Source organism: Triticum aestivum, chromosome 2B (assembly GCF_018294505.1).
Source record: "Triticum aestivum cultivar Chinese Spring chromosome 2B, IWGSC CS RefSeq v2.1, whole genome shotgun sequence".
Taxonomy (NCBI): Eukaryota; Viridiplantae; Streptophyta; class Magnoliopsida; order Poales; family Poaceae; genus Triticum; species Triticum aestivum.
This window is the reverse complement of record NC_057798.1, coordinates 147,169,689-147,240,708: the sequence shown is the minus strand read 5'-3', so window position 1 is coordinate 147,240,708 and position 71,020 is coordinate 147,169,689. Positions and strand designations below refer to the sequence as shown.

At 50.9% G+C, this 71,020-nt stretch overlaps 3 protein-coding genes and 2 pseudogenes across 4 annotated transcripts; 3 read left to right on the top strand and 2 right to left on the bottom strand.

Moving 5' to 3' along the window:
- The first annotated feature begins 31,424 nt into the window (after positions 1–31,424).
- Positions 31,425–34,390, top strand: LOC123040868 (protein ALP1-like). The gene is made up of 4 exons (XM_044463601.1): positions 31,425–31,576; positions 32,922–33,428; positions 33,499–33,724; positions 33,809–34,390. The coding sequence occupies exons 2-4, from the start codon at positions 32,922–32,924 to the stop codon at positions 34,009–34,011; spliced, it is 936 nt and encodes a 311-aa protein (XP_044319536.1). The 5' UTR covers positions 31,425–31,576; the 3' UTR covers positions 34,012–34,390.
- A 5,576-nt stretch (positions 34,391–39,966) lies between these two features.
- On the top strand, positions 39,967–44,020 carry LOC123043980 (uncharacterized; annotated as a pseudogene).
- Positions 44,021–46,199: 2,179 nt separating this feature from the next.
- Positions 46,200–48,396, top strand: LOC123043978 (uncharacterized; annotated as a pseudogene).
- Positions 48,397–48,568: 172 nt separating this feature from the next.
- LOC123043979 (uncharacterized) lies at positions 48,569–50,102 on the bottom strand. The gene is made up of 3 exons (XM_044466598.1): positions 49,770–50,102; positions 48,913–49,657; positions 48,569–48,828 (listed from the first exon to the last, which is right to left on the bottom strand). Exons 1-2 carry the CDS (start codon positions 49,893–49,895, stop codon positions 48,914–48,916), a joined length of 870 nt encoding a protein of 289 aa, XP_044322533.1. The 5' UTR covers positions 49,896–50,102; the 3' UTR covers positions 48,569–48,828; position 48,913.
- Positions 50,103–50,662: 560 nt separating this feature from the next.
- Positions 50,663–54,427, bottom strand: LOC123043977 (uncharacterized). Of its 2 annotated transcripts, XR_006419737.1 has the most exons (2): positions 51,796–54,427; positions 50,663–50,816 (listed from the first exon to the last, which is right to left on the bottom strand). XR_006419737.1 is itself a non-coding variant. In XM_044466596.1 (1 exon), the coding sequence occupies exon 1, from the start codon at positions 54,318–54,320 to the stop codon at positions 51,924–51,926; it is 2,397 nt and encodes a 798-aa protein (XP_044322531.1). In that variant the 5' UTR covers positions 54,321–54,427; the 3' UTR covers positions 51,780–51,923. The 2 variants fall into 2 exon arrangements, 1 of the variants encoding a protein (XP_044322531.1); XM_044466596.1 differs by lacking the exon at positions 50,663–50,816 and having other exon boundaries at positions 51,780–54,427.
- Between the last annotated feature and the right edge of the window lie 16,593 nt (positions 54,428–71,020).

Here is a 71,020-nt window from a genome sequence, read left to right as displayed (position 1 = left end):
TACACACCGTATGTAAGGGAGACCGGACTCCTCCCTTTCATTCAGTTGGTCAGCCGGTCGACACCACCCCTCAATGCTGTAGCAATCACCGCGCTTGTTGGTTGTTGGAGGACGGAGACACGCAGTTTCCATCTTTGAACCGGGAGATGACCGTGACGCTCCAGGATATTGCTATGATCTCTGATCTTCCTATCGAGGGGAATCCTCTTTATATGAGCACCAATTCTGATGGGTGACGCGAGCAGATGCATGCCCTTATCGGTATGGTTCCTCCGGAGCCTTCGGAACCAGTAGCAGAAGACAAGAAGAAGGAAAGACTCGCAGCCGGTGCTCCATTCACCTAGTTTGCATGGCACTTTGCTAACTGCCCTGAGGATGAGGTCAAGACATATGTGCGTGTCTACATGTGGTACGTTATATCCAGGACTATGTTTGTTGATGGCACAGGCAAGAATGCTCCATGGATGTGGCTGAAGGCGTTAACCATCTTCGATAGCAAATGGAGTTGGGGTTTGGCGACACTGGCTTACTTATATAGACAGGTAGACAGTTGTTTCTTTTTCACTTCATTGCTACATTATTAATGCGATCTTCCTGTTAATTCAACCATGTTCTCTTTTATTTGCAGTTGGATGAAGCCTGTTGTAGGAAATCAAAGGACGGAGGTATTGGTGGTTGTATGCTCGCACTTTCTGTATGGAGCTGGGAGCGATTGCCGGTTGGACGACCGAAGACCGTGAAGTACGAGGATTGGGACGACAAAGACGACCCACTACGGTACCCCACTTGGGCTTACAAGTGGGATGTGTTAAATGAGATGACGGATGATCCCTCGGTCATGTACAAGTTATACACAAGCGAGATGGACACGATTACTGCTGAGCAGGTGAGTCAACATTGCATAAGTGATTCTCATGCTTCTTTCGTAACTCGAAGTCAACTTTGCATTCTATGCTATGTTGCAGGTGGAATGGGAGCCGTATGGAAAAGGGGATAGTTTCGGTAACCCTGGAGACTTCATGTTGAATCTGATGTGCCTTAGGGATTCGGTTGTATGCTTCCTCCCAACTACCATACAACATCTTAAATGCGGCTTGCTTCGCCTTCCATGCCTTGACATATTTCACCTTGTAATGAAAGATGGCTTTCACAAGGTCCATGACTTGTTGGATGCTCATTGTTGGAAGTGTGGATATTGATAAGGATCAACGTGATGACCCTATAGTTTTTGCCCGATCTTTCACCGCAAGACAATCAAATAGAAAAACTTCTAATCACGGGAGTAATCCACGTAACCTGAAGATGAGGAAACAAATCCAGCAAGCAACATGATGAAGATCACCACGCCTCAAACCAAAGCACGACAATCCTTGATGAACACAAGAATCTCCGCAGCAATCTTTATTAGATAAACGGCATCACCGTCCCTGGAGGGATGCTTCAGCAAGAAAACACAACTCGATAGTTTTAGACTAAAATTCTGAACTCCATAAACCTAATGCGCCCCAACTCCTTATATAGAGGGGTGAGGCGCCCAGCCTAATGGGCATCGACCTGACTTGGTTGGACAGGCCCAAAACCAAGCCACAATTATTAAAAATCTAATTATTAAAAATCTAATTATTAAAAATAACAATGACACGCGTAGCTTGGTGGAGTCCTGAAATTGGGCTTCACCTCCTTCGTCGTGCCCGTATCATCCCCCCCCCCTTCAAAGAGTGTTGTCCTCAACGCGTGAGGGTCTGCTGGAAAGGGGTGGCGTGATATCAACAAAAGCATCACGCATTTTTGCCATCTTCAAGTCTCGCCTGCCTACCACTCCACATCCTCCCTCTTGGTCTGCTCGACTTGGTTCAGGAGTGGGTGTCTTTCTTCTCCACACACGCCTGGGCATAGGTGCCACCACCTTCTTCTTGTCCACCTTTGCTAGAGCCCTTTGTTGCCGAATATGAACCTGCTTTGCACTACCCTGCAAAAGATAAGTAATGCCTGGGCCACACAACTGGCGAACATGTCCATCCTTGCCTTTGTTCATCCGCACTGCTGCTCCAACAAAACGCCTCATAGATGTGCTAACAAAACTGCGCTTGTCGCCCCGAAGCACCACATGCACTGGGACATGATCAACACAAATATCATCAGTCTGAACACCTGTGTCAACACAAACTGGAATTGTAACACATGTTGCAACATCCTTCCTCTCATCAGAAAGAGGTTGTACTTCAAATGGCTTGTCACTAACAAGAACAACAGGCTTGTCATCTACAGGTATAGCTGAAGCATCAACAATGTTGCTCTGTGCATCATGCTGCTCATGCTGCAGCTTAGCTAACCTTGGCGGCTTAGCCTTGCGCAACCTCTCCTTGTGTACCACCAGCTCCACATCAGACTTTATTTGATCATCCTTCATAGGCTGCAAAGTCTGATGTTTGCCATCATGCACAAAAGAGTATGTATTTGCTATCCCAGCATGTGTAACATTGCGATCATACTGCCATGGACGTCCAAGTAACAGCCCACACACCTCCAATGGCAACACATCACATTCTACCACATCAACATAGTCACCAACTGTAAATGGCACACGCACTTTATGAGTAACCTTGAGCATACCGCAGCTATTCAACCACTCAAGATGCCTAGGTTCAGGAATACGCCATGTGGACAACCCCAATGATGCCACCATTGCCTTGCTTATGCCATTAGTACAGCTACCACCATCAATCATCAACTTGCATGCTTTGCCTTTAATCATACACTGAGTCTGAAATAAACTCCACCGCTGACCCTTGTCATCTGTTTTGCAAGCTTCATCGTGTACTGACGGTGTCCTGGACTAGGGGGTACTCAACGCGTCGTCTCCCGATCAGTTGGATTGGGCCGAGGACCCCCATGGCCGTATACTCATGGGCCAGTCCGGACAGCTGCCGCATACAAGGAAGAATCAACAAGACTTGGCGATCAAGACAAGGACTCCTCCCCCACCGGCGTATTCGGCTAGGACTCTTGTTATCCTAGGCCTCTGGTGCATTATATAAACCGGGGCCAGGCTAGTCAATACACATATACAGCAACAATTATACCATAGGCTAGCTTTTAGGGTTTAGCCTCCTTGATCTCGTGGTAGATCCACTCTTGTAATACCCACATCATCAATATTAATCAAGCAGGACGTAGGGTTTTACCTCCATCGAGAGGGCCCGAACCTGGGTAAAACATCATGTCCCTTGTCTCCTGTTACCATTGATCCTAAGACGCACTGCTTGGGACCCCCTACCTGAGATCCGCCGGTTTTGACACCGACATTGGTGCTTTCATTGAGAGTTCCGCTGTGTGATTGGCGAAAGGATCAATGGCTCAAATGCAAGTCAACTGCGACGTCGGCTTCTTCGTCACCAGCTCGACTGGTCACCTTGGCTTGACCGAGGACTGCGGCCTACCTCCGATCGTCATGTTCGGATGAAGGCCTTTGTCAACACCAACTCCGATCTCTATCAAGATCATGGAGGAGTCATCCATGGAGCTCGGGGGCTCAACGTCAACATTGCCCTCAGGCGACCGAGCTGTTTTTCTGGACAACAAACTTGTATCCGCCGCCACCGCCTCCTCGAGTGTCGCTTAAACGATTACTTCGGTGGAATTATGCAGAATTAAGTCTACAACAACCCTGCAAAAATTTCGTCGAGTTCCGATGGAGGAATCTCTGGCAATCTCCGATATACCGGAGCCCTGTTGAATCTGGACGAGAATCCGGACGAGTTAAGGGCGTGGCATCCAGCATCTAGCTCGGATGTCCTTTGGAGGATCCAACCATTGATTTACTGCGGAATTCCCATATCTACCACCTGCCAAACATTCAGCTCGATCCGACCGTCCAAACTCCGAGAAACTTCCGATTAGTGCATCACTTTTTGGATCTGTTTTCTGCGCGAGAACGAATCCGACCCGAATTCATCTTCTTTATGAACGGGATCTCGGACATCCTTTTTGAAGGAAGTTTTCGTATGGGGTGTTGTGTTTTATTCTCAAACACATCCCAGTAGTATTAAAAGTATTTTTGCAATACGAACTTCACCGTCGCGCCGGTGTCAAACTAGCCCGACAACATCACTCCACGGTGGCCGACCTGTGTTAGACACGTCGTCGCTTTGTTGAGCCGAGCTCAATTTCTTCGGAACATCATCTCGGCCAGCTGAACAATAGTTCGGCATCGCGAAGGATAAATCGTCACCAACATTGCCGCCCCATGAATTACCGCGTCACGACCTACATCGGCAGGGCCGCACTATTGCTTCTTTAAGCTGGTGTCCATCACGCCGACCTACTTCGACATCTCGGCTGGACCGGGGGCTTCGCCATTTATTCATCAACCTACTCCGGACACTTCGACGTCACTAGCCGACCAGGCAATGGGTGCGCGGATCGAGTCCCAATTTTGAGAATCACCTTCCTTTGAATTGTTACAACAAATAAACCAGGTGCTATTAATCCTGGTATTTCTTTTTGCTTGTTTGGGTTAATTTTTCCCAAGGAATTATTACTCTGGTTTGTCCATCATATGTACACAGGTCTATCAAATGGTGGCCGCATTATCGACGGTCGCATGATGGTTCGGTCAGTTTCTGTACATAGTCCGGCAAACGCCGCATCCGGAACTCGGACCGACCTGTGAATCCAGGCTTTGCCATGCCTTTATTGCATTATGCCGATGACCTGCATCGACATCGACTTTGGCGCCAGGCCATATTTCTTTTATTACTCACTTTGCATAAATTATTTATTATGCAACGATTTTTTTACTATTATCTCTGGTTTGCACTATATTTTGTGCACAAGAAAATGACCCAGCCGGACTATATCCTTTGACGTCACCTCGGCTGGACGGGGGGCTTCGTCAACACTTCATTACCCCATGCCAGGGACTTCGGCATCACTCTGCCGTCCTGCATTGACCATGCTATGTTACCACTTCACAGGGCCGAGCTCTTGGCTCCGCCACCTCGGGACCGGCTTGGGGGATGGAACCTTGTCCCGCATCAAGCTCGGACCGCATCGTCAATACCGAACACATTAACCAGCTAGGTTGCCTTCATGCTTAAAGTTTTAAAATTTCTAACTTGTGTTCGGTTCGACCAAGCATTATACTTTCTCGGAAAAAAGTTGCTTGTAAAAATCTTCCTTGTCAAAACTTTGTTCCCACACACTTGACGCGCTACCCGCGCTCATTATACCTGGGGGCTTCTTTAACAGAAGCTTATTAATTCGGGATTTATGCCCAACACATGTGTCACACTTCCGCATGTACCTTTTATTCGCCATTATATGCATCGATATGACTTAAGTTTTGGCCAAGCTGGGTTGCCTGGCTCCTGTGCTTACCCCTACGTTCCCGATTGTTCGGCCAGGTGGTAAAGGGAGCACCTCTGCGATTGTTACTGCCGGGTCAGCCGGATGTGTACCTCAGACTGGGTGAAGCCGAAAGCTAGCGTTCTTAAGGGAATACTCGGTCGGTGAACTAAAAGATGATTTCTTACCTATTTATTTACCTGCCCCCAGATGTTTTTCTGCTCTTTTTGCAGTCCGGACATGCACTTTAGGGCATGCCTCCCAGGGAAAGGAACCCCTAACGGAACTATTCTCCCTGGAAGATGTTTCTTACTAACCATGTAATATAACATAACTAGTTGGGCACTTGTCTGATAAAGCACTAATGACCCCTACGCCTGGTCTCCACGCATGCCCCAGTTTTTATAACCGCGAGGGTATTCGGACACACTCCGGACTATTGGGTCCAGAGGTTGAAGCGAAAAGGTCCGCTACGACAAACGATCTACAATCCGGCTAAAAGGCATTATACATGTCACCTTACATTATATAGTCAACTTTTACCCAAGTCACTTGGGGGCTCTTATGTTTATTTGAGCCGTTTCATACTAAGTGTTTCTCATCCTAGCCGTTGCAAAGTTTTTATTATTATTTATCACTCTTTTTTTGACACAAGTGTGCGGTCACTAGCCGGGGAGCCTAATTTCTCTCTCAAAGCCGTTAGAGTTTAGTTTGCTAAACTTGCCTAGTAAGAAGTACTCCGCCTTCGGGATAGGAGGTTGAAGCCGTAGGCTGGCCCGCTTGAAGTTTTGAGATAGGATGTGACATGTTAAAGCTCGGCAGAAGCACCTTTTATTTCTAAAGTCCAATTTTTGGATTGGCACCGAACACTTGATCTAGTTCGGACATTAACCTTTTGAATAAGTTTTTTGGCTTTTCGAGCCCATGGCACTTTTAAACTATTTGTGTGTTTTCAGCACAAGTCTCGCAGTGCAACGCCGGATACCTTTAGAGATCCGGCAAAAACATTCTCGGATATTGCTATATATGCATCGGGTTCGAATTGTGTCTTCGGTCAATAGTTGGGTTGCCCGGCTCCTGCGCTTGCCTCCTATGTTCCGCTTTGTCCGGCTAGGTGTGCAAAGGGAGAACCACTACGATTGTGCTTCCAGCTCACATGGTTAAGCACCTCAGTGGAGAAAGCCGAAAACTGACTATCACAATAAGCGTAAACTAGTCGGCGATCCGATGACGGCCTTAAACGACGGACCATTCATAACAATGGCCGAAGTGTTTACGGCTTGACCTCGACTGTCGCCGAACACTACCGGGGGCTATTAACTGACCTCCCAAACTAAATCCTCGATATTTTGCTCTTACATTGGGGCTGAGGTTTCATGATCGTGCTTAGCATGACAACCCAAAGAAAGGAACCGATAGCAGGACTATTTTCTTTGGAAGACATTTCTTCTGTTAAATAGTAATATAACATGTCTCTCCGCATACCTTTGTTTATAAAACCGTATGGCCAGATTGCCTTGTTTGTTGTAAATCTTTGCCCTCCTAATGGCTTTATAAAGTAGGACAAGCACTCCTCGGCTATTGGCCGAGGAGGTGGAAGCCGATGGTCGGTCAATGAAGTTTTGTACAATGCGGATCCGAGCATTAATGATGTAAAGTACTTGGATACATAGAGTCATTACACATAATTTGTGATTTTACTATGGATATCGATCCTTAATTCGGCCTCCTGTGCCTGCATTAAGGCTCGGGGGCTACTGGGCTTCGGGCTTATTATTTACAAATATTAAAGGGGCACATCGATCCCCTGATCTGGTGTTGCCACCCGACCAGTGTCTCGGGGGCTACTGCATTGCCTGTTCTATGCAGAAAATTTTAAGTGCAATACAGTTTCCGAGGAGATTTTGATCCTCAGGTTGGTCGGCCGCACCCAACCTGAGTCTCGAGGACTGAGCACACCGCTTTTTGTGTCCCGAAGTATTCTGCCGAGCTAGGACTTGATCCTCAGACCGATTTTGCAAATCAACCTGAGTCTCAGCGGCTACGGGGATCAGCGGTCTTATGTCATCCTTCATGTGCATCTCGGGTTTTAGACCGATACCCACCTTGAGGTCTACTGGCACCAATCAAAAATATTGACAAAAATCGGCCCACATTCGGGGTGGTGCACCACCTCAGAAGCAGTCCGGCGTAAAGCTCGGGCGCTAGTGGCTGGCTCCATAGAGGGCACTTCCGGCATTAAGCTCGGCTAAACTCCTTCAGACTTCTTTCAACCAAGGTGATTTACGACACCTTGGATACAGTCCAGCATTGGAGCTCGGATACATAGTCCGGCGTTGGAGCTCGGATACCGTCTGGCGTTGGAGCTCGGATACATAGTCCGGTGTTAGAGCTGGGAACCAGTCCGGCATTGGTGGTCGGCTGCAAAAGATACCTCGAATGCAGTCCGGCGTTGGAGCTCGGACGCAAGAGGACGTCGCCACCCAGGAACAACTTCAAACCCGAGGCATGGCATAAAAATAACAAGGCATTGATAAAGGCCGTAAACTTAAAAGGGCTCCTCGGATACCCAACGCGTAAACTCGTCGAATGCATTTCGGCGATCCTCAAGATAGAAGATGAGAAGATTTGTTGAACCAGTTTTCAAGACCGGCAACCAAAGATGAAGAACAGTTCGGAAGAATCGAGGAGCGTCCCTAACTTGAAGACCGGTTCAGGGGGCTACTGACGGTGTCCTGGACTAGGGGGTACTCAACGCGTCGTCTCCCGATCAGTTGGATTGGGCCGAGGACCCCCATGGCCGTATACTCATGGGCCAGTCCGGACAGCTGCCGCATACAAGGAAGAATCAACAAGACTTGGCGATCAAGACAAGGACTCCTCCCCCACCGGCGTATTCGGCTAGGACTCTTGTTATCCTAGGCCTCTGGTGCATTATATAAACCGGGGCCAGGCTAGTCAATAGACATATACAACAACAATCATATCATAGGCTAGCTTCTAGGGTTTAGCCTCCTTGATCTCGTGGTAGATCCACTCTTGTAATACCCACATTATCAATATTAATCAAGCATGACGTAGGGTTTTACCTCCATCGAGAGGGCCCGAACCTGGGTAAAACATCGTGTCCCTTGTCTCATGTTACCATTGATCCTAAGACGCACTGCTTGGGACCCCCTACCCGAGATCCGCCGGTTTTGACACCGACATGTACCCTCTTGAGTTGCATATTCAGCCCACTCAATGGTTCAACATTGTCCACCAAAATTGTGTCAACATCAGCCTTGTCCTCTTTAGAACCAGTCTGTGTTGTTGCTACCTCGTTGACATCATCTATCTGAACCACTGATGTGTCCTTGGAAATTACCTTCGCGGAAGGCTGCACGGTATGCGCGGGAAAAACTCTAATGGATTTTTTTAAATTCCATCTGCATCTCTTTAAGGATCTTTTGTATATCAGCTATCTTAGTCCGAGCATGATCCTTAGACTTCTCATCCAGCCGAGAAAACCATGCGGGAGACATCTTCCAATTTGATATTTTTTTGTCTATGTTTTTTTTCTTTGAAGTTGCGAAAGGAAACTATCGATCTGATATTTAGAACGAGTCCGGTCCGGGAATATCTCCAAGTACATGGCGCTACAGCTCAACCGATTGGACTTTTGTTTTTCTTTGCCGACCCGTGCACAAACCCAGCTGCGCCGTTCCTTTTTCTTGTCACGCAAAAAGTTGCACCAAACTAGGATTGAAAAGTCGCGTATCACATGTACAACAATAGGACTATGCTCTTCTTTTTTTTGCCAGGCAAAGTTCCACCAAAAGCTGGATCCGAAGAAAACTCTAAATTGCAAATCCTCCTAGTTTCTTTCCTTTTGTTTTCAATATACTCCCTCCTCTATTCCGTATCGGCCAGCAATGGAATCACTCTGCTTCCTGAAAATTCGGAGTTAGATAATGTGCCCTATCTATCCGAGCGACCAAACTGAGATTAAGCGAAAACAACTCGCCGAGATTGCACGGAAAATTGAAGGCACCGACGCCTGATCAACTTGATGACTCAAAGACAAACTCCCCACCAAGACGCAGATCGAATCAGTATGCTCGCAAATTTGCGACCACTAATCTCGTCGCCTAACAACAGCTTGCAGCGTGATCAGTGTGATTTCCTTGCTCTCCACAGAATAGACTCATGGCAACAATCAATCTCAGCAGTATGAACTCGCGGTGATAAACCCAATAATCTGATACCACTTGATAAGGATCAACGTGATGATCCTATAGTTTTTGCCCGATCTTTCACCGCAAGACAATCAAATAGAAAAACTTCTAATCACGGGAGTAATCCACGTAACCTGAAGATGAGGAAACAAATCCAGCAAGCAACGTAATGAAGATCACCACGCCTCAAGCCAAAGCACGATAATCCTTGATGAACACAAGAATCTCCGCAGCAATCTTTATTAGATAAACGGCATCGTCGTCCCCGGAGGGATGCTTCACCAAGAAACAACTCGATAGTTTTACACTAAAATTCTGAACTCCATAAACCTAATGCGCCCCAGCTCCTTATATAGAGGGGTGAGGCGCCCAACCTAATGGGCATCGACCTGACTTGGTTGGACAGGCCCAAAACCAAGCCACAATTATTAAAAATCTAATTATTAAAAATAACAATGACATGCCTAGCTTGGTGGAGTCCTGAAATTGGGCTTCACCTCCTCCGTCGTGCCCGTATCAGATATTGAGTTGAAGAGCATGTAAGCAATGAACTCGGACGTGAGTTGTCTGTGGTCTTGGGACACAACCTTCCCATCCACCCTTTTGCCTCGGCACATGTGAGTTGGCACACAACTCACCATGTTGGGACCTCCTTTCAATGGTCTTGCACGCACAATCCACGAACATTTTTCATCTTCACATGCACATGCAACCGTGTAGCGCACATTGACGTCCGAGTTCACCACCTTGTGTGGACGATAATGCGTAACTGAGTAGTTGTCGAGACACATCTTCAATTCCAAGAAGGTTTCGAACTTAGACCCGCGAGCAATCCTGTTCTTGCCGTCTTCCAAATCACAGTGAGATCTTGGCCTAACCCCAAGAGATATACCTTGGCCACCATCTACCATGACTTCATCTGCGAGACTAACATCCTTGAACAATGTAGTCCGATGATCCCGTCCAAATACCTTCTCGAAAGCATCGGCCTCCTTCACTGTGAACCCCTCCTCATCAACTTGTTCATCGGGACCTTCGTCATCCGAATCCGATGCACAACCACGGGAATAAGGGATGGAATGGTCCATTATCTCTTGCAAATAATATTTGTCGAGATCACCCACATTGTTGTCATGGAGATCAACTTCATTGTCATCGTCCGCATACCCATCATTCTCCTCTTACAAAGCTTCATTTTGGTTGCTTGGAAATGGGCTCAATGTTGGCCTCACTTCTTGGGTCAAAAGAGTTCAACTATTTCATCTCGGTTCAAGGGTGGGGGGCTACTAGCAACCAAAAGGGAGGGGTTCCGGTTCAAGTCCAAATGCAAACTTGAATCAACCTTCTTCGTTGCAAATAAATCAAGAGCCTTGTCTAGTGATTCGGCCACCGTCTCCTTGTATGCAACCCAACATTGCTCTGAGTTGACATGCATTGTCTTCCAACGGATGTGCATTCCAAAACCAACATTGTGCCTTCCCTCCAACTCAACGATATCACTAGGGTCCATCCAATTCAAATCTTTCCCCACTTGTTCCAAGAGCTCCGCATAGCTAGGACTATCATCAAACACCATCTCAAGCTCGTCCGGGTCCGGTTCAATATTGCCTTTCAAGAAAGCATCTTTGTCCCCATGATGAACAAACACACATGTTCTTCCCATCCCTATAAGCATTCAAAAAACAAAATGTAACATTTCTTCCATGAGTACTAATTCAAGGATTAACATGGAATACAAACCCTAACATATATATGAAACAATAACCCTAACCCTTGCCCCAACATAACAACACCCATAACCTTAACCCTAACATACTAACAAGCCTAACCCTAGCACCAACATAAGAACACCCATAAGAATAACCCTAACATACTAACAAGCCTAATCATAGGAAATTGGCAAACAAACATCTCACATCTCCATAGAAATCTCTAGATCCGTAAGAAAACTAGGGACAATTGGATTTATGCCCCTAGTTGTGTCCCCCTCGTCTGTTTTACCCCTAGTTTGAGAAAGTCGCCGGTTCTGTCCACACCACTTTGGAATTCTTTTGTTTTTGCCCTTCCGTCACGGCTCCGCTTGGTCAGCGCCGTTTGACCACATACGATGCTCTGTTTTGGACATTTTTGCCCTTGTGTCCCCAGCCCAGATACCCCTTCGCCCTCCTCGAGCTCACGTGCAGAAACAAACAGAGAGTGGGAGAGCTCGTGAAGAACGGGATCGAAAGCCTCCGTGGGAGAGGCCCGAGCGAGAGGAGAAGATGCGGACGACAAGCTTCCCATCGTCAAACTCCTCGACGGCGGCTGGTTCTACTGCCGCAGAGGTAAGTGGAGCACTCCGTGGGGATTTGGGGATTTTCTAGGGTTTCAACCATTTGACCCCCTCATTCTAGGGTTTCTCTGATTTGGGGATTTTTTTTTGCTCTTCTTCTGATTTAGATCGATGGGATGGGGATTGTGGAGCTCGTCTCGGAGTACCATCACCCAGATGAATCATTTTCCGGCTTGGAGCCCAGATCTAAGCACCGTTGCCCTGGACATGGCCTAGTTCCTGCTCGTCGGGTGGCTTGGAGAGGGGCTAGCACGGGCCGACAATTTTTGGGTTGCCCTCTTAATGTAAGTAGTTGCTTGTCAATTTCATTGTCAATTTGGGAGGTTGTTGTTATTTTGAAATTTCTAATTTTGTTCATCTAATTAGTTGCCAGATGAGTGCAAGTGGGTGGTTTGGGTTAACCCTCCTCCTCCACTGCGTGTGGCCCTTGCATTTGAAGATCTACATGCAGAGATTGAACACAACTGGATCAAGTCTCACAAAATGCAGAGGGAAAATATGGAGCTGTCAAAGAAGAACCGTGCTTTGAACAAGAAACTGAAGGAGAGAGATGAGATGCTCAATGTTTGGGCAGTGTTGTTTAGTGGAATTGTTGTATGTGTTGTAGTTGTGGCTTTATCAGTGTTATCACAGAATGAAGCCACTAAGTGAAGCAAGTATGTTTATTGTTGTTGTAGTGCAGGATATGGATGAACTTTGTAATGTACCAATCTTCATGTAATGCTATTTGGTGTTCTAAATTTTTGCAGTTTGGTTCATATTGGCAGATGACCAAATTGTCGCCGTCGACGACAATTTGGTTCATATGACCAAATTGGCAAACAACTTCAAATTAAAGCATGACATAGCAAGCATCACATATGATCAAACAACTCAAACAACTTCAAATTAAAGCATGATATAGCCAGCATCCCAAACAGTAGTTCAACAAAAAGTGAAAATACTTGTTCAACATCATGACATCTCAAACAGTAGTTCAACAGCAAGTGAAAATACTAGTTCAACATACAGGCATCGCAAATAGTCACCAGCAAGTGCAAATGAAGAACTAAAACTTGAGTTTTTTGCTCCTGGTGTTCTCAGCTGGATTGGGGGCTAGCCTTGTTTTGCTCCTGGTGTTCTTTGCTGGGTTGGGGGCTAGCACACCAGGAACTTCAATTGTTGTTGTCTGCTTCTTAGCTGGAGAAGCTCCTCTATCTGATGCCTTCTTATAATTCTTTCTTGGGCTGTGAAAAGTGCAAGCATGTCACATTTCATATGATAGTGCATGAAAACAAACATATATACACAAACATACACAAAACATCACCTGATTATAGTAGCTTGTGTAGATGTTGGTGTTGGCTCTATAGGTTGCTCTTGTGGTGGATCTTCTGCATCTGTTCCATCATCTACTGCTGGCTCTATAGGTTGCACTGCTGGCTCTTCTGCATTCTCAGCTCCCCAATGTTCATCTTCACCAAAGGCTGCATCAACTGAATTTTTGCATTTGTTGGCATGGTGTCCTCGTCCTCCACACCTGCTGTCGGTGTCAAAACCGGCGAATCTCGGGTAGGGGGTCCCGAACTGTGCGTCTAGGCGGATGGTAACAGGAGACAAGGGACACGATATTTTACCCAGGTTCGGGCCCTCTTGATGGAGGTAAAACCCTACGTCCTGCTTGATTGATATTGATGATGTGGGTATTACAAGAGTAGATCTACCACGAGATCAAGGAGGCTAAACCCTAGAAGCTAGCCTATGGTATGATTGTTCTTCTGTCCTACGGACTAAAACCATCCGGTTTATATAGACACCGGAGAGGGCTAGGGTTACACAGAGTCGGTTACAATGGTAGGATATCTACATATCCGTATCGCCAAGCTTGCCTTCCACGCCAAAGAAAGTCCCATCCGGACACGGGACGAAGTCTTCAATCTTGTATCTTCATAGTCTTGGAGTCCGACCGATAATGATAGTTCGGCTATCCGGACACCCCCTAGTCCAGGACTCCCTCAGTAGCCCCTGAACCAGGCTTCAATGACGACGAGTCCGGCGTGCATATTGTCTTCGGCATTGCAAGGCGGGTTCCTCCTCCGAATAATTTATAGAAGATTGTGAACACCAGGATAGTGTCCGACTCTGCAAAATAAATTCCACATTCCACTGTAGAGAGAATAATATTTACACAAGTTCAATCTGCTGACGTATTTCGTGGCGTGATGTCACACCAGAACCAAGCCTTTACTTGAATCGTTTTTATTATACTACCTCAGCGCGTTTAGCGAAGCGGTTTCCTTGGCATGTCTTGTCGAAGCAGAGATCGTGTTCCCCTTATTCCAGGATTCCCATCAATACGGACGTGGGTAACCCAACCACGCCATTGATTGCGGCGCTTGGGAGAAAAGCGAGTTTTACCAGGCCGGTGGGGACGCATAGTTTCGTCCGCCCATATATAAGGGGATAAGGATCCACCTTTTTACCTGCGCCTTCTTCCTCCTTTGCTTATCCATCTCTGCGCACTCGAGCTCCAGCGCCCAAGTCCGCACATCTCACCTCAACCTTCTCCAACTATGTCCGGAGCGGGAGGCAAGTGGATGGCCTCCTCCGTACGGAGGGGCACATCAAGAAGCTGCGCAGCGCCGGATATCTGTCCAGCAACATCGCGCACCGGCTCCCCAATGAGGGGCAGCCCATCCCCACCCCCAGGCCCCATGAGAGGGTGGTATTGCTTCCCCATTTCCTCCGTGGACTGGGCTTCCCACTTCACCCCTTTGTCCGGGGGCTCATGTTCTACTACGGCCTGGATTTCCATGATCTGGCCCCGAATTTCATCCTCAACATCTCGGCGTTTATCGTCGTGTGTGAGGCCTTCCTCTGCATCCAGCCCCACTTCGGCTTGTGGCTCAAGACCTTCAATGTCAAGCCGAAGGTTGTGAAGGGCAGCCAAGCGGAGTGCGGAGGCGCCATGGTGGGCAAGATGCCCAATGTTACTTGGCTCGAGGGCGCCTTCATGGAAACCATCAAGGGGTGGCAATCGGGGTGGTTCTACATCACCGAGCCGCGTGACCCTAAATGGGCAGCGGCCCCCGAATTCAGATCTGGCATCCCCACACGGCTCACCTCTTGGAAAGAGAGTGGCCTGACCTGGGGCGATTCGGAGGAGCTGACCGGACTCCAAGCCTGCATCCAAAAGCTAGTGAACAAGAAGCTCAAGCTTGTCAACATAGTCCAGGTCATGCTCATCCGCCGGATTCTCCCGTGCCAACAACGGGCCTTCAAATTGTGGGAGTTTGATCCGGCCCAGCACCGAACCTTGAGCGGGCTCTTCGACACTAAGTACGAAGATGTATGGAAGGTGCTGTTTAAGGGCGCCGAGGCTCCCGCATCCGCTACCGAAGATCGCGGATTCAGCTCGCAGCGCCAGGCTAGCAAGGTAAGCGATTCTACCCTTTACGGGACAGTTGTTTTCCATAGTTTGACTCTATGTGGGATCTAAACTCCCTCTCCTTTGACAGGACTGGCTGAAGAAGGCCGAGCAGACTAACTGTCCGGCCCCTTTGCCAGAAGACCCAGCGGATGCCCGCTTAGCGGGGCTGCTGGTTCCGGCACCCCACGTGGTGCCGGAGAAGAAGGCCAAGAAGAAGGACACGGGCACTCGAAAGAGTTCCCGTTTTCAGGTGTCCGATGACTCCGAGGCGGACTCCTCCCACGAGGACGAGGAGGAGAAGAAAGATGCCTCTCCCCCAGTGGGGGGAGGGAAGAAAAGGAAGGCCTCCCCAACGAGGGAGGCCGAAGGGTCCAAGAAGGGAAGGACTCTTCCCCCGGACTGTTCCGCCAACGCCGGTGACGACGACGAGGATTGGCCTTCAAGGGTCAAGCCCCTGGCGAGATCGTAAGTATCCGGACTCCCGAACAACTTCATGATTTTTCTTTTCGCCACATGGTGTCTTTCTAATGCCGCATACAACCCTGCAGTCCGCCCAAGGACGATCTTCCCGCTTCGTCGAGCGGGTCCTTGGGCACGTCGGATGTGAATAGTACTTCACTTCCAACCGCCTCCTCCCCCCGTGACGCCGACGACGCCGAGGTAGGGTCCCAGAGAGGGACCCACCCGGAGGAGGAGGACCCAGAGGTGCCACAAGGCAACCTCTCAGACTTCGTACCGGACTCTGCACCGGAACCTGCAGTGGTTCCGGAGTCCGCCAGGCGGCCCCTTCGTAAGAAGGGCAAGACCGTGATGCCAGCGGCCTCTATCCAACCGGAGGCGCCGGATAACTTGCTGGAGGCGCTCAACGGCGCTTCCATCGAGGAAGAACACCGCACTGTCATGAGTGTAGTGATTCAGAAGGTCCAGCTCACCAAAAGCGGGCTGACCGAAGCCTGCAACAGCCTTCTAATAGGCTTTGAGGTAAGAAAATTAATATATGTAAAATAGTACCGCATAGAAAGTAGCCCCTGATGCTCGGTTCGGTGTTCGGAAAGAAAAGCCGGACTGAGGATCTAAAAAGATATACGCAGGAGTCTTAAAAAATATGTCAATATGGGATTGCAGGCTGCACTGCTGACCTCTGCCGCACTGACTGCGGAGGTTGATGCTTTGAAGCAAAACCTCGAGCGGTCCGAGAACGAGCTCGGCCGTGCCAAGAAGCAGCTCGAGGACCAAGAAGGTGAGTAACGCCTTATTAAAGTTGTACCTTACAGAAAAGGATTTGGTTGCAAGAGAAATGACAAGGATAACGTGGATACCTCAGGGGCCACGAACGAGGTGGCGACACTGAAGGAGGCGGTGTCCGCGGCCGAACGTAATGCGGCCATGGAGCATGCTGGGCGAGAGAAGCAGGAGGCGCGGGTGGCGGAGGTACAGCAAGAGCTCCAGGCTCTCATGGAAAAGCATGAGAGTTTGGAGCGCGACTCGAAGACTCGAGAGTCCGAGCTTGCATCGGATCTTGAGAGTGCCAAAGCTGCTAAGGCCGAAGCCCACAAGGCCCTTCAGGAAATCGAGGCATTGAAGAAAATAGCGGCGGGTAAGGCATTTTTCATGCAAAGCAAGCATGTGAATGTTAATTACCTGTTACTTACCCGAATTCGGAGCTCTCCAGGAGCGTTCGCAGATCTGCCCCGCAGCGTGTCTGATGCTGCCGCTTTCTACAGGGCCGAGGAGGGGAGCTCGACGGAGAAGGTCTTCTGGTCTCAGTATGCTGAGGCCGGACATCCGATGCCCCTTAGCGACCAGCTGAAGCAGCTGGTCGAGCTCCACAAGGTGGCCGAATAGGCCATGAAGGGCCTCATCGTTCGGCTGTGGCCCAAGGAGGCCATGCCTGGGAGCTACTTCGGCCTGGTGCGGCGGCTGGTGGATGCTTGTCCATGGGTTGAAGTCATCAAGCAATCCGCCTGTATTGAAGGTGCCCATCGGGCCCTTGCCCGTGCTAAGGTGCACTGGGGCAAGATGGATGCTGAGAAGCTTGTGATGGACGCGCCACCGCCGGGCAAGGAGAATCACACGCCCGAGATGTATTATAAGAGTGTCCTGAAGGGTGCCCGCACTATTGCGGGTGAGTGCTCCAAAGATGTAATATTTGAGTAGACTCGCACTTTGTTATCCTGTGCGCTGAAAACTTTGTTCATATGCGCTAAGCAACGCTTGTTGATTTAAAATATTACCTTCTGTGCGGTTGTTTATCAAATCTGAGAGATGGCAAGTCGTCGGCTTCAGCCCCCATGCCACGAGTGCTGGGGTGTTCGGGATAAATTTGAGCACTCTTGTTCCCATATTTGGGTCCATCTAGGGAGGCGCTCAACACAACGAACGAGGTAACCGGACTTATAATGCTTGAACACTCTCACTTAGCCATAGAATTCTATAATTTTAAATTTCGGCGAAGCCCCTAGTGTTGGGAAGGCCGAATTCGGGGCGCTTTCCACGCCTGGGCCGGACAAAGCTGGTTCCTCGCTCTAAGCGGTATAAGTCTTTAAGGACTCAAAAAAACCTCTTGAACAGCGACCGGCTCTCGCCTCATCATGATGGTCAGTTTTAGCTTTCTCCACTGAGGCGCTCGCCCAGCTCAACTAGGGCGCAATCACAGTGGTTCTCCCAGTGCTACCTTAGCCGATACAATGGAACGTAAGGTACCAAAACATGGGAGCCGGGCAAACCCAACTATTGACCCAAGACATGATTCGGAGCCGATGCATATAATGCTATAAGTTCGGGGTGCCGCACTTGTGAAAGTGTTCGGACTTATCACACCATAATGTGGGGAACTTAAGCCCCTGGTGTATTTAGCCGTACCAAAGTGTACGGATGCTACATGTCATAAATGAACATATATAAGAAAGGAATGCAATTATAAGCAAAAGGGTGATGCATTGTTTATTCAAGAAATACTGCCATGAATGCAGAACGATACAAATAGTGCGGTAAGCAAGGGATGGGACTATTAAACATGTCCCCCTCCAGGGGTAGGCTGCGGGATGGTGTATAAAACAGATTTAATGCTCGTAATGGAGACCACCTGGATATTCGTCGTAGCCTTTCTCCTTCCCTGGTTGTTGCATCGTGAGTTCGGCCGGTCTACTGCCGGACAGGGCCTCTGGTGAACGGAGTCCTGTGGGTAAGAAAGAAAAAGAGTAAAAAAAGAATGACGCACTTGGGAGCCCCTAGTGTGGTTAAGCCGCATTCTGGGCCTGTCGTGGTCGTGCCCCTCCCCCTATGCCCATGGTATCTCCAGAGCGTAATGATGTACGCGAAGGACCATTCTTGCAATCTTGCGAGGGCTGGGGTTGGGGCCGCATTGCTACGTGTGCTCGGGACGTGCCAGGTGGTCTTGTTGTAGGTGACTCCGGGCGCATTTAGCCGTGTCCGGTCGCTTAACGGCCGGACTCGAGAATTGCCTTAAGAGGCTGCATTGTACTTCTGTCGCGAAAGCCGCTGTATGTTCCTCCGTTCGGAGGGAGCATTCGGTGTTTCCGTTGACCGTGATGACTCCTCGAGGGCCTGGCATCTTGAGCTTGAGGTATGCGTAGTGCGGCACCGCGTTGAACTTTGCAAACGCGGTCCGTCCGAGCAGAGCATGATAGTCGCTGCGGAACGGAACTATGTCGAAGATTAACTCCTCGCTTCGGAAGTTATTCGGGGATCCGAAGACCACTTCCAGTGTAACTAAGCCCGTACAATTGGCCTCTACACCTGGTATGACTCCTTTGAAGGTCGTCTTTGTGGGTTTAATCCTTGAGGGGTCTATGCCCATCTTGCGCACTGTGTCCTGTTAAAGCAGGTTCAGGCTGCTGCCGCCGTCCATCAGAACTCTGGTGAGGTGAAATCCATCGACGATTGGGTCTAAAACCAATGCGGCGAATCCGCCGTGGCGGATGCTGGTGGGGTGGTCCCTTCGATCAAAAGTGATCGGCAGGATGACCATGGGTTGAACTTCGGGGCGACTGGCTCCATCGCGTATACGTCCCTGAGTGCACGCTTCCGCTCCCTCTTGGATATGTGGGTTGCGTATATCATGTTCACCGTCTGCACTTGTGGGGGGGACCCTTCTGTCCTCTATTGTTCGGCGGTTGGGTCTCTTCTTCGTCATCGCTATGCAGCCCCTTGCCATTGTTTTCGGCAATTAGCTTGCCTGCCTGCTTGAATACCCAATAGTCCCTGTTGGTGTGGTTGGCTGGATTTTCGGGGATGCCGTGTATCTGGCACGAGCGATCGAGTATTCGGTCCAAATTGGACGGACCCGGAGTAGTTCTTTTGAATGGCTTTTTCCGCTGACCGGGTTTGGAGCCTCTAAATCTGACATTGACTGTCGTATCCTCATTATTCTCGCCGTTAATGCGGCGTTTGTTCTTGTTGCGATGCGACCTGCCATTGCGGTCCTTGGTATCCGGACTGCCAGAATTTTTGCTGAGGTTGTTGTTGCGGGCTAGCCAGTTGTCCTCTCCCGCGCAGAAGCGGGTCATTAGTTATGTGAGGGCTGTCATGGATTTCGTCTTTTCCTGTCCCAGGTGCCGGGCAAGCCACTCATTGCGGATGTTATGTTTGAAGGCCGCGAGGGCCTCCGCATCCGGACAGTCGACGATTTGATTTTTCTTAGTTAAGAACCGTGTCCAGAATTGTCTGGCCGATTCGTCTGGCTGCTGAATTATGTGGCTTAGGTCGTCAGCGTCTGGTAGTCGCACATACGTGCCCTGGAAGTTATCAAGGAATGCGGCTTCCAGGTCCTCCCAACACCCAATTGATTCTGCTGGCAAGCTGTTAAGCCAATGCCGAGCTGGTCCTTTAAGCTTGAGTGGGAGGTATTTGATGGCGTGGAGATCGTCACCGCGGGCCATGTGGATATGAAGGAGATAGTCTTCGATCCAAACCGCGGGGTCTGTTGTGCCATCATAGGATTCAATATTCACGGGTTTAAACCCTTCGGGGATTTGATGATCCATTACTTCATCTGTGAAGCATAGTGGGTGTGCAGCGCCTCTGTATTGGGCTATATCACGACGGAGCTCCAACGAGCTTTGTCTACTGTGTTCGGCCCGGCCGGACTTGCTGTGTCCGGGGCGACGGTTGTCGTCACGTATCATGGGGCGCCCATGCGATCCGTAGATCGATCTTGATTGTCTTGCCTTATCCTCCAATACATTTCGCAAGTCCGGAGCGTTCCCCTGTGGCCTTGTGCTTTTCGAGCGATGCCGGGGTACGGTTCTAGTGGAGGGCCTAGAGGCCTCTCTGTCGCGGCCACGAGGTGGTCGGTCAGCCGTATTGTGCTCTGGTGATGCAGGTTTATATGCCTCCTCCTCTAATCGGGGGAGCAACTTGCGTTTGGGGTAGCTTTTGGAGGGGCGTTCGAGCTCATACTCTTCGGCCGCAAGGACTTCAGTCCATCTGTCGGCTAGCAGATCTTAATCAGCTCTAAGATGTTGCTACTTTTTCTTGAGGCTGTTTGCCGTGGCCATAAGCCTGTGTTTAAAACGCTCTTGTTCGACGGGATCCTCAGGCACGACAAATTCGTCGTCGTCGAGGCTTGCCTCGTCTCCGGAGGGAGGCATGTAATTATCATCCTCTACCTCTTCGTCTGCCGCTCTCTCATGAGGGCTGGCTTCTCCGTCCTCCTGCGCTGAATTTTGCTGGAGGGGGTTGTCTTCGGCACTGTCTGGGGTATTGTTATCTCCGGTGCCGGAATCTCCATTCTTGCTGTGGCGGGATTTAGAGCGGCACCGCTGACGCCGGCGCTTGGGCTGTTTCTTGGAGGGGTCTTCCTTCGCTGTTCCCTCGCCATTCCCATCCTTTGGGATATCCACCATGTATATGTCATATGACGAGGTGGCTTTCCAGTGCCCAGTAGGCGCTGGTTCTTGGTCGTCTCCGGCATCGTCGTCCATACCGTTGATGTCTTCGGAGTCGAAGTCTAGCATGTCGGTTAGATCATCGACAGTGGCTACTAAGTGGGTGGTGGGTGAGCTTTGAATTTCTTCGTCGTCCGCATCCCAACCGTCCTGACCGTAGTCCGGCCAGGGCTCTCCTGATAACGAGAGATACTTTAGCGAACTCAGGATGTCGCCGAAAGGTGAGTGCTGAAAGATGTCCGCAGCGGTGAACTCCATGATCGGCGCCCAATCGGATTCGATTGGAGGGGGCGCGGGAGGTTCGGAGTCCGGCAAGGAGTCCGGCACCTCGGAGTCATGAGCTTCACAAGAGACAAGGTCAGTATTCGGCTCTATCGCCGTAGAGGTTGCAGCCCCCGAGGTGGTGTCTAACCACCCGTCCTCGATCTGCACAGCCGGCTCCGAATCGAGGGTCGGAGCGGACTCATGTGCGGCCTCCAGGGCACTGTCCGGCAGCAGAGCTAGATCATGCCCATCGTGACAGTGCAGCGCGCTTGGCTGTGGCTCGAATCCATCGAAGAGCAAGTCTCCGCGGATGTCAGCCATGAAGTTCAGACTTCCAAATCTGACCTGACAGCCAGGGGCGTAGCTTTCGATCTGCTCCAGATGGCCAAACGAGTTGGCCGGCAGTGCAAAGCCGCCGAATACGAAGATCTGTCCGGGGAGAAAAGTCTCACCCTGGACCGCGTCGTTGTTGATGATCGAAGGAGCCATCGAGCCTATCGGTGATGACACAGAGGAACTCTCAATGAAAGCACCAATGTCGGTGTCAAAACCGACGGATCTCGGGTAGGGGGTCCCGAACTGTGCGTCTAGGCGGATGGTAACAGGAGATAAGGGACATGATGTTTTACCCAGGTTCGGGCCCTCTTGATGGAGGTAAAACCCTACGTCCTGCTTGATTGATATTGATGATGTGGGTATTACAAGAGTAGATCTACCACGAGATCAAGCAGGCTAAACCCTAGAAGCTAGCCTATAGTATGATTGTTCTTCTGTCCTACGGACTAAAACCATCCGGTTTATATAGACACCGGAGAGGGCTAGGGTTACACAGAGTCGGTTACAATGGTAGGAGATCTACATATCCATATCGCCAAGCTTGCCTTCCACGCCAAGGAAAGTCCCATCCGGACACGGGACGAAGTCTTCAATCTTGTATCTTCATAGTCTTGGAGTCCGGCCGATAATGATAGTTCGGCTATCCGGACACCCCCTAGTCCAGGACTCCCTCACCTGCCACATTTTTTCCTCCTAGGACCTAGTCCTTTTCCTTCACTACTGGACCTAATTCTAGTTTTCCTCGGCCTGCCAGGTGCTCTGTTTTGAACTGGAGCAGAAAGTTTAAATCCTGGATTCACAATTTCCCACTGTTGCTTCCCTTCCAAAGCTGGAAGGTTGTCAGCATAAGTAGCTATGAATTTCTAAACAAAATAAAACTTGTGCACATACTGATCTATTCCACTGGCTTCACCTCTAAGAGAAGTGACAAAGAACAGAGCATGGATACATGGCTTACCAGTTACTTGCCATTGTCTGCAACTACAAGCCACTTTTGTAAGTCAACAGGGTACCTCCATTCTCTTTTTTCTCTGTCAGTAGCAGTAACTTCAGCCTCTGTTGGGCTTCTGCTAATCAAACTCATCTCTAAACCTTTTGTTTTTGCCATTAAGGCCTTCATCACAGATGGAACAATGAGATGGCCTTCAAAATGATCAATGACAATCCTGTTCCTTATATCAAATTTTTGCATAATGTACTGCTTGATCTTGTCACACAAGTCAACTATGTGAAGCCCCTTGTATTTCTTGATCCACCCCAGCATATACATCATCAACATCTGTCTCCAATCCTTTGCATGCATCAGTATGTATGACTAAACCTTCTGGATGTCCTATTACTTTCTTCAGTTGTTGGAAGAACCAAGTCCAGCTCTCATTTGACTCTGCTTCTATGACACCATGGGCAACTGGAAATAATCAATTGTGTGCATCAAGGGCACAAGCAGAAACAAGCTGGCCCCTGTACCTACCAGTCAGTGTTGTTGCATCCATAGCAAGGTAAGGCCTGCACCCCTCCAAGAAACCTGTCTGACATGCCTTGAAGCACACAAACACTCTTCTGAAACACTCCTTGTGCAGTTTCTTTCCTCTCAATGAGTATTCCACAGTGTGCTTGTCAATTTCAACTACACTGCCTGGTGATGTTCTCTCAACTTCAGCCTTGAAAGAATAAATCAGATTGAAACTATCAGTGTACTTGCCAAACATCTTGTCTAGTGCCATCTCTTTACCAAAATAACACCTTCTATATGGCACCTCCACTCCATACTTCTTTGTCAACCAGTGTTGAATTTCCCTTGGACCTATCCCTGGATTTTTTTCTAATCCAAGCCATAGAAGCATCTGCTATCCATCTTCTCTTTGCAGCCCTCAATCTCTGAGATCTGTTAACACTTGGACAGTTGTGAGGGTAAGGATTGACCTTAATCTGTTAAAGAACAAACAATTAGTACATGAAACATAAATTTTGAACAATAATTATAGAAAGGAAAACAGAAAATGCATTAGTACCTGAAATAATGTGCTTCTCCTCATTAAAGAGGCATGCAGCCTCCACTTACATCTATCAGAGGCACATTTTACAGTAAACCTTCTTTGGTCACTTTTCAAAGTGATGTACTCTGTTTCAGTGGTAATTGAGAAAGTTGCAACTGTATTTCTGCAGTCAATTGCTGAAGGAAAAACTACACCTTCCCCAATAGAGGGATTATCTCTGTCATACATCATGACAGGTCTGTCCTCATCTTCAGCTTGAAAATCTCCATTGTCCAGGTCCTCATGCTTCTCATCTTCATCTGTATCAGAGAATTCAGCAGGAATGTACTCCTCATCTACATGATCTTCCTCATTGTTGTGCTGACCATAGCCTGGATAAAGTTTCTCATCTTCTTCATTAGACAAAAGTGCTGCATCAGGTTCTGCTTCCTCCACAACAGGATCAACTGGTATGCTAGGTTTAGCTTGGGTTTTACTGCAAGAATGCTCAGACTGAGCATTTGCACTTGGGGTTGTAGGTGGCCTGCAACTGCTACTTGTTCCCCTTGTGTTAGTCCTACGTTTTGCAGGTGCTTTAGAACCAGAGGGCCTTGAAGCAGTGGGGTTTGAATTATTTTCTGAACCGGAGGGGGGCCTACGCCTCTGAATAACAGTGATTTCCAGATTGCATGACACGGTTTGTGCATTATTTGCAAACATGGCACCTAACTCATTATCAGACTGAACAGGCACCCAAGCAACTTTCGACACATCCCAGTACCTTAGCTCAACAACATCATGTAATCCCCATGGATATTTGGCAAATATTGTTGCCCTAAACTGCTCAAATGTGCTGTTATTGTCCACCACTAATGGAAATGTGAAGCCAGTTTCTTTTCCTTCTGTACCAACAGCAGTTAAAGTGCATGTCTCCATTCTAACACTGATATTAAATGCTCTAGCCGGATCAATCCTATGCAAACAGGGCACGATATCAACATACAACAACAGATCTGGGATCTAGGGGAGGAAGAAACAGCGGATCTGGGATGGGGGGACTTACCCTAATGTTGTCTGCGACCGTGTCCTTGCCCTGCGGCCGCGGACGCCGCAGGTGGCACCGCTGCCATCGCTGTCGTCCACCATCCTTGCCTTGCGGCCGCGGACGCCGCAGGTGGCACCGCTGTCGTCGCCGTCGTCCACCATCCTTGCCTTGCGGCCGCGGTCGCCGCAGGTGGCACCACTGCCATCGCCGTCGTCCACCATCTGCAGCAGTCACCGCGGGCACCGCAATCGTCAAAGTTGTCGCCGCGGTCGCCTCCTAGCTAGGGTTCGTGAGAGTGGGAACGGGGAGAGAGTGGGGAACGGGAGAGAGTGGGGATGAGAGTGATATGGGCCCGAGTGAGTTCTATCCTAGAGGGGGGCAAGCAGGGTCCAAAACGGAGCGTCGTATGTGGTCAAACGGCGCTGACCAAGCGGAGCCGTGACGGAAGGGCAAAAACAAAAGAATTCCAAAGTGGTGTGGAAAGAACCGGTGACTTTCTCAAACTAGGGGTAAAACAGACGAGGGGGACACAACTAGGGGCACAAAGCTAATTGTCCCAAAAAACTAGGGTTTCCCCAAACTAGCAACAAATGAGCATTTTGTTAACATTTCTTGGATCAAAACAAGGGGATCGGAGAAGATTACCTTGAGGGAGGGATTGAGTTTGAAATCCACGGACAAAATCTTCAAATTTGGAAGATTTGGAGAAGGAATTGAGAGGGGGAGAGGGGGCAAATCTCGGGTGGGGATGCTTTGGGGGATTGGGGTGTGTGGGCGTGGAGTGGGGGAGGGGGCCAGCCAGCCAACTAGTAACAGACAGTGCAACGCCTAAGGGCTAGGCGCTGCACATTAATGTGTGGCGCCTAGCTCTGAGGCGCTGCACTGCTGGGTGCGGGCCTAGAGCTGCCACGCGGGACATATGTGCAACGCCCCAGAGCTAGGCGTTGCACCGTAGGGTGTGACGCCTTCGTGTCAGGCGCCACCCAAAAAGGTCAACCCAGTGATTTTTTTTACGGACAGTTCATTTTGTGAATTGATTTCGTGCACGGGTAAAAATTGTCAAATTTGCATAATCGTTCAGTGCAGGCGGACGTGCTCAGTCGCGTCCGTGGGCGTTTGAGGTGCCGGATTTGCTATGTCCGGCTGTAGATGCTCTGATGCACCGCCCGTATGGAACACGTACGTTTGCTACGAGAAGAAGAAGAAGCAAGGAAAAAAGAATGGAAACGTGGCGCTGGCACTACAGTTTGAGGATGTATTGGGCGATGGATGGACAGCGGTGGCGGGGCGGCCCCCGGGTGTGCCGGGTCTTTTCGGCGGCTCCAACCACTTCCACGAGCCGCGAAATGAATGCCGACTCGACCGAGCCCAACCCGCTCCCTGCTCGGGCATAGTGTCAGGTGCGGCCATCGCCTCGCCTTTTCCTGGTCACGGGCGATCGGGCCGTTGCGTCATACGCGCCCGATACGGATCCAGAACCGTACGCTGCTTACGTACATCCCGATACATCTGTCGTGCGTCGAGTGGCCGGCTACGCGCGTATTAATCCGTACCAACTTTTCGTTTCTTCTGCAAAATTTGGGTGGTGATCGAGCGGTTAGCGATACGACGTTGACACTGTCACGCTAGAGTGTAGGGCAGTGGTTCGTGAGGGGATTAGATGGCTAGTTATACTTCGTTTCATGGATGGTGATGATCTCACTGCGTATTTTGTAGTAAGTGTGGTCGTTGACTAATCAACTGACTGGAAAGGACCGTGACCACTGAACAGAGGCGGCCGGCCTGTTTGTTTACTCGCCATGCTCGTACTGAACTGACGATTCTGTATTTCTGGCTGAGGGCATGTACAACGTAAGCTGAGCCATGTGTTTCTGAGCAGGTGGTAGGGGCTGTGTTTATTGGTTTTGCCCCATTGTTTTACTCAACTATAGTATAGTGATTTCCTTCTTTGGGGTTGGGTCCGTACGTTGACCTCACCTGCCTCGGGTTTCTTCTGGAACCGAGCGGCCATGGTGGACGGACGCATGCTTCTTGTCTGCGCGACTGCAACTTTTGCATGGCCGACGGTAGGTGTAACCGCGTCGTATTGTATCCATCCCCGATCGATCGATCTTTCCCGGAGCAAAAGCATCCCGGGTTCCAGACTAGTTTAGTTTTGCCGTTCCAAATGCGGGCGGCATCGGTGTCACGCACTCCTGAATCCCTGCACTGTCAAGTCATATGCTGCAAAACTCTCTACCTTTGCTTCGAATAAAATCTTCCTCGAAGTTTCCAACAAAAGATATCGGGTCATACAAAACTCAAACAGTGGATTAACTAACCTCTCGCAAAAAGGAGGACGAAAATACTGTAGCTCGACCGCTTTCCGGCTTTCGGGAGAAAAGCGTGTACGTACGTACACGACGCTGTCCCCTTCTTCCCCGGCGCATTCAGAATCAAAATTAAGCTAATGATCAGTGACTGGGTGCCAATCATGGTGCCATGAGCAGACGGACGAGCTAGCATGCTCTCACCGCAGCTTCCACGCCACCGCAAAAGCTACATGTCTAGCTACTACTCGTAGCAGGTAGTAGGTCTGGAAGGGCCGGACCCGGACGCGTGATGTCGATCGACCGGGAAAGCTCACGGGCTCGGGGAGCAAAAGCGAGATGGACAACGAGAGGGCCGATGGATCCGTCGATCGTCATGGCGACATGATGCGTGCACGCGCAGACAGGGGGAAGAGGACACGGGCCGCGGCGGGGATAGGGATCCACGAGACGGTCCAGCATGTGAAGAAGCAGGGCGCGCGACCTGAAAGTCGAGCGAGCCGCACGTACTTTTTCCCCCGATGGCTCCACCCGCGAGGCCCGGTCCGTCGTTCGATCACCACGGCGGTGGACTAGACACAGCCCCGGCGGCGCCCCACCACCGACGAGCAGGGTACCACGGCGTCAGAGGATCGCACCAGCAGCCATGTTGAACAGTGGGCAGAGGCCAGTGGCATTGTGGCATGGCACTTTCTGGCTCCCTTCAATTATCGATTTGGATTTGGTCTGTCGTGTCAGGGATATTCAGAGGATGCTTCTGATTTCTGAAGATGGCAGCGGGGTGCTGGTCGCGGCAGAGCGCATCGGTGCTGCCATGATTGCCCCGGTGATCAACTGATCCATCATGACGTCGTTCGTAGCACGATCCAGAGTTCAGGCTGCTCTTTTTTTCCTTTTTGCTAATAACACATGTAGTATCATTATCGATGTGGATCATCCCATAATTATTTGGGAATCATAGCAGTTGTGGAAGCTGCTAGAGCTGACAAATGCCCTCAGGGCGACTGCAGATCGGTGAGAGCAGTTATGTGTCGAATCAGGGTTATCTTAATCGAAGCGATCAGCTTTGTGTTGTGGATCAGGTGATGTTTCTTAAACGTTTTTATATGTATAGGTTTCATGGCAATTTGAGAAGTTGTCCTAACAAATTTAAGATGGAGCTGCTAGCTATTACGTATGCGGCTGGACTCACTTTGTATCTGCATGAATGGGTTTGCGCCACACCAATGACTGGATGCTAGGAGCACCTCTAAGCAGTACTCCCTCCGTCCCACAATATAAAACTTTGAAGTAGCTAGCAGATACCAAAAAAGTTATCAAATGATAAGTGTCAAACGTGTGGAATGAAGCACTCTGATTCTAACTTTTTTATAACTAAAGTTGCCATCCAAAAAGAAAAAACAAACCCAGAAAAATATATCAAAACTTGCCATTCGAAAGGAAGTTGCCATGCTTGACAACTAAATTTGCTATTTTCACGTCACCATCCGGAAGGAAGTTGTCATGCTTGACAACTAAATTTGCTATTCTCGTGTCACTAAATTTGCCATAAAAAACGTTTTGAGTTTTCATGTGTTCGTGCCACATTTGTGGCATTTATCAAGGTCCAAAAAGTTTAATCCCTAAATATGACCCTCCCCCCCCCCCCCTAAAGAGAAAAACAGATGACCACTCACTACGGCGGCGCGCCTTCGCCTCGCTTCAGTGCTGGTAGTCGTCGCTAGGTGGCCTACGGATCTGGATGTAATTTCTATTATTTCTGGTATTCGTTGTACTGCCATGATTGAAGATGAATAGATCGGAAATTTCCTCGCAAAAAAATAGCCAAGTGTATATTTAGCTTTTTTACTATCTAGTGAAAATAGACGGCCCAATTTAGTAAATCGACACCATAACCAAATATTATGTACCACATAAAAAACAAATCAATGCATGCGATCGGCGATGGCTAACTTATTTAAGTTCCCGTAAAAAAACTTATTTAAGTTGCTTGTATTTTTCAAAATAGGCTTTCGCGCAACTTTATAAATAACCACCATTACGTCCAATACAAGGTTCAAATACAGTAAAGTAAAATAGACTCTTGGGGCATCAACATAAACACTCCCAAAAAAATCATGAAAGAAAGAAGAAAAAAAGGCCACCAAGCGAACGTAGTCTCAGTAGATTTGGGGAGAGGCAATATGCCGTTTGTTAGTGGCCAACGCATCCATCATATGGCCCAGGCGATCGCAATCGTGCTGCTTACATAACCAATGCCAGTGCTGCAAAAAGGCAAGAAATTTGAATATTAAAACAAAAGCCCGTCAAAAGAAAGACCCGCTCAATCACCATCATATTTTGCATCATCCACAAGCTCTAGGCTAACACCACAAACAACAGTCAAAAGAGGCGTCTCCTCCTCCCGGGCTGGTTGGCATGGGTTTGAAGGAACCCAGCCAGATCTAGGGCCTCCCATTCAGGCCCGAGAGCCTCACGGACAAAGCACCACAGAACTCCGCCGCGTAGGAGAAGTGGATGTGAGTCCCCGTCTCCGGGACACCAAAAAGAGAGCACAACCTGTTACCGGGGTCGTTACACTTGATCACCTCCGTCCTAGATGGAAAGCGGTCCCTCGGCAATTGCAATACAAAAAACTTGATCTTCAAGGGTAAGGGTGCTTTCCATAGCTGCGAGGCCCATGCAATAACTCATCTTCGGCAAAGGGCATGATAGGCCAAGCCGACCGAGAAAACACGTGAAGGTTCCAAACGCCATGAGGCGGTGTCTCGATAATCCGCGAGCACCGACATGAGGTGGTGTCTCTCCTAATGACCCGCCATACCCAGGGCAACATAAACCAGACGACTAGTTGGGTTGGGTTCGGTTCAGTGTAAGTAAACTAGACGAAAAACCAGAAAGAAACTAAACCATTGAAATGGCGTGCACAGTTAGACAAAAAAAATAGAAAAATTAAATGGGATTATTTGTGGCACAAGTTCGATTAAATTGAGTAAGATATGAAAATTGCTAAATAGGGTAAATACTATCACAAACATGAAACTGGGGATAAAAACTGAAATTTACTTTAAGTTAATACAACCACAAAATGTGTTTGCACACGAGAGGCCCAAGCTGACCAACACAGTTGTTTGTTCATTCCTCTTTGTCCTTTCAACACAACTCGCATCATGGAGTAGTGCACAAGGATCGGCACCATCCCCGAATTGTAATTGGTTCAGTCATGAAGCAAACTGACCCTATCTTCCTGCGGTTTAGCACAAGCAATGAGCATTTTTTTAAATCCAGGAAGATTTTTAAAATTCGTGTCCTTTTTAAATTATAATATTTTTAAAATTCAAGAACATGTTTTTAAATTTTGAACATTTTTTCAAATTCAGAAATACTTGTAAATGCATGAAGATTTTTTAACATCTGGAAACATTTATCAAACTGAAAAAATCAGAACTTTTTTGGAAATCCCAAATATTTACTAAAACACAAATAAAACTAAAACAGAAAAGCTAAAATCCTGACGTATGGATTTTAGTTACAGATCCGAATGCATTAATTGCCGTTGATTTCAGATCGTGCGTGCAGATTTTTTTTCGCTCGAAACAGTATAATGGATAAAAACAATCGCGAGCGCGAAATGCAGGAATCAAACCCGCGCCTCCCCGATCCAACCTTAACACGACAACCAACTAATCTGACCACATATTGTCTTTGATATTGGAAAGTTACTCCTTTTGACCTGTTTTGACCCCATTGGTATAGGGGAAATTTTTAAAATCAGTCGGATGATTTGTTGGTTTCATCAGCCGCGTCCGGCGCCGTTCGATCGCTGTAACGCGAAGCCTCTCTCTATGCCGGGTTAGGATCCTCTGCAGTAGTATATGGTGCAGTATGGTCGCTGCCATATGGGGCCGACTCCACCTGTCATCTGCAGTACAGCAGGATGCGGTACTACAGAGGATTTCAACCCTATGCCCACGTGAAGCTGCCCGCCTATCTGATTCTGACGCATAGTCGTGGTAGGGGCGGACCCACGTTGGCACAACCGGTGTCACAGGACACCGGGTAAAATTTCTGCTTACCCTGTATAGCCCCGTATATTTAGGCTAGGACATCGGTCAATTCCAGAGCTGGACACCGGCTGGACCGGACAGAAGCTAGTGAGCCAAGCAACGAGATAAACCAAGTGCGGCCCAACTAGCAGTAGCAGCCCATGCGAACGGTTGGAGGTAGCCAGATCTAGCTCTATTATTCCATTTTTCACCTAAAACAAGGCGTATGATCGATTGGATCTATCTTCTCCTCTGTTTAATCACAGCGAGCTGGCATCCCGTTCTCGGCCAGTCGTCGTCGATGCTTCGTCGCTCTGCCCGCCGGTCCTACTCTCGCGGCCACCCATACTTCGGCCACTTGCAGATCGCAAAATTACTCCCCACTTGGTAAAGTTGTCAATCTCTCACATGTTAATCTAGTTCTTTTTTTCTGAACTGTATTTCTAGGGATTTTAGGTTTAAGGTATTACAGTTGAAATTGGATTGCCACGGTTTTCTAATTTCTCTTATACCCTGATTGGATTGTCGTATTTGAAGCAAATACACCTGTAAAATATACACGTGTAAAGGAAAACCGGTTGGACTTTAGATACGCACTTGGTTGGCCGTTTTCGGGCTGTAAAGCATACCCCTAGAAAAAACGATTCGCTACTTACAACTGTAATCGGCTTGTATATGATACAGAGCCCAGCCCATCTGTTTTCCCCATACCCCTCCCCTCTCTCGATACCGTAGGCGAGGACGAGGGCCTAGCCGCCGTAAACCACAGGACGGGGAGGCGCCGGCGACGCTGTCCACGACGGGTCTAGGCACCGGTGCGCGGACAGCCGGCGGCTCGTTTCTCTTACTCCAAGCGGCCAGATCCAGCCTGAAGCATCCGGATTGCAACCCCCAGCCAAGCACAGCTTACAACCGGAAGCAAAATACAGCTTGTGCCATGGATTTTACTGGAGACTTGTAAATTACAGGTGTAGGAAAAATCAAACAATCCAATCGGGGCCTCAGGATGTGTTCGGTTGCTGTCACCAGATGGAATGGCATGGGTCCGTCCCGTCCCGAGAGCCCATTCTCACGTTCGGTTAGTAGATGGAACCAGAACCCACCAGTCCTAGAAAAGGGAATATTCGGTCTATATGCGGAACCGACGCATACCTCCGATTCGAGCGGACGACAAGGAATGCGCATCTCTCCCCTCGCACCCGAGCCCTATCCTATCCCATCTCTCCTTCCCAGCGCCGCCACCCTCCCGCATCTCTCCCTCCCTCTCGATCTGCCACGCCCCCGCTCCTCTCTCAGCGCCGCCCCTCACGCACCTCTCCGGCGCCGGCTTCCCTCTTCTCTGCGATGGCGCGCATCAAGGGCTTGGCCGCGACCTAGCAGCAGAGGCGACCTAGCAGGCAGCGGCGGCAGCGACCTACCAGGCGGCAGCGGCGGCGGCGACCTAGCAGGGCGGCGACCTAGCAGGCTGCATCGACGAACCAGCAGGGCCAACATAGGCAAGGTACGGTTCCATTCCCTTCTCTGTATATACATGTTGATGCTTAGGACATATTTATGTTTCTGTGTGTGCAATGTTCTTCCCCAAGATGCTTAGGACAGATTTATGTCTCTGTATATACATGTTGATGCTTAGGACAGATTTATGTTTCTGTGTGTGCAATGTTCTTCCCCAAGATGCTTAGGACAGATTTATGTCTCTGTATATACATGTTGATAGTATGTATCATTGTAGATGGTCAAGATGAGCAAAAGAAAAAGGATGGCTAGGGGAGCAGCTGTTTTTGTTGCATTAGCTGCAATGGCAGTCATTGTTCGGGCTATAATAAGGAAGAGAAGACCACGTATTACCTATGGCCCAATGCATGAAAGAGATCGAATCAGATTTGATTATCTAAACCAAAAAATTTGGCAAAGCGATGTGTTATGCAAAAACATGCTAAGGTTTGAAAGAGCTGCATTCTTTCGTTTGTGTGGTATATTGAGGGATCACGATTTGCTAGAAGACAGTCCACATCTTAGTGTGGAGCAACAATTGGCAATGTTTTTGCATACAATTGGGCATAACCTTCGGAATAGAGTTGTTTCAGCCAATTTTGGTAGATCATACGGCACAACAAGCATCTATTTTAGAAAGGCTCTTCATGCCATAGGCGAGCTTCGTAATGATTATATAAGGCCACCATCATTGGAAACCCCCGCAAAAATTGCAGGAAATCATCGATTTGACTCATATTTTAAGGTAATTTCAGAAACTATTCCTTAGCTATCTAGGCTATATGATATGCCATTTAATACTGGTCACTATATAGGATTGTATTGGAGCTATCGATGGTACACATGTGCGAGCAGGTGTTACCAAAGATGTGGAGCCTTCTTTTCGTAGTAGGAAAGCCTTTACCACTCAAAATGTGATGGCAGCAGTAGATTTTGACCTCCGCTTCACATATGTTTTGGCTGGATGGGAAGGGTCCGCACACGACGCGACCGTCTTAGCTGATGCGTTAACTTGTGAGAGAGGCTTACAAGTACCACCTGGTAAGAAGTCGACGTACATAGAAATTGTCCATATGTTACTGCCTTAAGAAACCATTATAACCAATATTTATTTTTATTTTTTAGGAAAGTACTACCTAGTTGATGCCGGTTATGGAGCCAAGCCAGGGTTCTTGCCACCTTTTCGTGGCGTGAGGTACCATTTGAATGAGTGGGGCAACAATCCGGTCCAGAATGATAAGGAGCTATTCAACCTTAGGCACTCATCTCTACGGGTGACGGTAGAGAGGGCTTTTGGATCTCTCAAGAGGTTTCAAAATTTTAGATGATGCCAAACCGTTCTTCACTTTCCCGGTCCAAGTCGATATTGTTATAGCTTGTTGTGTTCTTCATAATTATGCACTATCACAAGGGATCGATGAATTCATTATACCGGAAGTGACATGAACCACCCAACCAATTCGAACATCAAGGCAACAATTAAGTGACAATAGGGCCTTGGTAGACCATATGCTACAAATTGCCGCCCAAATGTGGGAAGATGGGCAACTCATGTATGCAAATTTATGAGTGCACCGCACTATGTATTTGTAATGTTTAAGGAACTACCTTTGTATTTATTTGATGGCTGGACAAGTTGTGGTATTTATTATGTCAAACAATACATTTGTGACGATTTCATCCATTTTATTGTAACATTTTGATGGCTGGGCAGATTGTGTCTTATATATGTTTAAATCATGTGTTTGTGATGATTTCATCCATTGCTTTTGGATGTGCCAAATGAACTTGCTACCTGATTCTACCTTATGATATTATTGCTGATAATTGTGTTCTATGTCAATATATATTATTGTGTTGTTTTTCTTGGAAATACAAATGAAATGCTGCCGAATTTTTGAATTTCTGTTATTTAATTTTTCATTCCATTCTTCCAAACCAAACACTGGAACGGAATCAACCCGTTCTACTTTTTTGCACCTACTAAACACAGGAACGGAACCGACCCATTCCTCTGAAATGGAACCATTCCATTCCGTGACAGTTGGTTCCTCAACCAAACACATCCTTAGAGTTTCACATCTATTTGGATTATCTGTTGACCGCACAAGGTGGGGAGTAAAACACAATTCAAGTTCTGTTATCGTACGCAGTCAAGGTCTATTGTTGTATGTTGCCAAGAAAATTTGTTTTTGTCGTTTAGTGTTCTGATATTTTAGTGTCCATTTTTACATCATCAACAAATATTTCAAGGGAAAAACTTTATTTCAGTAACCATATTTACTGACATTTTATTTTTGAGAAACATAGTACATTCGTAGATGCCCAGATACACGTACACTTATACTCCATCCGTTCCTAAATATAAGACTTATTGGTAGTTTAATCCTCCATTCCTAAATATAAGACGTTTTGGTAGTTCAAATTTAAATACCAAATAAGTCTTATATTTAGGAAGGGAGGTAGTATATCCTAAAGAGATATGCGAATGTTATTTTTATGTAGTATCCATCGTGTATAGCATACACCTGGACACCGGGTCATTTTGGTTCTGGGTCCGCCCCTGTAGTGGCTAGACGCACGCTTGAAGCTAAGTGGTCCCAGTGACTGTTTAACAATTCCATTCCAGTTCTACTTTATCACGTGGCGTTTCCCACGTAGCTACACATATACATGATGCTACAAGTAATCTTAAGAGGAAGCATGTAGCTAAGTACTATAGCAAACAAAGATCTCAGAACACCATATTTTTGACTGGGTGTTTGAACATCAAGCTCATGGTGCCATGGTTGCTTGGATATAGCAATATTTAGGGTAGTGTCCTTAGACGCCTCCGTCGCCGCCGCGGTCGTAGATACCCTCGCATCATTATCGGAGCAGCCGAGTTGCCGTCATTGCATCGTCAAAACAGTCGTGCCATTGTCGCAGCACGACAGGGAAACACTTTGTCGCAACATCATCGAAGCAGCCAGGCCTTCGTCGGAGTATCGCTGCGGTCGTCGAAGCACAAGGTTGCAACATCGTCGTGACCGTTCGAAGCATGTTGTCGTCACGGTTCATTGCAGCATTGTCGCGGCTATTGTAGCACGCCATTGCAACATCATCGGAGGATCCAGGTTGCCGTTATAGCATCACCACGGCTACGGAAGCACCCGCCGCCGCCATCAAAGCACCCTCCATCATCGTCGAAGCACATGGTCGCAGCATCGCCATGACCGTTTGAAGCATGGCGTCGTTGCGGTTTGTTGCAGCATTGTCGCGGCTTTTGAAGCACGCTGATGCAACATCATCGAAACAGTCGGGTTGTCGTCGTAGCATCACCCCGGCTACCGAAGCACCCGTCATCGCCGTCAAGGCAGGCCATCACAGCATCGTTGAAACAGACAGGTTGTCATCGTAACATCGCCGTGACAGTCAAAGCACACCAGGGTACTACGAGGGGCCATCTTTTGCTGCAAGGTCATCGGTGTGGTGGCTGTGTGTGAGGCGAATAAAGGGTGCCGATGGCCAGGGCGTCGGGCGCTCGCCACGGCTGCCAAATCGGTCCGTACTATAGGGCGATGCGTCGACTGTTTCAAGCCGGAGACGAGCGCGACGCCAACTATGCAAAGGTGCATGGTGAGCTCGCGAGCCGCGCTGCAAGGCCTCTTCGGCCCTTCAAGGATCACTGGTACTACAGGGCTCACCCGCGGTGCAAGCGGCGCTGCAGCCGACGTTGTGATGGACCATCTGATGGAAGCATCGCGACTGCCACAAGTGATGCGATGGAGCTTTTCATGTGTGGCCATCGGCACTACGATGGAGCATCGCGTGTAGAGCTGGTGTTGCAATGGAGCATAGCGTGCGGCCATCATCGGCGTCTGTGACCACGACGAGGTGGCCGATGGTGCTGCAACTCCAATGATGTTGCACGTCTGCTGGTGCTGCAATGGAGCATCATGTTCGGTCAACATCGATGATGGTGACCATGCGAGGCGGCAGATGATGTTGCAACTCCAATGATGTTGGGTGGCCGCCATTGCTGCACTGGAGCATCATGTTCGGCCATCGTTGGCGACGGTGGCCACGACAAGGCGGCCGATGGCGCTGCAACTCGGATGGTGTTGCGTGGCCGCCGGTGCTGCGATGGAACATTGCCTGACTCTCGGACCATCATTTATGTTGCAAGCAGGGCCCTGGTTGCAAGCTACAAGGCCAACGACCGCTGCTGCAGATATCGCCGAGGGTCGATATTGCTATAGTGTTTGCAAGCTGGATGGGTGCGGTTGCTCGATGGAGTCACATGGATGCTGTGTTGCGGCATGCTCGTCATGGTGGCCTCGACGACGTTTTGCTACGAGCTGGCTGGGCGCGGCTGCTCGCCGGAGTCACATGGATACTACGTTGTAGCATGCTCTGTACGAATCCTCTAACATCATGAAGGGATGTCACGAAGCTACAGTGCACTCCCAGTGCAAAACAATGAAGTGATGTCACGGGCACTGTAGTAAAGACACTGCGCGCAGTTACTGTTCATAAAAAATAAAATCTAAAATTAATTTTATTGCACCATAATTTTGTTTGTATGTAATTTTTGTAAATGTATACAATAAATTTGTAATTTGTAAATTAATTCAAGTCATTTTAGGCTTAATCATATGGATGTGAAGAAGGAATGTCACTGTAGCTTTCGTGAAATCCCTTGGTGATGTCAGAGAATCTCAAAGCACTTGAGCGACGGAGTAGGCAGTGGCTGGGCGCGGCGCCCACACTACTTCCGAGATTCCCAGGAGGGCGCTGCCTGTGCTACGATCTGCACCGCCACCCCCTTGCGAACGAAGGATGGACACCCTGCGTTGACCAAATAAGGAAGCACTATGTTGACCAAATCATGGGAAATCAGTCGATGACGCGTAGCTGGCGCCTTAGTACAGACCTGTTTTGGGTGCTTTTTTTGTGCAACGCTTGGCCTTAGACCTCACGTGTATATGTTCTCCCGCATGCATGTTCTTAAATAAAAAAATCCATGAATGTGTCAACAATTTTTTTCACCAAACGACAAATCTATCTTCCGAACTACCTCAGTTTTGAAACATATCCAAACGGATTGATATCCGTTCAATCTGGATCCCAGCGCGTCCGGCCACCCATGGAATTCTCTCCCGCCTGACTACATAATGCAAAAATAAGTGCGTTCACACGAGTCAACCCCATGACCAAATGGTTGCTACACAGTCCCGTGAACCACCGAGCTAGCTCCTTTTTGTTGACTAGACGCAGGTTAGATTAGTTTTGTACTTTACTCTATGCGGGTAAAAAAAGTCAAACAATTAAGGCCAATGTGTTGAAAATTTTGGCCCAATCATCTAGTCACATTGGCCACAGTTGTTGTCCAGTAAACCGAAACACACTAATTTTCTTTATTTTATACTTGCGGAAATTGTTAACCGGTGAATGTTTTCATCGACTGTAGTGTTGGCGAGGGGGCGATGAAATATACCCTTGATAACTTTAATGCTAATACACACGGTAACTCACACGCCGTAGACTTGATAACTTAAGTACCCTAGTCCTGGTAACTTTGTCGACCGGGGTATAGGGGGGAGGGGAGGGGGTTGATAAAATATACCCCCCGGTAACTTTTGCGTAAATACCATGGTAACTCACATACTGCAAAACTGATAACTTATGTACCCTAGTCTTGGTACGTGACGGGGGTGGAGATGGGGGAAGTTGTTGAAACATACCACGATAACTTCCCTGCAAATAACATGATATGTTTTATGCCCCGAAGACATGATAACTTATGTACACCCTCATGGTAATTTTTGCGCGTGGGGCGGGGGGTGCAGGGTGGGTGATGAAATATACCCCCGGTAACCTTTGTGTAAAAATAACATGGTGACTTACAAATCACAGACCTGATAACTTATGTACCCCGGTCCTGGTAACTTTGGCACCGCGGGAGGGGGGGGGCAGGGGTGGTTGCTGAAATGTTTCTCTGGTAACTTTTGTGTGAATAGCATGATAACTCACACATCACACACCCGGTCCTGGTAACTTTAGCGCCCCCCCCCCTCCCCGGTAAGTTTCGTGTGAACAGTATGGTAACTCACACATCATAGACCTGATAGCTTATGTGCCTCGATCCTGATAACTTTGGCGAGGTGGTTGTTTACAACCCCCTCCCCCTAACTTTTGTGTAAATAGTTTTATACTGTACGCACCATATACGTGATAACTCACGCACAAACACCGCTGTAAATCTGACCTGGGGATGGGGGCATGGGAGGAAGCTACCCCCCCTCCCGATAACCTCCGTGTAAATAGCATGGTAATGTATGTACCATAGACTTGATAACTCACATACAAACACCGTGATAACTTTTATCCGGGGAGAGGAGGTTGTTTGAAAACATACCCTCGATACCTTATGTGTAAATAGTGTGGTAACATACAGACCACGGACGTGATAACTCATGCACAAACGTTGCAGTAACTTTAACCTAGTTTTTTGTTGAAAATATACTACGGTAACGCGTGTCTAAGTAGCATGATAATATACAAACATAAGAGATGATAACTTAGTCAGGCCAGGCCTGATAACTTTTTGCACGAAAAAATTCATCAGAATATATCAACATGCTATTTATTTTCATAGGTCTCTCACGACAGATTTTTTATGTGGAAACAATTTTTCGGTCGGACCAACGATTTGAGCTATATAATATTTTGAAGTTTCAAAATAGGGAGAATCTAGGATGAAATTAATTCCCCCCTACATGGACACATGTGCATGTGAAGAGAAGGTTGGAGCAATCATTTTTGTGCCTGATATTTTCAGTGTAAACAACATGATAATTTATGCTTAACTGACATGATAACTTGCATAGCACACATGTGGTAATTTTTACCCCCCAAAAAACGTCGGAACATACCAACATGGGATCTAGTTTGGAAGGTCTCGTCGAGACGAATCTTTTATATGAAAAATGTTTTTTCATTGGAGCGACGGTATGAGCTACAAAATATTTTAAAATTTCGAAATGAAGAGAATCTTTTGCTGATATCATCTTCTTTTATTTTGCATGCATGCATAGTCAATGTGTTTGGCAAAAAAAAGTCTGCAAATGACGGGTGCATGCATGGGTGTGCATGTGCTCATTTTTGATGGGTGGTTAGCTTGACAAAAGGTCGTACGTATCTGTTGCTTAAATACAGACTAGTTGGTAGTTAGCACAGTCCAAACTAAAATAAAAATAAAACGAAACAATAACAGGGGAGCACCGCCCCGCATATGGGCCGGCCCAAAGAGAGCGCGTGGGGCGAACGGGGGCTGCGCGTTTCCTCTCTGTTCCCCACGTAGGGCGGGGGATAGGAGGCCCCAGGCAAAGCTGAGGCCCTGCTCGTCCCCGACGTCAGCCGCTCGGCTCCCGATCTCGCCGGCTCACCGCCTGCCTCGGCCAACGCCGCCGCCCGTCGCTGCCTGCCTTTTCGTCGGTAGACGCCCAGGAGCTGCAGCCGTCCGCCGCGCCGGCCCGGCGCTCAGCGCCATCGCGCCCCCCTACAAGCAGCCGCCCGCCGCCCAGTCTGCTCTCCGCCGACTCCGGCACTCGGCTGGCAGCAAGGCAGTAAACCTGCCCGGCGGCCAACCTTTGGCCCTATCTGTGTACTTGAGAGGTAAACTGTTCACTGCGGCACTGCCCATTCTCAATTTCTGATTTAGGGTTTGCTGTTTGTTGTCGACTGGTGGAAGAGTCGTATATTGCCTTAACTAAACAATCAGACTTGCTATCTAGTACTAGTACATGAACACACAGTCCTGTGAACACATACAAATAATTTTGCTATCCAGTACATGAACACCTGATCAATACATAATAATGATTTATCTGATTGTTTGCCACTCTAACAATTTAAAAATGCCACATAGTCTTCTTTGAATTTCTCAAGGTACAAATTATGTAGGCTTCTCTTATGCAAAATTGAGAACTTCGGCATGTCTGTAAGACCATATTGATCTGTTTCTATGTGCTATTGGTAAATTAATTAGAATGCTGGCATGTTCCCTAAAATCAAACTTTAGAACGTTGGCATGTCATATTTGTTACCAATTTTTTTATGTGGACCGCCCTGTTTTAAAATCGTAGGTCCGCCACTGCTAGGGTAAGGACCAGTAGCCACAGATCTACGGGCCGACGACCGGATCAAGTTCTAGTTCCAATCCATGGATCCAGCCACGATCACCAGGACCAGCAGCAGCTTCAGCCGCATCACCATCAGCGAGCCACAGATCTACGGGCCGCGGACCCTCAGGGACGAAGGAGTTGTCAGAAAAGAGGAGAGGGACGAGCTTAGATGGGCCCTCCTTGCCAAGATTGAGAGCTGCTACAGGCGGGTGAAGCTCCTCCAGGGGGTCTTCGACGCCGGCTTCTGCTTCGGACTCCTAGATCCCATCTCCAACATCGTCGCCGGCGTGTCCATCACTCGCGCCGTGAGCGTGGATGACCCTGACAACGAACCCATCCCCATAGCGCCTTTCCCGAAGCGGAGGAAAACAGATGCGATCGGGGATATGCACCAGCGGTCGCTCAACGGCCTCGTAGCCTTCCTGGCCGCCCTCTTCCCCTACCTCACCGAGCCCAAGGCTATGTGGTATCTCAACAAAGCCGAGTTGGATCCCCTCGTTGCCGCCCGCCTCATCATCCAGCATCGTGGGATGGAGCAGAGTTTCGGGTTTAAATCCGACACCACTGTCGCCGCCGTGGAACTGGCCCTTAGATGTGCTGCAGCTGCCGCCCAGCACCCGTGCCCGAAGCAGTTTGCGTCAGCGTGGAAGGTGCTTTCACATTTTATAGAGAGTGTCGCCACCGTGCTGTCAGGCCCATGTGTAACTTTCGATCGTTTCCAGTCCACTGAAATCATAGATATTCTGCTCAAGAAACATCAGCCATCAGTTTTCAGCCTTGAGAAATCATGGGATCTTGCCTCTTGTCGTCTACTCAAGCTCAGTCCTGACCTCTTGGGGGAGGTGATGGGATTTCCTGAGCCGTCCACTATGAGGTGAATGCTGCTCACCACCATCCATGGATACTACCTGCAGGCACTAGCCTGGCTGCCCAAGGAGAAGCTGTGCTCTCAATACCACCACAGCCTGCTCCAGGCCGGCCACTGCTATGGTCCACTGGACCCTGTCTCCAACATCATCCTCAATACAATCTGGTACAGCCGAGCCTACCCTCTAACCAAGAAGGTTGACCTGGAGGCAATCAGCACAGGAGGCCTTTCTCGAATTGCAGTCAGATCCTTCTATGGCCTTGTCTCCTTCCTGTGCACCCGCTGCGCCACACACCTCTCGCCAGACCAAGCCATGCAGCGACTGCAGGCGTCTGGGGCCGATCTCCGAATCGCTGATCCTAACCACCTTGATGATGATAACAATGATGAAGCTATGGTATCTGCCAGTGTCGAACAAGCTTATGCTGCAGCTGCAGCTGCTGCATTCCACCCCAAACCTCTTGACCAGGCAGAGCTTCTCCGACCGTCTAATCCAATGTTGCGGATGGCCTCGCACTATCTCAAGAATGGCGGCAAGCTCTCCCACGTGGACGCTGACCATCTTGCCGAATGTTTGTTCTATTCCATCAGCGAGTTGGAACAAAGTGAGCACCCAGAAACAAACATCGAGGCGGTAAACAAGTTGACCTACGGCAGGATGGATCGACTCATGAATGACTTCTGGAACGAGCATGCTGCAGTCGTTGGAATGGTGAAATCTTTAATTGACGCATATAGCCGGCAACCTGGGGTTGGTTTCTTCTAGCATAATTTGGTTTTGTTCTCGCTGCAAAACAATCTGTACGTGTTTCAGATTAACATTCTTTGCCTTAATTGTTCTTGTTCAGGTACCCAAGTACGAGTTGCATCTTATCTGTGGTGTCAATAAGTATGTTGATGGCCCTGTGTACACGGGTCCTTTCACTCGCATATATCATTACTCCCACATCAACTTCCTCACTACCCAATCTGCCGGTGCACCATCAACGCTATTCTTTGCTGAATGCTGCAACGATGGCACTCAGACTCAGGAGATGGGCTGGTGCTGCCCTGTCGGCGTACCATCTCCAGGCACTGGTATGCTGTCATTTTTCCTTGCGACTTAGCATTTTTCATCGATCAGATTCAAATATATAAATCTCTGCTATTCAGTTATTAAATTTACAATCTGTGTTACCTGTCGATCATCCCTTGCAACGGTGGCGGATGTCTCCGACAGTACACCCGTTCTTCCTGAATAAGTAGATTTAAGTTGCAAACAATTGGCCTATGGAAATCCTCATTTTGGTGGTCCACCTGTTGGAACACCGCTTTAAATCTTTCATATCTAGCCCCAACAAATCTATTTCTCTTAACATGAAGCATGCCAACTCAGCATGCAACATGCAAGGCTTAACATGCAAACATGCACGAGAATTTCATTATATTATGCATTTTCAGCTTTAGTTCACATGTTATTACTCAAAATATTCATTTTTCATGTAACCAAATATCAGTGAAACATATTGTAAAAAATTCCCTCAACAACGTGTAGGGTATCATCTAGCAATAGGATATTCTCACCGACTTTCCGGGTCTACAATTTTACCCAAATACATGCATGTATCAATCCTTCCTTGCGTTATTTCTGTTTTCATCGTTGTTTAGTACTCCCTCCTGTCCCAAAATAAGTGTCTCAACTTTAGCGCAACTTTGAAAACTTGAGACACTTATTTTAGGACGGAGGGAGTAGTATCCTTGATGGAAGACAAGTAGCTAGCTTTCTGCCACTTCCATCATCCAGTAGCATGCATGATAGCATGATGCGTTCTGATTTTTGCATGTATATCCATATATGGCAGGACAAGTCCGTTGCCTGTACTGTGAGTATGCCGGGAGCAGGGTTGTGCATCCAGCACAGGGGAGTTTCGTTGGACGTGGCCTAGAGTTTGAGAAGATGTGGGGCGGAGAAAAACTATATTCAGAACAGTATACCAATGACTGCATCATAGCGGGCAGCCGTGAGCCGACTTACTGGGTGGATTATCTGGAAGACGATTGCATCTACCGCAGCTATCGTCTTGATGGTACCGAGAAAGAGGAAAAGATCTTCTTAAAGAAGGGGATTCCTGATGATGAAGAGATGAAGTACTTGATAGAGATGGGGTTTATGATCATCGAGGATGATGGTTTGTCCTAAATAGCGCAGCATGCATGCATCAATCACATTGTTGCGCACATATGCACTTGTATGTATGCTCGAGAAAACACGGTTTATGATATTGTGCTCGTATGCTTAATTAATGTTGCCACCCTTGTTGACCTGTTCTGCTAATTATAGTGTCCTGTGTTTTCATGTCAAGACTTGTTGTCGTTGCTGAGAATTTTGTAATGAGTTGTTAGTGACCAGTGGATGATTCATCTCGTGCCACTGCCTCACGTCATAGCAACTAGAGTACGCCTTGCATATAATGCTCACCCTTTGTTGAGCAAAATTGGAGTGGTGATTGATTTCTCTTAACCCCATTGATAAACCAAGGAGTGACGCATGTTATCTGTTGGGTCGGGCTACACTGGGAGGCGTGATATGCGCAGCGTTGGCTGGGCGTTCGCATGGGTCACACTGATATCATGCATTCATGGTAACTGGCCACGATCCAAATCCACCGGTGAAGCGTCCTGCGCGCTGGAAGACTCCACATAGAATGTTAGTTTTCCGTTTTTCATTTGAGCAACGGCAGCAGGAGAGGCTCCTGCTGCTCCGTATTTTGTTGATGCCGTCTTCTTTACTCTTTGAGTAATGACTGCATGGCAGAGCAAGTCTGTTGCTCTACTGTGACTACGACCCGGCGTGTAGAAGTGCATACTCTAGCCAATGCAACTAAAAAACCGATATGTGAAAGAGGCCGGGCATTATACTCCAACACACCCCCTCATGTCTATACTCCTTTGGAGCTAGATGACGTGAGCAGCGGAAGTAGTTAGGTGCATAAACTTACAACCAAGCGGTCCAGCCAACTCATTCAAAAGTCCAAACTAATGAAGAGAGACGGATAATATATTTCAACATCCTCCCTCACGTCTAGACTTATTTAGTTCTTAGACGTGGAATCGATGTAGCACAAAATCTTTGTTTTTTAGTAATGCGTTGACAGGGTCTTGAACTCGAGACCTCTTGACTCCAATACCATGTAGAAGTGCATGCTGTAGCCAATGCAACCAAAAGACCGATCTGTGAAACAGGGCTGGACATTATACTCCAACACGGCGCATGGTGACCAGTTGGGTTGGGGCCAGTTCTCAGTGTAAGTAAACCAGATGGAAAACCGGAAAGAAAACAAAACGGCCAAAATGGCATGCATAGTCAGCACAGACTTACTTACGAAGCCTTTGATCCCAAACAAGTTGGGGTAGGCTAGATATGAAACCCTTTCACGAGGACTTCCCAGGAGGTCACCCATCCTAGTACTACTCTCGCGCAAATGGGTTTCATACCCAAAAGACTGGCTAGTTTTTACGTTGGCTCGCCAAGCCTATCACAACCCTTAGATATGAAACTCTTTCACAAGGACTTCCCAGGAGGTCACCCATCCTAGTACTACTCTCGCTCAAATCGGTTTCATACCTATGGGGACTGGCTAGTTTTTACGTTGGCTCGCCAAGCCTATCACAACCCTCCTCCTTTACCCGGGCTTGGGACCGGCTATGCCTAGAAGACATAGGCGGAGTTCATAGTCAGCACAGAATTAGGGAAAAATAAAGAGAAATGCTTGGGCTCAGCCAACTGACCCATTGGCGCATGTCGATCGCCTCAGTCACCGTTTGATTTGATTATGATCAGACAATTCAGTACCCCTAACCATAGGCAGGTTTGCAACTTGGCCTCTTTTGCAATCGATTTGACCGCAACAAGGAGCATGTTGCAATCCGGCATAGGCGGCTGGCCTCCGCTGCCTCGCCCCCCACCCATACCCAGCCAACCGCCACCACGCCAACGATATCCGTGTCGCCCTCTAATCTCTCTCCTCTCCCCACCTTCCATCCTCCCGAGCACGCCGCCAGGAAGCCCACCCTCCCGAGCAGGTGACAGTTTCTTCAAGCGTGACAACGCCATGGATCCTATGTTGCAAAGCTGAAGATGAAAACAATTGCGACAACATCTATGTTTTTTTGCGGGTGACAACACCATCTATGTTGCAAAGATTTCTTCTGCAACAACACATATGTTGCAATGGTGAAGATGAAGGCAACAATGTCAGATCTGACGGCTTGCGACCCAACCACTCTTTTGGAAAAAAGACCAGCCGTCGGACGCGCAACACACGCCAAATTAAATGGGATAATTTGCGGCACATATTTGATTAAACTGTGTAAAATATAAAAACTGTTGAATGGGGTAAAAAATACTGGCACGTACTTGAAACTGGGGTAAAAGATGAGGAGATTCATTCTAAGTTGGGCACAAGCACAAAAAATTGTTTTCATACGAGAGGCCCAGGCATGCTGTAGCAGTGCAAAGGATCCCTCGACTTGTCCTTGGTTCGGTCGTGAAGCAAACCGACCGGGACTCGTGCTGTTTGGCACTACCCAATGCTGCCACCAAATCCCCAAAACCCTCGATCGGAGCACATCGCTAGCTCCACCGCTCAATCCCCAAATCCTCGGACCAGATTACCAGATTCTCCTTCCAATCCATGGAAGCAGCTGCGACCGCCACGACCAGTACCGGCTCCAGCCGCACCAGCATCAGCGAGGTACAGGTCAACCAGCATCAGCGAGGTACAGGTCTATGGCCCCACCGCATTCCAGGACGAAGACGTCGTCGTCGGAGAAGAGGAGAGGGACAGGCTCAGACGGGACCTCCTCGCCAGGATCGAGAGCTGCTACGGGCGGGTGAAGCTCCTCCCGGGGGTCTTCGACGCCGGCTTCTGCTTCGGGCTCCTAGACCCCGCCTCCAACATCGTCGCCGGCGTCGCCGTCGCCCGCGCCGTGACCGTCGATGACACCGACGACGGCGCCGTCCCCGCGGCGTCTTTCCCGAACCCGAAGCGGAGGAAACCGGATGTGATCGTGGACATGCAACAGCGGTCGCTCGACGGCCTCGTCGCCTTCCTGGCCGCGCTCTTCCCGCACCTCACCGAACCCAAGGCCATGTGGTATCTCGACAAGGCCGAGCTGGACCCCCTCGTCGCCGCCCGCTTCGTCATCCGGCACCGCGGCATGGAGCGCAACTTCGGGTTCTCGTCCGGCGCCACCGGCGCAGCCGTCGAGACGGCCCTCCGGTGCGCCGCGGCCGCCGCCCGGCACCCGTGCCCCGCTCAGTTCGTGTCTGGGTGGAAGTCGCTCTCGCATTCTCTTGACAAGGTCGCCGCCGTGCTATCTTCAGGCACCTGCGATCACTCTCACTCCATTGACGGTATCACGGATGTTCTGCTCAAGAAACCTCAGCCATCCGTCTTCAGCCTAGAGAAACCATGGGATCTCGCCTCTCGACGCCTCCACGATCTCAGTCCAGACCTCGCCTCGCCTCCGGAGCGGTCAACATTGAGACGTCTGCTGCTCACCACCATCCATGGATACTACCTGCAGGCGCTTGCCCGGTTGCCCAGGGAGAAGCTGTGCACCCAGTACCACCACAGCCTGCTCCAGGCCGGACATTGCTACGGTCCACTGGACCCTGTCTCCAACATCATCCTCAACACGATCTGGTACAGCCGAGCCTACCCTCTAACCAAGAAGGTCGACCTGGAGGCGATCACTGCGGATCGCGGTCAGGTCCCTCCACGGCCTCGTCTCCTTCCTGTGCACCCGCTGCGCCGCCACTCACCTCACGCCGGAAGAAGCCATGCAGCGGCTGCAGGCCGCCGGCGCCGATCTCCGGATCGTCGATCCTAACCAGCTCCGTGATGATCGTGATGATGATGATGATGATGATGATGATGGCAGTGATGATGCTATGGTGGTATCTGTACCTGCCAGCGTCGAACAAGCCTATGCTGCAGCTGCCGCTGCGGCGCTGCACCCCAAACCTCGTGACCAGGCAGAGCTTCTCAGACCATCTAATCCAATGCTGCGGATGGCCTCCAAATATCTCAAGGATGGCGGCATGCTCTCCGGTGTCGACGCCGGCCATGTTGCCGAAGGTTTGTTCTATTCCATTAGCGAGTGCCCGGAACAAACCGAGCACCCAGAAGCAAGCATCAAGGTGGTGAACAAGTTGACCTACACGAGGATGGAACAACAGGTAAACAAATTCTGGGATCAGCATGCCAGAGTCGTCGGAACAGTGAGATCTTTGCTCGACGTGTACAACCGGCGGCAACCCGGGGTTGGTTAATTTCTTCTCTTTTAGGCTACTTGTTCTCTCAGCAGAACAATCTATGTTCCAGATTAACACTCTCCTCTTACAGGTATAATATTCTCATGTTTGATTAGCAGCCGTAGGCTTATATAGGTACACTAGATCGTAATGGCACATGATAAACTGGCAACAGGTCAGCAATAACAAATGACTTCAAGATTTCTGTAAATATATGACTGCACAAAACATGAAATTTAGAAACAAAACCAAGCCATGCGGAATTTAACGACAAAAAGAACCAAAGAACAGAAAACAGAGCACCAGTTCTTGTGCTTAGCTGCTTATGAGGCTGCAGCTGTAATAATATAGTTATCGAATTCATGTGTTGCCATGATCGTTTATTTCAACAACACAACAATAAAATCTGTACTGTGCAAATATATGAGAAAATCTGGAAGGTACATGATTCCTTGGATAGATGCATAAATACTTTATGCTAGTAGCATGGTACATGGTAAACTGGTAAACTAGTGGCGGATCCAGGAATTGAACTTAGCCGGGGCGAAACATTGAAGGAATAAAAAATTTGATTGACGAATGCAAGTCCGCTGAACCAAATCTCATAAAATTCAAATATGAAGCTAGATGCATTCGAAAATTTACATGACCAATGATTCAGGACAGTTCAAGATTTTCAAGAACTAGGTTGTAACCACCTAAAATCACAAAATATAACATAAACGTCACGCATAACTACTAACTTGGACTCTCGCTGCTTGAATAATGCATTCCATGGCCCAAAATGTCCAACTGCATGATTAATAGATACCTACAACAGGTCAACAAGCTGATATCAATACATGTATTGGAACAAGTAAGCAAATAGTTTGAAACAGATAACAAAAGTATTTACCCTAAGTCGTAAGTATACGGGGAGGGTTTGGTAGATGGCCTCTACGGTCTCTCAAGCTGTGAAAATGTTCTATGATCTTCTTGTCATCAATTCCAGCAAATATATCTCGCTCTACATAGCATATCATCAGATCATTCAACCAATCATCAGATATCTTATTTCTCAAATCTGTCTTAATGATATTCATGGCTGAGAAAACTCTTTCAACAGATGCCGTCGCTACTGGCAAAGTCAAAGCAAGTGTGATGAGTCGGTAAACCAAAGGAAAGTGTAAATGTTCCTTAGTTTCAACCAACTTGAGAGCAAGATTAGCAAGACTGCCACAACTGCAAAAAACATCAGACTCGTCAAACCACTCCTCTCTGAATACCCTTTTATCTGTAGTGTTGCGAGGAAAATCATGCCCATACGGCTGACATGGACCTTTCTTCAAATACTCCCTCCTCACTGCATCTCTGATTTCTGGAGTAGGATAATCTCCAATTTGTTTCCGGAGTCCAGGATCAGGTTCAATGTGAGTTGGACTAAATCCTAGAATAGAAGTTTGCAAAGTGTTATCATGAGAGCCCTCATTATACACTTCATGTTCAGGAACTAGATCTTCTACAATGTTTGCATCTGAGGCTTCAGTGGATAAAATGTTTGCATCAGGTTCAGGAACATGAACATGAACATGAGCTTGAGATTCATTAGATGGTGGAGTTGCAAAATAAGCAGCAATTGGCTTCATCTTTTTAAAGATTCCCTATACATTACAAAATCACCATGTCAAGTACTGAACCTGTTCAATAATTCGCTAGAAATTGAAGGAACGGGAGCTTGAGATTCAGTAGCAAAGAACGGATTGGACTATTTACCTGCTGGCTGCGCTTGCTGATTTTGCAAACAGCAGCTGCGCGTTTGCATGAGCTCGATCCACTGTCGCCGCTGCCTCCTCCCTCATAGGCCACGCCCGGCACCGCTGCTTCTTTCCGTTCGCCCATGCGTGGACCGGCGAACGGCGGATGTGGATCAGGTGCCCGCGGCCGGTGGCCCGGCGAGGCAGAGCTCTTCGGCGACAAGCCGACGGTCCGGCGAGGCGGAGCTCTGTGGCGGCGAGGCGAAGACGGCTAGGTTACTCTCGCTACTGCTTCGCTCGATTGGGGATATTCTGGAAAGGAGACGGGGTCGAAGGATTGGGTGTGGCCGTGCTAACTTGTTTTAGGCCGTGGACTACAACTGGGCCTTTGTGCCTCCCGTGCAAATCCCCACATGTATTGGCCCATGTACTAAAACGAACCGTATTTTTTTGTATACGTAATTTTGGCTACCCGGGGCGGCCGACCATGCTGGCCCCTACCGTGGCGCCGCCACTGGGGGGGGGGGGGGGGGGGGGGGGGGGGGGGGGGCAGACTCTTCCTCCATCTCAGCTTGTCTGCGCATATCTGCATCGCGTTTAACAGCCTCAAACTCAAACTTCAGATCATGGCATTTCACAACGGCATCCAAATTGTAGAAGGCAAAAGGAAAAAAAAGAACTCTGAAACTATAAGCACAAAAATGGTCAAGAACTTAAACAATGTGGAGCACATTTAGGAAAAAATACTACGTAACAAATAGCTCTAACATATATGATATTCAGTCCATAATATTCACAGTGTTTTGCAGATCAAAAGGACTTGAAAGATTCACTCACATCGATCACTACGGGAACACCCTAATAGAGCATTCCCCACCAGACCAAAATGGAGGAAGCTTAAGGTCGGGGCGTCTCAATCTATTTGGACCAACTCATCAACCAAAAAAGCGTCTTGTTCTTCACTGCTGCACTCTGATTCAAGAACTGAAGGGAATGTCTTTTGCATACTATCCTGTATGCTTTCATCAGTCTTTTCCCCTCCATAGGATAGTTTATTACTCCTTGCCTAAAGACACGAGGATGCAAGCAACAAAAGGTCATGCAGCAAGAAGAGTCGGGACCAAACTTATAGACTCCATAGCAAGAATAGTTAGTGCATATAGGCTCTCCCAGTAAGCAGCAAAACAGAGGATTACGCAACTAGATATGATCATCTAATAACACACGATATTCATCAACAGAGGAATTAAGTGCCTTTTCTCTATTACATCTTTCTACACTCCTCTAGTTGTCCTACATACATGCACATGCCTCCTAATTAATACATGACATTAATTACTCACTTGTTGCTCTTTTGGCATCTCAGTCTCCAAATTAAGACACCAATGATGAGGATGATGATGACTATTATGATGTTTATGATGATAAACAAAAAAGGATTGATCTGGAGTATCTATACTCATCCATCTGATGCTTTCTTTCATTAATTCTTGACATGCTTCATTTTAGATCCCACATATTTCTTCATTGCTTCCACAGCTACAATCGACGGCAGTGGTGGCCAGTGGGGATGACGGAGAAAGACATACCCGTATTATGTAGGCACATACCAGGTGATGAATAAGAGAGGGTGCATGAAATGGATACAATTCGATGTCGAAGATACACACGGATTATATCTTAGCTGAACTAAGGCTCCAGTCGCTCTGCCCCAACAATGCTAGCGCTTGCATTACTCAGTGTACCTCTTTAATTTAGAGGCTTCACTTCTCGTTTATTGCTACCTAGCTTGCTTTCTCCATTAATTTGCTCGCTCAAGTTTGAACTGGTTATATATGGTCATGTAATGAACTCGCATTATTCTCTGGTTTCCTTTCTTTTCTGCTGGAATTGTGCTCTTTGTTTTCTTCATTAATCTGCTTGTTTAAGCTGGAACTGCTTATCATCATGTGATTGGAAAGCTTTTGTGAAGTCTATATGCGACATGGACAATATACAGCATATAAATATTAAGTTGCTCAGACCAAAATGATTAAGCTGCAAACCTGTATTTTAATGCAATTTCCTTTCAGCGGTACATAAAGGATGGCTCCTGAATTAAGCACTACAGATATATTTGATCTGTGCCAAAATCCTATCAAACTACCAACAAGTGTCGCTATACCAACAACTGCTATCTTTCGACACATTCGATCTGGATAGTCAGATCTTGAACCCCAGCTTCTTGAAATATCCGTGAAGCACTTTCTCTTATAACAGACTTGTCAGCTTCGGCTGATATATGAAGATGAAAAGTGCCTACAATATCAGTGTTTGTCAAGTTCCATAAATGAACATTATGGACTCCAATCACACCATTAATCTTCTTAACATCATCCAGTGCTGCTTCGAAGTCCTTCTCATGGCTCCTTGGAACTCTTTGCAACAAAATTTCAGCAGAATTTCTCAACAATGGAAGGACAGAAGCCACAATCATTATTGAAATGAATACAGAGCAAATGGGATCTGCTATTAGCCATCCCTTGTACTTGATTAATAGAGTTGAGATCACAACACCAACGCTTCCCATTGTGTCAGCTAGGACATGTAAGAAGATACCTTCCATGTTATGGTCAATGTGACGCCGGCTTGCCGGCTTGGCATGGTTTCCGGTTTCTGGCGATTCCACCTCTCCATTACAAGACTGAGATTCTGCGCCATGAGAGTGCACATTTATCAGTGGAATCTCAAGAAGTCCTTGCTCGCTGCTGCTGCTGCTGCAATCTTGATGAGCCTGATCTACACCCTGCTGGTGATGTTCCATATGGCCATTGTGACCATGCTTGTGGCTACAACCATGGTTATGTTGATGATGATTCTCTGCATTGTTGCTATCATGTTGGTGATTCTGATGATGGCCCTTATTTGTGTCTCCATGATGACCAGAACATGTCTTCTCGTGATCAGCACTCTGATGAACATGATCATGATGGTGATGGTGATCTTCATGAACATGATCATGATGGTGATGGTGATCTTCATGAACATGATTATGTGAATGAGAATGAGAATGTGAATGTGAATGGGAGTGGGAGCAGCTACCGCCATGCGCATGATGGTGCTCCTCATGAAAGAAAACCAATCCAATGATATTTACAAAAAGTCCACCAACAGAAACTGCCAAAAGGCTACTTGTTGATATCTCCCGAGGCTCGAGTATCCTCTCAAACGACTCCAACACAATCAGGGCCCCAACAAGCACCAAGAACACTGCATTAACATACCCAGATAGCACCTCAAACCTGCCCCTTCCATAGTTATACAATCCATTTGCAGGCAGCCTCGCAATGTACGATGCATATAGCCCAATTGCCAGAGCAGCACAATCAAACAACATATGGCAAGCGTCAGAGAGCAGCCCAAGGCTATCGCTCATGAAACCGCTGGCGAACTCAACAAACATGTAAGCTGTGTTGATCAACAGAAAAGCAGCAATCTTCCTGGATTTGCGTTCACTAAGGATATGCCGGACTGGCCCCATGACAGCCTCATACACCGACTCGTCAGTGCTCCCAAGCTCAACATATCCTGAAGAAGTCAGCTCCCTGCTGGCGATCCACAAGACGAACCCACAAATTAAGAAGCCCGGCAACGACAGCTTTGGGTAGTACACCAGCTCCAGAACAATAGTGCACACAAAGGTCATTGCAAAATTCATGCTTGGTCTGCTGCTACTGCTACTGCTGTCGTAGGCTTGCCGTCGCCCCAAGGCCATGCCAAAGACAGCGGCATTAAGGAGCAGCCACCAGAGCTGGCCAATCGGGACACCATCGCTGGTGTCAGTGCCACCAAGAAAGAAGAGGCCCGCAAGTGCCGGCGCCGAGAGGAAGGTGGCGGCGAGGGCAAAAACGGCCGCACGGGCGTGGCGGCTGCGGGTGACATGTCGCGCAGATACAGAGTGCTCGACCGAGGAGAGGAGGCCGGAAGCAAAGGGGAGCACGAGAAGAAGCACGGAGTGGGAAGGTGATGCGGCCGCGAGCGAAACGGAGGCGGCAGCGACGGAGATCACGCGGCGGCGGGAGGGACGGTTGAGGGCGCGGGCGAGCAACGCGCCGGCGGAATCTGCGAGGACGATGAGACCGGGGTCGGTGATGAGGTGGAGGGAGGCGAGTCGGAGGAGAAGGGACGCCGCTAGCAGGAGGGCGGGACGGAAGAGGTGGCGGAGCGCCGGGAAGGGGTGGGGTTGGCTCTTGGAGGGGATGAGGAGGATGGCGACGGCGGAGATGATGGCGAGGACCGGCGGAAGCAGGAAGAGGTGGGGCAGGGAGGGGAGCGCTCGGGCGGCGGGCGCGAGAAGGAAGAGGGAGTGGAGCGCGAGGATGCGCAGGAGCGCGGCGGCGTAGGGAGAGGCGGCGCCGGCGGCGGGGAGGCGCGTCTTGGATGGGGTGGGGAGGGGCGTGGTGGGGAAGCGGAAGGAGGGGTGGGCGGCCAGCCGCGGCGGTACGGCCAGGCGGAGATGGGCAGCGTGTCGGCCAGAGCGGAAGGCGGCCATCGGCGGCGGATCGGGAAAAGCACGGTGAGGGGCGGCCATCGCCGGCGGATCGGATCGGGGAGAGTGTGGTCAGGGGCGGCGGTGGACTACCCGGTCTCCTGTCTTTTTTGACTTGCTCTCCTTTCAGATGGCCTCACAGGTCACAGCAACTCTACCCCAAAAAAACAGCCAATAGTTGTCATTTTAGGTCATCTCCAACGCCATACATTAAAATAACGGTGCTAAACATTTGATAACCTGGTTATGTCATCCAGCACCATGCATCAAATTTTCATGGACCAATCCGCACTTCGTATGTCAAACAAGAAACAAAATTGAGGGAGATTTCGGGGTGCCCCTCCCCCCTCTGGAGCTCCATATCCGCACCCACCAAGATCGACGTCGCCTCTACACCGTTCAAATATAGATGGGGTTTAGGCCCGTAAAACAATTTCAGAAAAAATCTCTAAAACTCTATGTGGGTGACATGAATAGGTGATGAGAAGTTTAGTATCATCTCGAGAACGGGTGAAGATTTGCACCTTCGTAAAAAGGTTCTCTTCCACGTGTTGTTGGAGCATGAGAAGAGTGGTTCCCGCGCGGTCCTCCTCCGTCGCCTGCCTCGCCTGAGCGCGCGTCGTGTTTCGTGATTGAGTCGAGTTGAATTAATTACGAGTCATTAAACGATGCGCTACGAATCCTAGACGCGTGGATCGTGGGTTGTTGTCGACTCAGGCGTGGGTCTAGCCCACGCCTACGTACCACGATCGCCTATATATTGAAGGCCTCCGGAACCCCGTTCTTCGCGGTCTTGCATCAGGAGAAGGGTGATTAGATCTTCCAAAATGATAAGTGCCACACGTATGGCACGAAATAACATCGCCTTGACTTTTACAATTAAAATTGTCATAGAAAACAAGAAAACTGAAACTTGACATGCTTTACAACTAAAGTTGCCATCCTCATGTAACTAAAATTGCCATAAAAACGCCAGAGAGAAATTGCTTTGTGCCACACGTGTAGCATGAAGAAAATATGCCCTAGAGGCAATAATAAAGTTGTTATTTATATTTCCTTATATCATGATAAATGTTTGTTATTCATGCTAGAATTGTACTAACCGGAAACTTAGTATGTGTGATTACATAGACAAATAGAATGTCCCTAGTGTGCCTCTACCTGACTAGCTCGTTAATCAAAGATGGTTAAGTTTCCTAGCCATAGACATGTGTTGTCATCTGATGAACGGGATCACATCATTAGAGAATGACGTGATGGACTAGACCCATCCGTTAGCTTAGCACTATGATCGTTTAGTTTATTACTATTGCTTTATTCATGACTTATACATGTTCCTATGTGTCGTGGTGGGCGCATGACAGATGCCAAGGGATGGCTAAAGAGAGGAGGAGGCTCGAGGGCACTGGTGGGCTTCGGAGGCGAGGTTGATATGCGTGGGCGCGGGACGCCGGACATACCCAGGTTCGGGGCTCTCCGGAGAGATAACACCCCTAGTCCTGCCGAGTTTAGTTGGATGGCTGATAGTAGAATGTCGCTCCTGGAGCTGTTTGGAGGAGGAAGGAGGCCGGCCAAGGCTCCGGCTGCTCCTTCTCCTTGGTGTTGCTATGTAGTGGCTAGTCCTATCTTGCTCGTTCTATCTTGTGTTCATGCAGTGCTCATTCTCGCAATCTCTCTGCTTCTTGTGCCCTCGGAGAGATCACACACCTTTGTAGGCGTGGACTCTTGGGGGGTTTTATAGATCAACCCACCCAGGGTTACAATGGTAATATGCCAAGTCGGTGGGTCCGTATTGTCGGTGTCCGGGGTACCGGGCTGGGTCCCGCTTGGGGGCTTGTGGTTCGCCGAGTTCCCATAGGTGCGGGCCCCGCGTGCCTAGGGGGACTGTGCGTCGTCTTGTCGATCGTCATGGCGTGGCCCGAGTCAAGCCGCGCACAGTGTTCTCCGTCAGGCCGCCGCTTACTGCCGTCAGTGGTGAGGGCGGGAACACTGTTGCCGTGGCAGCCCTGGTCAGCGGGTAGGTAAGGGGCACTGTTGCCACGCCCTGGCTGACCACGGGCATGGGCGGGGGCACTGTAGTCTTGGTCATCAGTGATTGAAGTCTCGTCCCATCATACGGCCTGGATGGGACGGGAGCTGACCCATGGCTGGGTTGCCGTGGACGCCGCGGGTGGCTTGGCTTGCTAGGGAAGCCAAGGTTGCGCCGGGTTGAGTTGCCTTGCGCCAGCCGCTGCTGCCGGGTCGACGTACTTTGCCGAGTCGAGGGTCTTGGCCGGGTTGCGCGTCTTGCCGGGTCAAGCGACCCGGCCTGGCGCACGCCGGTTTGCGGGGTGATGCGGGCCCCGCTATTTTTGAAATAGATCTGGGTTCCGTTGCCTGCGTGGGGTTCATCCCCCCGACAGTAGTCCCCGAAGCTGTGAAGGTTCGCCGTCTTTAGATGAGTGGGCCTTCGCAGCTTCCCCCTTGAGCAAGGCGAAATCTGCGAACGCCGGGTCCGGCAACACCCACTGTGTGCCGGTTTTTTCGGAAACCGGATCGCGGCATCCCGGCCGTGGCGGGAACCGAGGAGTCCGCCGAATCTTGAGGCGATCCCTCGGGCTTCGCGCTGGCGCCACATGGTGCCCGGAAGCCGGAGGGGCCTGACAGGCCACGCGCGTGACAGGACTGGGCGACAAGCTGGGGGCCCGCCGCCGCGCGCCCTTGGCCACGCGTGCGGATTTATTGCGGCGTCTGGGGGCCAGTTGCACTTCCCCACGCAGTTAGTGCGTGTGTACGTGCGCACTTATTGCGGGGTAGTGGAACGGGCACGTGCAGACGATCCCACTTCCCCACGTTCGAACTGGGGCTTATAAATTGAGGAGGGCAAGGGGGCGGCAGGCATTATTCTCGCTCGCGCCCTCCTGTCCCCCTGCTCTCGCTCTGCTCCTTGCCACTGATGCACAGCTGCGCCCGCAGCCCCGAGCAGAGCTCTTCTCCGTCATTCTTCTTCCTTCCGCTTCCATCCATGGCACTACCGTCGGGCTCTTGGATGGGCTCCAACATCACCAACGACGACATCACGCAGCTTCGAGCTTCGCGACGCCTGCCGCGGGAGACGGACGTTGGTGTCCGCCTGTCGCGCAGCGAGCAGAGGCCCCAACCCGAGGGGAAGGAGCGCATCGTCTTCCTTACTCACTTCGAGCGCGGGCTCGGGCTGCCGGCGAGCACCTTCTTCCGTGCCTTCCTGGAGTTCTTCGGATCTCGGTGCCGGCGCCATCGTCCAACTCTCCGGCTTCGTGACCCTGTGCGAGGGGTACCTGGGGGTCGAGCCGAGGATCGACCTCTGGGCGCGCTTCTTCTCCTTGAAGCAGCAGGGCCCGTCGGCCGGGGAGTTTGCCAACTGCGGCGCCGCCGTCATCTCCAAGCGGTCGGGGGCAGATTTCCCCAAGATTTCGCTCGAAGATTCTGCCAAGAAGTGGCAGAATTCCTTCTTCTACGTCCGCAATCTTGGCGCGGACCACATCAATCTTCCCCCTTTCGCCATCGCACCGCCGCGGGCGAAGACAAACTGGGGCTACTCGCCCCGGCGCCCGTCGCAGGAGATCGTCAACCTATGCGAGCGGGTGACGATGATGAGGACGCAGGAGGGGCTCACCGGCACGGACCTTCTCGCCGCGTTCACCACCCGTCGGGTCCTCCTGCTTCAGAGGCGCTCCTGCCTCATCGGCGAGATGATCGCCTGCAGGACCCCAACTGAATGGGGTTGACGCGGTTGTCTGGGGAGCAGGCCACGCGCGCCGTCAACGCTGTCTCCAGGGCCAATCTTGGAGAGGATTGGCGATTTGGCAAGGCACCGTATAGCCAGGCGAACCCGGCGCCGCAGGTGAGCATCTGGTCTCCTTACTTTGCCGCCGCGCATCTTCTTGTTTGTCCCGACGCGTCATGGGAGGTTCTTCTGAATGCGAGCCGGCATCCTTACGCCCGGGCTCCGTTGTAGGTGGCGCTGGTGGCACCAGGGGAACCTGCGGCCCAATGCGGTGAGGAGGTGGCCGAGTTCGACACCGGCGCTGCGCGCCGAGCCGGTAAGCTTCGAGTCTTTCTCTTCTTCATTTTGTCTTGAATTGTTGTCCGTGTCGCGGTGAAGGCGATGCTGACGCCGGTTGCTTGGTGTAGCGGCATTGGGCGGGGGAGGCGGCGACGCGGGCGGAGCCAGGTCCTCGGCGCCGCCCGCATGGCAAGGACAGCGTCGCGCCGCGACTCCGCGGATCGAAGCGCGCGGCGGACCCGGCCGAGCCTGGAAGGCCGGCCAATAAGAAGCGTGCGAAGCCGGCCCCAGTCCCAGTCTTGACGGGGTAAGTTTTGTTCGCCGCTTGCGCTTGGATTTCTTGTCTCTTTTGCTTATTTTGCCTTCTTCTTCAGGTCGCCGATCGCGCTGGCGAGGGCGGTGGCGGAGGCCGCGGCCACCGAAGGGACCACGTTCCACATGAGCCGGTCCGACCTCGCCGGACTGGCCGGGGAGGAGGGACGAGGTGACTCGGACCTCGGCCTAGACCCGGACGACGCCGAGGCCTTGGCCTGGTGTGACAGGAACCGGGCCGAGGCGGAGCTGGAGGCGGCGTCGGTCCGGGCTTGGACCGACGCGGCGGCGGCGTGTGTGCGAGGCGGCACGGAGCCGGCCTGGCGCGAGATGCCGGAGGGCATGGTGGTGGAGGCGACGATTTTTGAACCATCATCGGTAAGGGAGCGCGGCCGTGGGGGCCAGCCTGAGGTGGTGCTCCTTGACCAGGAGGTCGTGGAGGTGGGGGGCGATACCCCGCTGTGAGCCGACATTGTCGAGCGCGCGGGGGCTGATGGTGGCGGAGATGGCGTCTCGGAGGGGGGGGGGGCGCAGGCGGCGGTGCCGGAGGCGCCGTCGGCTATGGCGGAGGCACCGCAGGCGGCGGTGCCTGAGGGGGCGACGCAGGGCGCCCCGGCGTCGGAGGAGGTGCTGGCCGCGTCGCAAGCGGCCAGCGGGGGGCACGCCTTGGTGCCCCGGCAGGGTGGGCGCCGAGCTGCCGTGCCACAGCCCGGGTGGAGCGGGGGCGCGACCGTCTTCGGGCCCCAGACCCAGGAGGAGGCGGCGCTGGATGCCGCCAGCCGCCGTTTGTGAGGCCGGACGGAGCGCCTTGAGGCCTTCGCCCAGGCCCAGACGGAGCGGACGCGCGACCTGGAGCGCGCCGTCCTGGTAAGTCCTTCTTCTTCTTGTTTTCTTGTGATTTTATCTCTGTGGGGGCGCGCCAGCGCACCCACTGGGTGTAGCCCCCGAGGTTTGGGCCAACTATGTAGTAGTCGGGTCGAACCTTAGGAACGTTGGCCTTGTGTTTACTTTGGTCTTCTCTTCAGCACCTTGACGCCTTCCAGGTTGCCGCCTACAACCGGCTCTTGGGCAAGCATCGGGAGCTCAAGGAGCAGCTTGCTGCCAAGTAGGAGGCGCTTCGCGCTGCCGCAGGTACTTTGTTGAGTTCTTTTCTTCTAGTGGGGGCGCGCTAGCGCACCCACTGGGTGTAGCCCCCGAGATTTGGGCCAACTGTGTAACAGTTGGGCCAAATCTTAGGCCTTGTCTTATTTTTCCCTTCCTGCTGAGTTCTTCTTCTTTGCAGCCGAGGTTCTGTCTTGGCGGACCCGGCTGTTCCGGGTTGGTCATCATTATGACCGGCTTGTTGCTAATTCCGGCCGTCTCGGTGTCGAGGCGGCGCAGGCGAGGGCGGAGGTGGCCGCGGCCCGGCGGTCTCTTGACGAGGCCAACCGGCTGCACGAGCAGCTGGCGGGTCACAAGAGCCGCCTCGAGGCCGAGGTGGAGCTTCTTAAGGCGGAGGCCGCCAAGGCAGTGGAGGGGCAGCAGGACCTGGTCGAGGTGGACCAGCAGCGCGACCAGCTGGCCGACGACAAGGGCTGGCTCCAGGCCGAGGTGGAGCGTCTGCGGGAGCAGGCCACCACGGCTGAGGAGGCCCACCAGGCCGAGGCTCGCCGCCGTGAGGCGGCCGAGAAGGCGGCCGAAGACAAGGACGCCGAGCTGAAGGCGGCCGACCTGGAGAGGGCGCTCGGGGAGCGGGAGCGACGTGGCATGTTGCTCGAGGCGCAGAACCTGGAAGAGTCTTTCTCCAGTAAGTGCTGCTTCTTCATTGTTTGCCGGGTCGGGACCCGGCCCTTTCTTCTTTGTTGCTCTTCTGACTTGCTTCTTCTTTGGCTACAGGGGCCTTTCCGGAGACGCAGCGGCTGGCGGAGGAAGCCGTCCGCTACTAGCGCGACCCGACCGGCGTTGTTGGGTCAGGGACGGATCCACTGATGGCCTGGACCTTCCCAGATATCATTGCCGCTGCTGAGGCCCGGCTGCGGGCCTTGGGGACGTAGATGGAGCGGCTGTCCCGAGCCGGTACCGCGATGATGGCGGCCCTGTGGCCGAATTTCGTCCATCCGCGCAGCTTCTCGCGTCTGGCGCGCTGGCTAGAGATGGGCCTGGATCGCCTTAGCGACTGGCGCATTTCCGCCGCCCGGACCGGTGTTGAGATGGCGCTCCGGATCGCGCTGTCTTGGCATCCGGATCTTCAGCTGGACGCGCTGATGGGTCAGTGCGCTGGCTCGGAGCAGTTGCTGCAGGAGCAAGCCGACCGGATCGCCTCCCGGGCCAGCTATATCGCCGAGTTCGCCTTCCACGACGAGTTCCATTCGAAACGGACGGAAGACGGCGCGGTCGTGGATGGCGATGACTACGGCTTGCTTCTTCGTGACCCGGAGGGCAGCTCGGAGGAGATGGGCGTCTACGACGACGTGGAGGTCGAAGAGGACACCGGTGCTTCGCTGGACCCGGAGGCCGGCCGGGGGGAGCCATCGACGTCGCGACACGGCGCTAGGAATGCCTGAGAATATTTTGTAGGAAATTCTGTTAAGTAGCAGGTCCACCCACCCAATGGGGGTTTTCAGGGTGTAACGAACTCGGGCCATGGGCCTTTGCTTGAAACATTTATGTGTAAATGTTGTGAGTGTTTATATGCTTTTTGCCTTCTGCTTTTTTCGAACTTATTTCATGGGTTGCACCCCTCTGAAGCTCCCCCCCCCCCCGCGAGTCAGACGGCCGAGGCTCCGGTCCGTGACAAGGGGTTCGGCTCTTCGAGAGGCGGCCACAGGAGTTGGGTCCTTAAAAACGTTGAGCGCGAGCGAAACACCCACTGGGCCGGCTGGCGGCAATCCGGCTTGGCCGGTTGGTGAGCAGCCGGTCGTGCGGCTAACTTAGTTGACGAGCGTCAGGCCGGGTTGGTCGACCCGGCGGCTTTAACTTAGTGTATGAATTGTAGGGGAGCTTTAGCCCGCTGTGCTTGCCCGCCGTCAGCCAGAGCTGGATCTGCGGTTTTAGGGTGAAGTGGGGGACCGCGGCATCCTAACTTATCAGGAATCACTAAGTGAAGCGGCGGGGTGATGATCAAGCCGGCCAGCCCCCGAGCCCCCGGGTCGAGCTTGTCGAGCCGGCGGCCGGGTTCGGTAGTAAAGTGGTGTGAAATATGGACGCAATAAATTGGTCGGCAAAAGGCAGCCCCCGAGTCTCGTTCAGGGACCCCATAGTCTCATATGCTTACAAAAGGCGTTGATACATACATTCATTCAACTAACTGTAAAACGGACGGAGGAGTTCCGCATTCCACGGCCGGGTCATTTCTTCGCCGATGGTGTCCCTCTTGCGCTTCTTCGATTTTTGTGCGTCGATGAGGTAGTAGGCGTTGCGGTCGCGCAAAGCCCTGCTCACAATGAACGGGCCTTCCCATGGAGAGGATAGCTTGTGCTGGCCTGCCTGCTCTTGGACGAGTCAGAGGACGAGGTTGCCTTCGCGGAATGCGAGAGGCTTGATCTTCTTGCTGTGGTAGTGCCTCAGGCCTTGCTGGTAGATAGCCGAGCGGCCAGGTGCCAGAAGGCGCGCCTCTTCGAGCAGGTCGACGCCGTCTTCGTGTGCTTCTCTTGCTTCTGCTTCGGTGTACATCGTGACGCGCGGCGAGTCGAACTCGATGTCGGTCGGGATGATGGCTTCGGATCCGTAGACGAGGAAGAACGGGGTGAACCCGGTCGACCGGTTTGGTGTCGTGCGCAAACTCCAGAGAACCGCGGGCAACTCGTCGAGCCAACTGCTGGGTGAGCGGACAAGTGGCTCGACGAGTTGCTGCTTGATGCCAGACAGGATGAGTCTGTTGGCCCGCTCGACCTGCCCATTGGACTGCGGATGTGCCACGGAGGCCAGGTCGAGGCGGATGCCGGAGACAGAGCAGTATTGCTTGAGCGCGCCCTTGGCGAAGTTGGTGCCATTATCGGTGATGATGCTGTTTAGCATGCTGTAGCACACCGCTATGTCCTTGATGAACCGGACGGCTGTTGGCCCGTCCAGTTTCTTGATTGGTCTTGCCTCGATCCATTTGGTGAACTTGTCCACTGCCACTAGCAAGTGCGTCATGCCGCCTCGAGCGGTTTTGAAGGGTCCCACCATGTCGAGTCCCCAGACCGCGAAGGGCCAGGCGATCGGTATGGTGCGGAGTGCTGACGCCGGCTGGTGGCTGCGTTTGCTGAAGCGCTAGCATCCTTCGCACTTGAGGACGAGTGACTCGGCGTCTTCGAGGGCCGTTGGCCGGTAGAAGCCATGGCAGAACGCCTTGGCCACGAGGGATCGAGATGCGGCGTGGTGCCCGCACTCGCCCTGGTGAATATCGAGGAGGATGTCAATGTCGCGGTCCTGCTCGACGCAGCGCTGCAACACGCCGGTAGAGCTGCGCTTGACGAGCTCATTGTTGATGATGCTGTAGGCGGACGCCCGGTGTTGAACTTGCCGAGCCTCGGTCTCGTCCATGGGGAGAACCCCGTTCTCCAGCCATTCTGATATCGGCAGGGCCCAAGAGGGGGCCGTGATGGCGGTGAAGATGGCCTCCTAGGTGGGTTCCGAGTCGGCGGCTCCTGGGACGGGTTGAGCAGCCCCCGGGTTGGTGACGGCGACGGCCGGATCCGGGGTGATGGTGGCCAGGTTGGGCTGAGCAGCCCCCGGGCCGGGTTCAGCAGTCCCTGGGCTGGGTTCAGCAGTCCCCGGGCCGGCTTGCAGCGTGGCTGGGTCCTCTGGGACGTGGATGGACTCGGAGTCCGGCGACGGCTTGACGGATGGCTTGCGCAGGTGCTCGAGGGAGACGCTGGACGGGATGGCTTGACGTGATGAGGCAATCTTGGCGAGCGTGTCGACTGCCTTGTTCTCCGCGCGCGGGACATGGAGGAACTCGCAACCATCGAAGGATCCGGACATCTTCTGGATGAGGAAGCGATAGCTTGCCATGTTGGAGTCGCGGGCGTCCCACTCGCCGGAGCACTGCTGTACCACCAAGTCCGAGTCGTCGTAGCACAGGATGCACCGGATGCCGAGTTCCTTGGCAAGCCGGAGGCCGTGCACAAGGGCTTCGTATTCGGCGACGTTGTTGGAGGCGGCGAAGTGGATCTGGAGTGCGTAGCGGAGTCGGTCACCCTTTGGAGATGACAGTATGATGCCGGCCCCTAAGCCTAGTCGCATCTTGGACCCATCGAAGTGCATGCGCCAATGCGTCGAGTCGGGAGGCGGCGGCAGGTACTGGGTCTCGGTCTAGTCGACGAGGAAATCGGCCAGGGCCTGAGACTTGATCGTGGTGCGGGGCTCGTAGAGGATGGTGTGGCCGGCTAGCTGGATCGCCCACTTGGCGACCCGGCCGAAGGCGTCCCGGCATGATGATTTCTCCGATAGGCACCGTGCTGACGACGGTGATGACATGTTCTTGAAAGTACTGCTTCAGCTTCTTGGCGGTGAGGTACACACCGTAACACATCTTCTGGTAGTGCGGGTAGTTCTGCTTGGAGGTGGAGAGCACTTCGCTCAGGTAGTAGACCGGATGCTGGACGGCCTGGATCTTGCCCTTCTTCGGACACTCGACCACCAGCACTGTGCTGACCGCCCGCGAGGTCACGGCTATGTAGAGCAACAGCGGCTCCTTGTCGGTCGGCGCAGCTAGGATGGGTGCGGTGGAGAGCATGCGCTTGAGGTCTTGAAAAGCTTCGTCCGCCTTGCCGTTCCACTCGAACGGGCTTGTTTTCTTCATTAGCTGGTACGGGGGCAGTGCCCTCTCACCCAGCCGGCTTAGAAACCGGCTGACCGAGGCTAGGTAGCCTGTGAACTTCTGGACATCGCGCAGTCGGGTTGGCTTGCACATGCGCTCGATGGCCTTGATCTTCTCCGGGTTCGCCTTGATTTCGCGTTCCGAGACGAGGAAACCGAGCGACTTTCCGGCTGGGACACCGAAGACACACTTTTCCGGGTTCATCTTGACCTTGTATTCGCGGAGGTTGGCGAATGTTTCCTTTAGATCGTCGAGGAGCATGAGGTGCTGCTTGGTCTTCACCATGATATCATCCACATACACGTGGATGTTCTTGCCGAGTTGCGGTAGCAGGCACTTCTGCATGCAACGTTGGAAGGTGGCGCTGGCGTTCTTCAACCCGAACGACATGGTGATGTAGCAGTATGCTCCGAAGGGCGTGATGAAGGACATCTTTAGGGCATCAGCCGGGTCCAGCTTGATCTGGTGATAGCCGGAGTAGGCGTCCAGGAAGGACAACAGCTCGCACCCGGCAGTTGAGTCGATGGCTTGGTCGATCCGTGGGAGGGCGAACGGATCCTTGGGACATGCCTTGTTGAGGCTGGTGTAGTCGATACACATGCGCCAGGTCTTGTTCTTCTTCAGGACGAGGACTGGGTTGGCCAGCCACTCGGGGTGAAACACTTCCATTATGAAGCCGGCCACCAAGAGCTTGGCGACCTCTTCACCAATGGTTCTTCTCTTCTCTTCGGAAAATCGACGGAGGGGTTGACGGACAAGCTTGGCGTCCTTGCGGACGTGGAGTTTGTGCTCGGCATACTTCCTCGGGATACCCGACATGTCTTTGGGGGTCCATGCGAAGATATCCCGATTCTCACGGAGGAAGTCGATGAGCTCGCCTTCCTATTTGCTGTCGAGGTGGGCGCCTACGACAACGTACTTGCTGCAGCTGGGGTCTTCCGGGTTCATCTTCACTTTCTTGGTTTCCTTGGAGGGCTTGAAGGCGGCCTCATCGGCCGGGTCCAGGGTCGGGATCGACGCGTCGGAGGCCTCGCCGGCCAGGACGACGATCCGGTCGAGCTAGCGCCGCTCCTCGGCAATGACCAGCGACTCGGCCAGCTTAGCACCATCTCGGGCGCACTCCAGAGACTTGCAGTAGTCGCCGGTGACAGTAATGAGGCCCTTGGGACCCGACATCTTCATCTTCAGGTACGCGTAGTGGGTAACCGCCATGAATTTGGCGAGCGCGGACTGGCCCAGCAGCGCATGGTACGCGCTGGACAGATCCACCAACTCGAACCAGATCGGTTCGCGTCGGAAGTGGCTGCTGTCGCCAAACAGGACGTCGAGCCGGACCCGGCCAATGGGCGAACAGGAGAGGCTGGGTATGATGCCGTGGAATACGGTCTGGGTTGGCTCCAGGTCCTCGGCCTTGAGACCCAGCTTGGTCATCGTCGCGGTAGAGGATGTTGATGTTGCTGCCGCCATCGATGAGGACTCGGGAGAACTTGAAGGTGCGCCACATGACGATTGTAGGGTTGAGGACGAGCGCGTATCCGCCCGGACTCGGCATGACTACCGAGTGATCCTCCCGGGTCCAGGTGATCGGGCGCTCCGACCAATGCATGAAATCTGTCTTGGCCGGGACGACAGTGTTCACCTCCTGCCGAAGGAGGCGCTCGCTGCACTTGTCGTCGCCGAGGCTGGTGAAGACGACGTAGGCCGCGTTCTGGTCCGGGTAGGCGTCGTTCCGCATCGTGCCGCTGGCGGGGGGCGGCGGTGGAGGCGGAGGCGGCTGTCCCACGCCCGGAGCTGGAGCCGGAGTCGTAGGAGGCGGGACGTCGCCCCTCATGATGCGCTTGGTGATGGTGCATTGTCGAAGCGTGTGCGTGGAGGGTCTTGCGCCGCTGTGGTGCTTGCATGGAGCGTCGAGCATCTCTTCAAAGCTCATGGCGGGTTGCCCTGCCATCTTGCCGGTCTGCCGGCGCTTCGCTGCCGGGTCCGCCGCGGGCTCGGCGGCCGCGACGAGCCGGTTGTCGTGATGTTGTGCTGGCTGCTCGGCCTTGCGCTTGTTGTTCTGGTGGTGCTGCTGCCGGCTGCCTTCGCCAGCCGGCTTCTGTGGAGGGACCGGCTTCGCCTTGCCGGCCTCGTCGAGCGCCACTTGTATCTTCATGGCGGAGTCGGCGTTGGCGTACTTGTCCGCCGTCACCATGAGCGCGGCCATGGTGGCCGGCTTGGAGCGTAGAAGCTTGTGCTTGAGGAGGGTGTCGTCTCAGCACCCGCTGACGAAGTATTGGATCGCCTGGACTTCATGGACGCCCTCACAGCTGTTCCGAAGCTCGGTCCAGCATGCAAGGTACTCGCGGCCGGTCTCCGTCGGCCCCTCCACGCACATGGTGAGCTGACTGGGGCGACCGGGTCGCTTGTACGTCCCCGTGAAGTTGTGGACAAATGCTTCCTCAAAATCGACCCATGCATTGATGCTGCCAATCGGCAGGCTGTTCAACCATGTGCGAGCCGATCCTTGGAGCATGAGCGGTGCGTAGCGCACGGCGAGACGACGATTGGCACCGGTGATGCCAATGGTCGTGGTGTAGTTGGTGAGCCAGTCTTCTGGCTTCACCGTTGAAAGCACAAGTGCTCCCTAGGTGGTTTTGGTAATTAATGTCAACATATCTCTTGTTGGACTAACACTTTTATCTAGTATGTTTCAGATAAGTTCAACAATGGAGTGGCATGGACTAAAGGATGTGGGAACTCCTTCAAGATGCTAAGGACAAAGGATTGGCTCAAGCTTCAAGCTCAAGACTCTTCATTTTATATTTTAGTGATCCAAGATCACATTGAGTCTACAGGAAAAGCCAATACTATCAAGAAGGGATGAGGTGTTGCTTAATGAGTTTCTTGCTCCACAGTGCTTAGTGATATGCTCCAAAACCCTCAACTACTTTCCCACTTCCACACATATGACCTAAACCTAAAGTCAAACTCGGCCCCACCGATTCTTTCTATCCGGCGCCACCGAGTTCAGATGTCATAGCCACTGCCACAAACCCTAGACAAATCGGTCTCACCGATAGGGATCTCGGTCTCACCGAGATGGGATTGTAATCTCTCTGTGTATGTCCATTACCAAAATCGGTCTCACCGAGTTTGAGCAATCGGTACTACCGAGATTACAATACAAACTTCCTGGTTGACTCATTACCAAAATCGGTCCTACCGAGTTTGTGTAATCGGTCCAACCGAGTTTGCCTGACCAACTCTCTGGTTAGCTAATTACCAAAATCGGTCCAACCGAGTTTGTGTAATCGGTCTTACTGAGATTACGTTATGCCCTAAACCTAACCATATCGGTCCTACTGAGTTGCATGTCGGTCCCACCAAAAATCCTAACGGTCACTAGGTTTACTAAATCGGTCCGACCGAGTCTGTTGAATTGGTCCCATCGAGTTTGGTAAATTGTGTGTAGCGGTTAGATTTTGTGTGGAGGCTATATATACCCCTCCACCTCCTCTTCATTCGTGGAGAGAGCCATCAGACTGAACCTACACTTCCAGCATACATTTTCTGATAGAGAACTACCTACTCATGTGTTGAGGCCAAGATATTCCATTCCTACCATATGAATCTTGATCTCTAGCCTTCCCCAAGTTGCTTTCCACTTAAATCTTCTTTCCATCAGATCCAAAACCTATGAGAGAGAGTTGAGTGTTGGGGAGACTATCATTTGAAGCACAAGAGCAAGGAGTTCATCATTAACGCACCATTTGTTACTTCTTGGAGAGTGGTGTCTCCTAGATTGGCTAGGTGTCACTTGGGAGCCTCTGACAAGATTGTGGAGTTGAACCAAGGAGTTTGTAAGGGCAAGGAGATCGCCTACTTCGTGAAGATCTACCGCTAGTGAGGCAAGTCCTTCGTGGGCGACATCCATGGTGGGATAGACAAGGTTGCTTCTTCATGGACCATTCGTGGGTGGAGCCCTCCGTGGACTCGCGCAACCGTTACCCTTCGTGGGTTGAAGTCTCCATCAACGTGGATGTACGATAGCACCACCTATCGGAACCACGCCAAAACATCCGTGTCTCCAATTGCGTTTGAATCCTCCAAACCCTTCCCTTTACATTCTTGCAAGTTGCATGCTTTACTTTCCGCTACTCATATACTCTTTGCATGCTTGCTTGTTACGTATTGTGAATGTTAAGCTTGAGCCTAAACTCCACTTAAACTTAACGAATCCTAAAAACTGCAACTTTGGTACTTAGTGTCTAATCACCCCCCCTCTAGACACCTCTTCTCAAGGTCCTACAATGGTCCCATTGTACTTGGGGATGTCGCGGGGAAGCACGAACCCCTTGGGGAAGGGCTCCTCCGGGATGCGTGGGCCGAAACATGCCGGCCCGATAGCGCCGCTCTCCTCCACCTCCATGGAGTGAGCGAGCTGATCGAGGCGGTGGCGCGCGTCGGCATCATCGATGGCGCGCGGGCCGAGTTAACTGGCGGCCAGGCCCCGTGGGGCCGGGTCGGCTGGAGCCGGACGCCGGCCAGGCTGGCCGGGTCTGCGCTGGGTCTCTGGGGCGGGCTCGTTTCCCAGAGCGTCAGCGGCGGTGCCGGCCGGGTTGCGCCGGGTCCGGCCTTGGCCGGAGTGTGCCTCGCCAAGCGGCAAAGAGGCCGTGTGCAGGAGTTCGCCGGGTCCGCCAAGGCAGGCGGAGCCGGACCCCGCCGGCTTGGCGAGCTGGTTGAGGCGATCCTGTTGGGTGTTGGTGGCGTGGAGGAGCTCGCGCATCCGCCTGATGCGCTCCCTGAGCTACTCGCCCGCAAGTTGGTCGAGGCTGACTGCGGCTGCCTCTGCGGCGCGCATGTTCTTGATTGGGGTCTCGTAGACGGTCCAGCCGGCACCGAAGGCCCGGCCGATCGCTCCTCCCCGGGCGCGAGTATCAACGGCCCGGCTTGGCTCGGCCGCAGCGGGCGTGAATCCGTGAGCGGCGTCGTGCTCCATCTGAGCAGCTTCCAGGCAGCGTCTGGTGGTGACCAGCGTCTCGGACAGGTCCAGCATTTGCTGGCGCCTGTCCTCGAGCTGGGTTCGGGCTTCAGCAACGTTGGTGGCATCGACGTTGGTGCCGATGGGGACGCGAAGGCTCTGCATCGCGGTGCGCAGCGGGTCGGACAGCTCCGTCTGAGCCGTGGCGGCCGTGGCTTCGGCGGCTCTTCTCTCCTTGCTCGACGAGGAAGAGGCGCCATCACCGGTGATGAAGACCTCTACGTGGGCGTCCATCGCCCCGGCGGTGAATCCGCCGCTGAGAGAAAGCGGGGAGTTAGAGTAGCTGAGCACCCCGCTGGGGTACTCGTCGGCCGCAAGCGCGTCAGAGATGCGCAACACGGTGAAGGAGGCGGCGAGCGCACCGATGACGTCGTCCGCCAGAGCGACGGACTCGTCAGAGTAGGAGAGGGGCCCCGTCCGAAGCATGCTTCCGACCAGTTCCTCGAACCGCCCCACGGTGGGCGCCAACTATCGTGGTGGGCGCACGGCAGATGCCAAGGGATGGCTAAAGAGAGGAGGAGGCTTGAGTGCCCTGGTGGGCTTTGGAGGCGAGGTTTGTTGGAAATATGCCCTAGAGGCAATAATAAATTAGTTATTATTATTATATTTCCTTGTTCATGATAATCGTTTATTATCCATGCTATAATTGTATTGATAGGAAACTCAGATACATGTGTGGATACATAGACAACACCATGTCCCTAGTAAGCCTCTAATTGACTAGCTCGTTGATCAATAGATGGTTACGGTTTCCTGACCATGGACATTGGATGTCGTTGATAACGGGATCACATTGTTAGGAGAATGATGTGATGGACAAGACCCAATCCTAAGCCTAGCACAAAGATCGTGTAGTTCGTATGCTAAAGCTTTTCTAATGTCAAGTATCATTTCCTTAGACCATGAGATTGTGCAACTCCCGGATACCGTAGGAATGCTTTGGGTGTACCAAACGTCACAACGTAACTAGGTGGCTATAAAGGTGCACTACAGGTATCTCCGAAAGTGTCTGTTGGGTTGGCACGAATCGAGACTGGGATTTGTCACTCCGGTAAACGGAGATGTATCTCTGGGCCCACTCAGTACGACATCATCATAATGTGCACAATGTGACCAAGGGGTTGATCACGGGATGATGTGTTACGGAACGAGTAAAGAGACTTGCCGGTAGCGAGATTGAACAAGGTATAGGCATACCGACGATCGAATCTCGGGCAAGTACAATACCGTTAGACAAAGGGAATTGTATACGGGATTGATTGAGTCCTTGACATCGTGGTTCATCCGATGAGATCATCGTGGAACATGTGGGAGCCAACATGGGTATCCAGATCCCGCTGTTGGTTATTGGCCGGAGAGTTGTCTCGGTCATGTCTACATGTCTCCCGAACCCGTAGGGTCTACACACTTAAGGTTCGATGACGCTAGGGTTATAAAGGAAGTTTGTATGTGGTTACCGAATGTTGTTCGGAGTGCCGGATGAGATCCCGGACGTCACGAGGAGTTCCGGAATGGTCCGGAGGTAAAGATTTATATATGGGAAGTCCTATTTTGGCCACCGGAAAATGTTCGGGATTTTTTGGTATTGTACCGGGAAGGTT

Excerpts from the sequence above, each read along its gene's own strand:
- LOC123040868 (XM_044463601.1), top strand. The coding sequence starts at position 32,922 with ATGGTCAAGATGAGCAAAAGAAAAAGGATGGCTAGGGGAGCAGCTGTT. Across the intron at positions 33,429-33,498 it reads GATTTGACTCATATTTTAAG|GATTGTATTGGAGCTATCGA; the intron begins GTAATTTCAGAA and ends GTCACTATATAG. Across the intron at positions 33,725-33,808 it reads AGGCTTACAAGTACCACCTG|GAAAGTACTACCTAGTTGAT; the intron begins GTAAGAAGTCGA and ends TTTATTTTTTAG.
- LOC123043979 (XM_044466598.1), bottom strand. The coding sequence starts at position 49,895 with ATGGGCGAACGGAAAGAAGCAGCGGTGCCGGGCGTGGCCTATGAGGGA. Across the intron at positions 49,658-49,769 it reads TCAGCAAGCGCAGCCAGCAG|GGAATCTTTAAAAAGATGAA; the intron begins GTAAATAGTCCA and ends TGTAATGTATAG.
- LOC123043977 (XM_044466596.1), bottom strand. The coding sequence starts at position 54,320 with ATGGCCGCCCCTCACCGTGCTTTTCCCGATCCGCCGCCGATGGCCGCC.